General features: G+C 40.7%; 4 protein-coding genes across 4 annotated transcripts; 3 read left to right on the forward strand and 1 right to left on the reverse strand.

The window, feature by feature from the left end:
- Positions 1 to 15,059: 15,059 nt before the first annotated feature.
- On the forward strand, positions 15,060 to 19,413 carry LOC141618293 (sec-independent protein translocase protein TATB, chloroplastic-like). The gene is made up of 7 exons (XM_074435388.1): positions 15,060 to 15,475; positions 15,621 to 15,742; positions 17,111 to 17,170; positions 17,260 to 17,407; positions 18,315 to 18,521; positions 18,904 to 18,969; positions 19,049 to 19,413. The coding sequence occupies exons 1-7, from the start codon at positions 15,247 to 15,249 to the stop codon at positions 19,072 to 19,074; spliced, it is 858 nt and encodes a 285-aa protein (XP_074291489.1). The 5' UTR covers positions 15,060 to 15,246; the 3' UTR covers positions 19,075 to 19,413.
- A 1,848-nt stretch (positions 19,414 to 21,261) lies between these two features.
- LOC141618294 (uncharacterized) lies at positions 21,262 to 22,709 on the forward strand. Its single transcript, XM_074435389.1, has 2 exons — positions 21,262 to 21,702; positions 21,962 to 22,709. The coding sequence occupies exons 1-2, from the start codon at positions 21,345 to 21,347 to the stop codon at positions 22,552 to 22,554; spliced, it is 951 nt and encodes a 316-aa protein (XP_074291490.1). The 5' UTR covers positions 21,262 to 21,344; the 3' UTR covers positions 22,555 to 22,709.
- A 7,295-nt stretch (positions 22,710 to 30,004) lies between these two features.
- On the reverse strand, positions 30,005 to 31,069 carry LOC141620773 (uncharacterized). Its single transcript, XM_074437558.1, has one exon. The coding sequence runs from the start codon at positions 31,067 to 31,069 to the stop codon at positions 30,005 to 30,007; it is 1,065 nt and encodes a 354-aa protein (XP_074293659.1).
- A 12,349-nt stretch (positions 31,070 to 43,418) lies between these two features.
- On the forward strand, positions 43,419 to 44,922 carry LOC141618295 (uncharacterized). Its single transcript, XM_074435390.1, has 2 exons — positions 43,419 to 43,859; positions 44,293 to 44,922. Exons 1-2 carry the CDS (start codon positions 43,502 to 43,504, stop codon positions 44,733 to 44,735), a joined length of 801 nt encoding a protein of 266 aa, XP_074291491.1. The 5' UTR covers positions 43,419 to 43,501; the 3' UTR covers positions 44,736 to 44,922.
- The last annotated feature ends 27,167 nt before the right edge of the window (positions 44,923 to 72,089 follow it).

Below are 72,089 nucleotides of genomic sequence, written 5' to 3' on the forward strand. Positions count from 1 at the left end.
TGTCCAAAACAGCTGTGGGCACCCCGACGCATGTTTTTATCTAATGAAAAATCGTCCAAGCCTTCCATCAAAACGTTCATTTTCCCCATAGTCACTAGGAAGCAGCAGACGCCGGCTCGCACTGTCATACCGACAAGAGCGGCAGTCTCTATCAAGAAGTAGACGCCGGCTCACACTGTCACACCGACAAGAGCGGTAGTCTCCTCCAAGAAATAGGCGCCGTCGCTGTAATACTCCGTATTTATGGTCTTGGGGGTACTCTATCGAGTAGCCCTTACTCTGTCGAGTAAGGGTATGTCGCAGAATAAAATAGTTTCTGACCTGTTGGGCACTCGATCGAGTAGTGGGGCACTCGATCGAGTAGGTACTCGATCGAGTACCTTGGGTACTCGATCGAGTGTCCGGTTTATCGGGGGTTTTTCTCGGGTTTTGTTAATTACGCGATTAAGGTATTTAAACATATTCGTCTTTATTCTAAATCACTTTTTACAAAACCTAAAACCTGTTTAAGAGAGAAAGCAACTGGTTCTTCTTCCTAATCGCGTTCTTGACAATTCCCGGAGATCAGACGGTCGGTTTGCATCGTAGTTTGTGTCGTTGGATTCCTTGCGTCGAGGGTAAGCTTCTAGCATAATTTTTATAACGTTTTGTTAAGATTAGTGAAACCCTAATTTAGTAATTGGGGGTTTTATGAATAGTGTTTGAATAGTAGTATCCGTGTGTTATATGTTAGGAGGAGAATTCATAGAAGAGGCGTTTTGAGGCATTTGTAGATACCGTCTGCGTGTGTGCTTTCCAGGTAGGATTTCTACTCAAAGTATTAGTCCCATAATGGGATATTGGTGATGTCTTTGTAGTTAGTTAATTGATTTGATGATTGTAATTGTGTTTGTGATTGTGGTGGTGTTGTTGATGGTTCTCGAGATGCGTTCTCGGCTGAGTGGGGTCACTTGCGGGAGTGATCTCACGCCCTAGTTTCGCCCTTAGTGGAACCCACCACGAAAGGGGATGTGCACATTAATGGACAGGGTTATCGCTCATACGATGAGCGGGGCTTAGGTGGGAACGGCTGCGGTCCCCCATGGCAGGCTGGTCCAGTGGACGATCGGTGATTGAGACGGTTGGTTGGATGTGTGTGTACCACCAGTTCATTTTTGTCTGTTTGTCTTATTATTGTTATCTGTTTTGATTGTGTGATTAGTGCGATCCGGTGTTGTTTTGTAAACTGCGGTGATCCATTCGGGGATGGTGAGCAGATATTGAGCAGGTATAGAGATGATACGGGGATAGTTTGGGATGGCCACAACATGACGATAGAGTCTTCCATTGTAGTTTAGCATTTATTTATATTTCAGTTTGAGTAGACAGTTTGGAATAATGTATCTTGCTTTCAGTTTGGTTTCAAGGATTGTTTTCATTCATTAAACTATTAATAATAAATGTTGTTTCTTTATCGTTGTTGTTTGATTATCATACCTCGGGCAACCGAGATGGTGATGTCTCCATACCTGAGTGGTCCTGGTAAGGCACTCGGAGTATGGGGGTGTTACAAATGGTATCAGAGCGACGATCCTGAAACCTGTAACCAATGAACTTAATGAACATAGGGAGTCAATTAAAATGAACCCGGGGTAAAAGTTGTAGGAGCTAGTGCAAAGGCTTGGGAGACGTCCTAAAGTCGCGGGGGTCGCCCTACAACTTTGAACCGGTCACATGGGAACGTGTTTGTTGAGTCGTCTGTGTGATTGTTTAACTTGTGCAACAAAGTGATGAAGTGTGTTGATTGTTTGGTGTTGAAATAGGAAGTTGAGCATGTGAAAGAAAATGATATGTGGAACATGTTAATGAGATGATAACATGTTGGATGTTTATAATGTGGCTTTAATAGCATGATGAGTTGATCTTGTTGATTAGTAGAATAGATGCGTAGCCTATTTGTTAGAATATAATGTGGTTTTATAAAGTTTGGCATGTTAGTATACGAAGTAACATGCGGGTAGCTCTTACGTATTGGGGGTACTTGATCGAGTGAGACTGACTCGATCGGGTAGGTTTTTGGCGATTTTGAGTCCAGAATCGAGTTTTGGGGCACTCGATCGAGTAACTAGGGGTACTCGATCGAGTAGGGGGTCACTCGATCGAGTAGCCTAGATACTCGATCGAGTGGGTTAGAGATCAGAAGGTCTGTTTAGTTCTGGAGTTCGGGTACTCGATCGAGTACCTGGGGGCACTCGATCGAGTAGCCCGTTACTCGATCGAGTGGGTTTGGATACTCGATCGAGTAGGTGCTGGGCAACGCGTGTTCGTGTTTTGAGGTTTAGTACGCGTGTTTATGTTTATCCCTTTCTTCTATAGCTTCAAGATGCCGCCAAAGAGAAATGCCTTGTACGCGAGAGCTGAGCTTATGACTACGGATGACATCGTTAAGATGTTGGAACACCAAGACGCTCTCACGGAGACCCTGAAGAGAGTGAACGAGGACAAGGATAAGAGTAAGGAGAAGGAGGTTGACCATGCTAAAGTCAGCCTCTATATCGCGAGGTTTAACCCGAAGGAGTACAAGGGGGTTGAGGAGCCTAACCACCTTGATAGTTGGCTGAGGGAGATGGAGAACATACTAGATTTAGTTATTTGTCCGATGAGATGAGAGTAGATCGGGCTGCGCATTCTATCCGAGGGAGGCGGTGGCAAGTGGTGGGACTCGGTGAAAGTGAGTGCCAAGGAGATATATACCAACCAGGGGTTACCTGCTATACCTTGGGAGGAGTTTCGTAGGAATTTTGTGAGGAAGGAGTTCGTGCGAGAACATGTGAGGAGTAAGTTGAGGGAGGAGTTCGACAAGTTTAAGATGACAATTTGAGATGTCGTGGTGAGTACTACAGGCGTTCAATGAGAAATCCAGATATGCGAGAGGACATGGGTTTGAGTGAGGAGAATCTTGCTTTGAGGTTTGAGAGAGGGCTAACCACGACAATTATGGATAAGTTACCCGTGGGAGTCCTTGCGATGTGAAGGAAGCATATGAGAGGGCTGGGAGAGCGAGAGGCTAGTGGAGATGGCTAAGGAGAGGTTAGGTGGAGAGAAGAGGAAGTCGGAGAGCGAGGGTGGTGGCCAATCTAATTTCAAGAAAGGCAACCACAATCAATCTAAGGGGTTTTCTTCGGGTCGGGTTGATCTTTGGAACTTCCTTTGGGAGTAGTGGGAGCGTGAGCAACGGTGGGAGTGACTGCTTTGGATGTGGTGGCGTAGGCCACAAGAGACATGAGTGCACAAGTGCACCGGGATCTTTCCGGAGACTGCGCAGAGCTTCGCGAGCAAATGACCGGTGGATCATGGCCAAACCGTGGAGGTCGAGCTACGAGTGGAGGCAACCGCAACGGCGGTAATTCTTATCGAAGACGCCGATGAACAACAACAACAATCAAGGGTCGGGTGCTAAGCCGACCGCATCGGCCAAGATCTTGGCCAGGGGAGGTGGGCGGAAGACAAGTGGCAATTTGTTCATGATGGACAAGAAAGCGGTGAGGAGGATGAGCACGTTATCAGGTACATTTCTTGTTAATGACGTTCCTACGTTTGTTTTGTTTGATTCGGGGCTTCTCGATCGTTTGTGTCTTCGAGTCATGTAAAGCGATTGGGTTTGAGAGTATATGAGTCCGTTAGGGAGCAAGTTTTCATACCTTCGGGTGAGTCTGTATCGTGTGGGGGGTTGTTTAGAGATGTATCTTTGATAGTTGGGCAAGTCGATTTCCCTGTAGACTTGCTAGAGTTTCCTTTTAATGGTTTTGAGATGATAGTTGGGATGGATTGGTTAGGAAAGTACAAAGCCAAGATAGGCGTCATCAAAAGAAAGTGTCCCTAAGAGGTCCTAAGGGAGTTAGTGTGTCTTACCGTGGGTTTCTAGTCAAACCCAAAGTTAAGTTGATTGCAGTTGTCACTTTGAAGTCGTATCTGAGGAAGGGATGTCCTCTGATTTTGTGCCATGTGAGAGATGACCGGATAGAGAGCCCGGCAGATTGAGGAGATACGGTGGTGGGAGAGTATGCGAGATGTCTTTCCGGAGGAGATTCCGGGGTTGCCACCGAAGAGGGAGATAGATTTCACCGTTGAGTTGAAGCCGGGGACGGGGCCAATCTCTAAGGCACGTGCACCGTATGGGTCCTAAGGAGATGGAGGAGCTTAGGAAGGAGTTGGATGATTTGATAGAGAAGGGATACATTAGACCAAGTGTATCGCCTTGGGAGCACCGATTCTGTTTGTGAAGAAGAAAGATGGGAGTTTGAGGTGCATAGATTACTGAGAGAGTTAAACCGTGTGACGATAAAGAACAAGTATCCTTTGCCAAGGATAGATGACCTGTTTGATCGGTTGAGTGGTGCAACGGTCTTTTCTAAGATCGATTTGAGGTCCGGGTACCATCAGGTGAAGATTAGAGATGTGGACATACCGAAGACTGACCTTCACGTCGAGGTATGGCCATTATGAGTATGTGGTGATGCCGTTTGGGTTGTCAATGCGCCGGCGGTGTTTATGGATTTGATGAATAGGATCTTTAGACAGTTCTTGGACGATTCGTGGTGGTGTTTATCGATGACATCTTAGTCTACTCAAAGACTAAGGAGGAGCATGAGGAGCATCTGAGGATCGTGTTGCAGACGTTGAGAGATCATGAGTTGTATGCTAAGTTGTCCAAGTGTGAGTTTTGGTTGGAGAAAGTTGCTTTTTTGGGGCATGTGATTTCTAAAGATGGGGTAGTGTGGATCCGCGAAGATAGAGGCAAAGTGACAAAGTGGGAAGCAGAAGAATGTTCTTTGAGGTAAGGAGTTTCTTGGGTTTATTTGGATACTACGGGCGGTTCGTGAAAGATTTCTCCAAGATAGCTAGACCGATGACGGCGTTGATAAGGAAAGAGAACAGGTTTCGTTGGGATGAGAGTTGTGAGAAGGCGTTCCAAACATTAAAGGAGCGTTTGACCACGGCTCCTGTCCTAGCGTTGCCTGAAGGAAGCGAGAATTTCGAGGTTTTTACAGATGCCTCGAAGAATGGGTTGGGATGTGTGTTGATGCAGAATGGTAAAGTGATCGCCTATGCTTCTAGGCAGTTGAAGCCTTATGAGGAGAATTACCCTACTCATGACCTGGAGTTGGGTGCAGTGGTGTTTGCTCTTAAGATCTGGAGGCACTACCTTTATGGAGCAATTTTTAAGGTATTTTCTGATCACAAGAGTTTCAAGTACATCTTCACGCAGAAGGAGTTGAACATGAGACAGAGGAGGTGGATGGAGCTGATTGGTGATTACGACATGGAAATCATCTACCATGAAGGAAAGGCCAACGTTGTAGCTGATGCTCTGAGTAGGAAGAGTGTACATTCCTTGTGTCTGACTCTATCTTTGATGAGGTGAGGGATGAGGTAGCGAGCTTTGGAATTCATATGTTGCAGAAAGGAGATGCCATGGGTGATATGACAGTACATATGGAGTTTTATGATGATATTCGAGGTAAACAAGCTTTGGATCCTAAGATAGTGGAGTGGAGAGCTGGAGTAGAGAAGGGGACAGTGTCCCGGTTTTCCATTCATACAGATGGTAGCTTGAGGTTTGATGGTAGATGGTGTGTTCCTAATGACGAGGAGTTGAAAAAGATAATCATGACAGAAGCGCATTGCACACCATATTCAATTCATCCGGGTGGAGACAAGCTTTACAAAGATTTGAAGAAAACGTTTTGGTGGCCTGGGATGAAGAAAGAGACAGCTGAGTTTGTGTCCCGTTGTTTGACATGCCAGAGAGTAAAAGGGGAACAGAGAAGACCACAAGGTAAGGTTCAGTCTTTGGAGGTGCCTGAGTGGAAGTGGGAATCCATTTCCATGGATTTCATTGTGGGTTTACCTAAGAGTCAACAAGGTAACAATATGATTTGGGTGATAGTAGATCGTCTGACCAAGTCAGCTCACTTTGTTCCAATGAAAGATACATGGACTAAGGCACAATTGGCTATGGCCTATCGAAAGAACGTGCTTAAGTTACATGGAGTCCCTAAGGACATAGTGTCCGACAGAGATGCGAGGTTTATATCAAGGTTTTGGAAGGAGTTGCAGGAATCGTTGGGAACACTTTGAAGATGACAAAGCATTTCATCCTGCGACAGATGGGCAGACCGAGAGAACAATCAAGACCTTGGAAGATATGTTGAGAGCGTGTGTGATGGATTTCGGTGGTAGGCGGGAGCGAGAGGTTGGACTTGATAGAGTTTTCTTACAACAACAGCTATCACACTAGTATTGGTATGGCACCGTTTGAGGCTTTGTATGGGAGGAGGTGTAGGAGTCCGATCTGTTGGGACGATAGTGCTGAGGCAGTGGTTTTAGGACCAGAGATGGTACATGAGATGGTGGAACAGATTAAGATGATCAGGGAACGGATGAGAGCAGCTCGGGATCGACAAAAGAGTTATGCAGATCTACATCGTCGGGATATAGAGTTTCAGGTTGGGGACAAGGTTCTTCTGAAAGTGTCTCCTATGCGCGGAGTCATGAGATTCGGGAAGAAAGGCAAGCTAAGTCAGAAGTTTATAGGACCTTATGAGATCTTAGAGCGAATTGGGGAAGTGGCTTATCGTTTGGCGTTACCGGCTGCTTTGGAGAGAGTGCATAATGTGTTTCATGTATCGCAGCTGCGGAAGTATGTGAGTGGCCCGTCACATGTGTTGGAGGCAGAGAGCTTAGAACTGGATGAGTCTTTATCATATCTTGAGGTGCCTAAGCAGATCCTAGACCGAAAAGTTAGAAAGACCAGGAGGGGTGAGACAGTTTTGCTTAAGATCCTTTGGTCTAACCATGAGACTGAGGAAGCTACATGGGAGGCGGAGGATATCATGAAAGAGCGTTACCCTTTCCTTTTTGATCAGGTACGTATGGTTACGGGGACGTAACCTTGTTTCTTTAGGGGGTAGGAGATGATCGCGAGAGTTTTTAGGAGTTTTTACACCCTTATATATGTTGTGTCGGTATGTTTGTCGGGATAAGTTGGGTTAGTAGCATGTTTTACGTTGTGTTTATTTTTGACCTTCGAGTCGGGAAGCGTATGGGAGTACCTTTGTTTGGTAGTGGTTTGAACTTCGGGGACGAATTTCCTTTTAAGGAGGGAAGACTGTAATACTCCGTATTTATGGTCTTGGGGTACTGTATCGAGTAGCCCTTACTCTGTCGAGTAAGGGTATGTCGCAGAATAAAATAGTTTCGACTGTTGGGCACTCGATCGAGTAGTGGGGCACTCGATCGAGTAGAAGGGGTACTCGATCGAGTACCTTGGGTACTCGATCGAGTGTCCGGTTTATCGGGGGTTTTTCTCGGGTTTTGTTAATTACGCGATTAAGGTATTTAAACATATTCGTCTTTATTCTAAATCACTTTTTACAAAACCTAAAACCTGTTTAAGAGAGAAAGCAACTGGTTCTTCTTCCTAATCGCGTTCTTGACAATTCCCGGAGATCAGACGGTCGGTTTGCATCGTAGTTTGTGTCGTTGGATTCCTTGCGTCGAGGGTAAGCTTCTAGCATAATTTTTATAACGTTTTGTTAAGATTAGTGAAACCCTAATTTAGTAATTGGGGGTTTTATGAATAGTGTTTGAATAGTAGTATCCGTGTGTTATATGTTAGGAGGAGAATTCATAGAAGAGGCGTTTTGAGGCAGTTTGTAGATACCGTCTGCGTGTGTGCTTTCCAGGTAGGATTTCCTACTCAGTATTAGTCCCATAATGGGATATTGGTGATGTGCTGTAGTTAGTTAATTGATTTGATGATTGTAATTGTGTTTGTGATTGTGGTGGTGTTGTTGATGGTTCTCGAGATGCGTTCTCGGCTGAGTGGGGTCACTTGCGGGAGTGATCTCACGCCCTAGTTTCGCCCTTAGTGGAACCCGCCACGAAAGGGGATGTGCACATTAATGGACAGGGTTATCGCTCGTACGATGAGCGGGGCTTAGGTGGGAACGGCTGCGGTCCCCCACTGGCAGGGCTGGTCCAGTGGACAGTCAGTGATTGAGACGGTTGGTTGGATGTGTGTGTGTGTGACAGTTCAGCTGTCTGTTTGTCTTATTATTGTTATCTGTTTTGATTGTGTGATTAGTACTGATCCCGGTGTTGTTTTGTAAACCTGCGGTGATCCATTCGGGGATGGTGAGCAGATATTGAGCAGGTATAGAGATGATACGGGGATAGCTGGGATGGCCACAACATGACGATAGAGTCTTCATTGTGTAGTTTAGCATTTATTTATATTTCAGTTTGAGTAGACAGTTTGGAATAATGTATCTTGCTTTCAGTTTGGTTTCAAGGATTGTTTTCATTCATTAAACTATTAATAATAAATGTTGTTTCTTTATCGTTGTTGTTTGATTATCATACCTCGGGCAACCGAGATGGTGATGTCTCCATACCTGAGTGGTCCTGGTAAGGCACTCGGAGTATGGGGGTGTTACAGTCGCAGTCACCCCAAGTAGTAGACGCCACGGCAGTCACCCCAAGAGGTAGACGCCGTCGCAGTCACTCCAAGTGGTAGACGCCACGTTAGACGCTATCAAGAAATAGACGCCGGCTCACATTGTCACACCGACAAGAGCGGCAGTCTCCTCCAAGAAATAGGCGCCGTCGCAGTCACCCCAAGTAGTAGACGCCACGGCAGTCACCCCAAGAGGTAGACGCCGTCGCAGTCACTCCAAGCGGTAGACGCCACGTTAGACGCTATCAAGAAATAGACGCCGGCTCACACTGTCACACCGACAAGAGCGGCAGTCTCTTCCAAGAAATAGGCGCCGTCGCAGTCACCCCAAGTAGTAGACGCCACGGCAGTCACCCCAAGAGGTAGACGCCGCCGCAGTCACTCCTAGTGGTAGACGCCACGTTAGACGCTATCAAGAAATAGACGCCGGCTCACACTGTCACACCGACAAGAGCGGCGATCTCTCTCCAAGAAATAGGCGCCGTCGCAGATCACCCCAAGTAGTAGACGCAGATCACCCCAAGAGGTAGACGCCGTCGCAGTCACTCCAAGTGGTAGACGCCACGTTAGACGCTATCAAGAAATAGACGCCGGCTCACATTGTCACACCGACAAGAGCGGCAGTCTCCTCCAAGAAATAGGCGCCGTCGCAGTCACCCCAAGTAGTAGACGCCACGGCAGTCACCCCAAGAGGTAGACGCCGTCGCAGTCACTCCAAGCGGTAGACGCCACGTTAGACGCTATCAAGAAATAGACGCGCTCACATGTCACACCGACAAGAGCGGCGATCTCCTCCAAGAAATAGGCGTCGCAGATCACCCCAAGTAGTAGACGCCACAGCGATCACCCCAAGAGGTAGACGCCGCCGCAGTCACTCCTAGTAGTAGACGCCACGTTAGACGCTATCAAGAAATAGACGCCGGCTCACACTGTCACACCGACAAGAGCGGCAGTCTCCTCCAAGAAATAGGCGCCGTCGCAGTCACCCCAAGTAGTAGACGCCACGGCAGTCACCCCAAGAGGTAGACGCCGTCGCAGTCACTCCAAGTGGTAGACGCCACGTTAGACGCTATCAAGAAATAGACGCCGGCTCACACTGTCACACCGACAAGAGCGGCAGTCTCCTCCAAGAAATAGGCGCCGTCGCAGTCACCCCAAGTAGTAGACGCCACGGCAGTCACCCCAAGAGGTAGACGCCGTCGCAGTCACTCCAAGCGGTAGACGCCACGTTAGACGCTATCAAGAAATAGACGCCGGCTCACACTGTCACACCGACAAGAGCGGCAGTCTCCTCCAAGAAATAGCGCGTCGTCGCATCACCCCAAGTAGTAGACGCCACTAGCGGTCACCCCAAGAGGTAGACGCCGCCGCAGATCACTCCTAGTAGTAGACGCCACGTTAGACGCTATCAAGAAATAGACGCCGCTCACACTTGTCACACCGACAAGAGCGGCGATCTCCTCCAAGAAATAGGCGCCGTCGCAGTCACCCCAAGTAGTAGACGCCACGGCCGTCACCCCAAGAGGTAGACGCCGCGATCACTCCAGTGGTAGACGCCACTAGTTTGTCATCATCAAGAAATAGACGCCAACTCACTTTGTCACACCAACAAGAGCTAGTCACCAACAAGGAGCACTCGCCGGCCGACAACGTCACACCTAAGCAAGAATGGCAATCACCCTCGGGAAATAAATACCTCGACGGTCACGACCCGGCGCGATTGATACTCGCAAAGTGATCAAAACGCCTTAGAAGCGTTGCACGGTTGAGAACACACTCTAAGGCGCCTCGACCAAGCCAAGGCGGAAACAGAGGAGACGCCCAATATAAAAAAAAAAAAAAAAAAAAAAAAAAAAAACTCGACAAGGATGAGAAAAGACCTCGGCCGAGTCGGAGACAAAGTGAAACGTTAGGTACAGATTGAGATGCTCAACTATTAGCACAAGAAAAAGGGAATGAGGTAAAGACCTCGGCCAAGCCGGAGGCAGAAGAAACGAGCTCTTATTAAATACGTTCAACAAATTACAAGAAATACAAACGACGGCCGTCCCCATAAGGGTCAGCCAAAGGACAACCCGCCAAAGTTGTACAAAATACAAAGACGGAAAGGCAAAAGGGTACATACATCATCTCCCTATGTCTGTTGCTGCTCGCCATCAGCAGCGGTAGCAGCGTCTCCTTCGGTGGGCAACCCAGCGGCTTTCCTGGCAGCCTCAGCCTTCGCCTCGGCAGCCTCAGCTTCCCTCATTCTCTTGGCCTCCTCATTGGCCGTCTTCGCCCTCTCAGCAAGGGCTGCTGCCTCCTCGGCCGCCTCCTGCTCTATCTTCACCCTCACCGCCTCCTTGACCCTCTCCTCCACGGCCTTCTCCTTAGCTTCGAGCTTGTCGTCAAACACCTCGTCGAATTTGCTCCACGGAAAGGAACCTTCAAGAGAGAAGAGCTCCTCAATTACTTCCCTGGCAGCTGCTTCGGCCGGATCCGGGTCGGAGCACATGTCGTCGGGGAGCATTTTGGTTTGGAGCATCTCAATGTCGTCCTCCTTTTGCCTGATGATGGCCTCCTTGCTCTGAATCACCTTCCCCGGATCGAAACCGTTCCTCGAATTCATTCCTCTGCTGGAGATAGAGGTCGGCGTGCCCCGAACGAGGCCACACTTCGCCGCGCAGCTTTTCAACTTCGGCCGAAGTCTCGGCCTTGGCCCTCTCAAAGAAGGACCTCCTTTTCAGCGTCCTCCCGAGCTTTCTCTCCAAGAGCGCCTTCTCGGCCTCCCGAAGCCTCGCTCATTGAGAAGATCCGGCCGCCTTCGTGGCCACCTTCTTAGTGGCACTAAGCTCAAAAGCGGATTGAGCCACGGCCTTCTCCTGCTCCATGATACGAGCGCCGGTCAGCTCGTTCCACCTCGCCAGTCTCTTAATCAACCTCGCACCTTCCGCCACAAGCTGAGACGAAAAGCCAGTGGCGACGTTATGATCACCAGCTTGCGGACGGGAAAGGGAAACCTTCTAGGATGAAGAGTCAGTAGCGACGTTATGATCACCAGCCTGCGCGGGGTTCTCCTCCGTTTGCTGCTCAACAAGAGCGGCGGCCGACAGCGGTTGATCTACAAAAAAAAAAAAAAAAAAAGGGGGGCATCAGTATCAACATACATAGGCATGCCGAAAAGCCTGTCATCGGCAGCACCTGACGAACCGGCTAAATCTGAGCCACCGGATAGATCAATACCGTGCTTGGCCTTCTTGGCCGAAGGGTGCATTTCCTCGTCAGCAGCAGAAGCAACGGCAGCGGTAAAGGCTGTATGCTTTCTTTTACGGACAAGGGGAGACCCCTCCTCCTCACCGGAATCATCGCCATTGGAGACATAAACGACTTCCACCGTCTCCTTCTGAACAGGGGGGGTGGAAGGCGGAGCCGATGTCGGCGCCATCATCGCCGAAGGATTTGTTTTTCGCGTATGGCGCGGCATATTACTAACAACCTTCGCCTGGGCCTCCACCACATTCAAGCGTTTCAGCTGCTGGTCCATAAGATCATTCGGCGACGTCCTGCGGTCGTGGGTCAGAGCCTTGGGATGCAAGTTAGCAACGGTTTTGTCTTTGTGCAGCCCCATTCTCCGGAGGATATCCTCAGACAAATCCGGTCCAAAGTGGTCTGCGAAGGAAACAAAGCAAGAATTAAATAGAGGAATTAAATCGAAGTTCGAAGAACAGGAACATTGACAGCGGTGATGGGCCTCATACCGACCCTACTCACCTTTGTGCTAAGGGCGGTATGAGGCCGACATGGCAGAGCGGCTCATCCCGAAGAATGATCTGCGTTGGGGAATCCATCTTTTCGGCACTCCACTCTTGTCCGCCTCAAAGAGCCTCATGTGACCTCTCATCCTCCTTAAGAGAGACCTGCTGGCATCCATCTTGAGTTTTTCCGGAGACCCATCCGTCATGTTCCGCCTTAGTCTCACACCGTAAGTTAACTTGGTCTTTGGCAAGCCGGCAAGGGCAGCGGATAGTCATCCAAGCACCTTAACGTACACCCACCGATCTCTCCGGTCTTTGCAAGAAGTAAGTTTGTCAACAGAGACATAACCCTTCTCCATGTGCACACTGTACCAACCGACGCGCCCAGAGATTGGTGGAGATAATGCGATCGGCGGAATAAATTCACCGTCGGGGCCTCCCCCTTGAAGAGACAAAGCCACACAAAGCCGACTATCGTCCTCACGGCCAACGGATGCAGTTGGGCCACAGGGACGTTCATAGCTTTGATGATAGCCATGACGTACTCGTTCAGCGGAAACCGAAGCCCGTACTCCAAGTGTCGCATATATACACCGGTATGGCCCGGTGGGGGGCAACAGATGGCCTGACCCTCCTCAGGGATGACAATCTTGTATCCCCTGCCAAAGAAAAAGTGGCCCTCAAAAAACTTCTCACCAGAACAACTGGCCAACTTATGGGTCCAAGCTCGATCAACGCTTGCCTTACAGACGTCACCGTGATCCATAACGTACTGCCTCTTCTCTTTGGGACGAGCACTTTCCGCATCATCACCGAAATCATCACCAAAATCACCATAAGAATCATCATCCTCCCATTCCTCCAGAATTTGAGGATCAACTTCAGGAGAAGGAGACCTAGGGCCCTCCGACGCAGTTTACTAGGTCCAAAGATCGGCGTGAAGACATGGTCACAACAAAATACTAGCAAGATAAAAGAAAAATCTGTTTGTTTACCTCGAAGAAAAACACCCGCCGGATCAAAGACTCTGAAGATTGGAAGAAAAGGAAGCTCTTGAAAGTTTAGAAAAATGAAGATTTTGGAGAAAAATTTGGCGAAATTGGTGGCCAAAATCACGGAATAACTACCCTATTTATAGGGAAAAGCCCATAAAGAAGGACCAATCAACGAATGACCCATGAAGCGTCATCCAATCGGCGTGCGGACACGTGTCGGACATGCAACCACGGGATGTCAATCGTTGCAACAGTTAGACGTCAATCAATGCAATGTGACAAGCGTCTTCAACACGCCCATTCATATCTCTCCGCCTATTCACCTTCCTCAACAAATTCCCAAGCATTGTTCTCCGCCGCCACTCGATCAACCAAGCTAGGTAGCGCGCCGGGGCAATAAAAAACAACCAAGCACTCTCAACCCTGGTCTCGGTCTCGGCGTCACTTTCTTTTCCACATCGGATACCCATTACGCATCCATGTGGAGGGGGGATATGGTACGACCTAAGGTAAACCAGGCCGAGATAAAAAAGCGCCGCAGAAGAAGCCGTCTGAGAACATTTGTTACAAATTACTTGCGCGAGAATATACGCTCAAACGTACGCCGGAGCCCATACCACGGCATAGACTACGCGGGGGCAAATTGATGGGGCATATTCTCGCACCGACCAAGTCAACATATTGAACAAGGTCAAAGATATCCACAAGCAAGTCAACGACTTAGACGACTAGCCGTCGACCCATCGGCTGTTAGCCTGGGTCTCGGCGTGACAACCTCCCAGCCGGGACACATACCCGCGTACTCATATCCAAGACCCCTCGGCGGTGAGTCAACATGGCCCGCCGGCCTGCCATAGGTCCCTCGGCCGAGGGGTAGATCAGTCTTTCCACCTGCTAGCCACTTGGCCACTACGTGACAAAAGGTGAAAGCCTATAAATACTCCTCAACCTTCATTGAGGAAATGATCCCACAACTGAACCTAAATACACTATTCATCTGGTAATATCTTCCTTATCTCTCTACAATACATACCTAGCCAAGTAACACAACTTAATCCTTTAAGTTTACTGACTTGAGCGTCGGAGTGAGTACGCTTGGCACAAAGCCAAGCCCTCAGTTCGTTCATTGTTGCAGGAGAGGCCGAGAGGAACGATAAAGGCAAGAAGGGTTCAACTCAAGACATTATTCTACAAGCCACGGGTGGTAACGATACTTGCTCTGGAATTACACCCGGAACAAAAATAAACTATAAAGTTTAATAAAATTGCATTGATTTTAAATTTAATATATAATTTTATAATGATAATAATTAATACTATAAGTGTGCATGTTTATACTAAATAATTATTTTATTTTAAGGAAATTGACCATCTTCTAGTCTTCTATAAATATTTAGGAAAATTACCAGGCATCTTCTTTCTTTTAGTCTCCTTGAAATTGACCATCTTAATTAATCATTTTATTTTAAGGAATTTGACCATCTTAATTAATTATTTTATTTTATTTTATGGAAATTGACCATGTTTAGGAAAATTACCAAACTTCTATATAATTTAATTTTAACCCAAACTATATAATATTTGCATGGAGATCCCTTATTCGGGTCCATCACACAGTGATATTGATTTAAAACTATATAGTATAATTAATTTGTATAACTTTATTTAATTACATTGAAGTCCCTTGGTTTCTGGAATTAATATATAGTATTGATTGATTGATTGATTGATTGATTGATTGATTGATTCGTCGGCGACTAATGAAGTGGGCTTTTTTAGAGAGCATCGATCAGCCCTTAAATTCAGGCTAGTGAGTCGAACAACAATCTCATCCAAGTGACCCAGCCCAACCTGTTCTTCCCCGATTCCTGTCCATCACCCCTCTCTAGTTTCTACTCTTTCTCAAATCTCAATTGTTTCTTGCCCATCAACAAATGGACAAAATCCATGAATTCTAAAGCTTTTAAGTAACAACCACAAAAACTTCCAACATCTACAATTACAAGAACTTCAACTAATGTCTTCTACTGCACTTTGCACTGTCTCATTTGGTATTGCATCACCTGTAAAACTTGAAAAAACAGCCATGTTTTCACTCTCTATATGTTCATGCTCTTCTACACATCTTAAAACCTTCAATTTCCCACTTTCCTCAAGGTTATCTCAATTGGGTTCTTCCTATTTTACTCCTTGGAATGGTTTGAGGTATATGGGCATCTCAATTTCTCCAAAATCTCATAAAAATGGTATTTTTCCTCTTTTGGGTGTTTGATTTTTTTTTTTTTTTTTTTTTTAAATAGCATACGACGTATTGGATATTTGGATTTAATTATGTTTTTTGATCAAAGTTAGTATTTTTTTTTTTTGAGCTAATGAATTGATTTGATGTAGGAAGGAGGGCCAAATGTAGAGGGAAGGGTGTATATGCTTCTTTATTTGGAGTTGGAGCTCCTGAAGCTTTGGTGATTGGGGTTGTTGCTTTATTGGTTTTTGGTCCTAAAGGCCTTGCTGAGGTTTGTTGCTCACTTATTTCTTCGGTTTACCTGATTACAAATCATTATGTTCTGTTAGTCGGCCCCAATCATTTTGCGATTAAAGCTCCGATGTTGTTTATATTCTTAAATGCTGTCTTGCTGCAAGTGTTGTGTTTGAAATTGTAAGTTGAATGTGTGTTTCTGTAAGTTGGAGCTAGATCGAGTATGAGCTAGGTGATTGTTCTCAACCAAATGACTGTAGAACTAAAGGAGTATAATCGTGTGTAATAGTGAACATTGACAATCTTTAGGAGAGTTATTAGTTATTTACTTTAACCCAAACAACTTATTTCAGTAATAAAAAAACGAGTTAATTAGATCAAGAAAAGGCCCAAATTAGCAAGAAGAGAACTTTCTTAGAGTTGAGAAAATAAGTAATGTCGGAATTGGAGCGAATAGATTGTAAAAGAATGAAGAAAAGTATTCCGTAATACTGCTTGACAATTAAGTGCAGTGTTTAGTATTTTAGTAATCAGGCTGACAATGAGGAATGGTGTTAACTTTCTTCCTTTTTTCAGAAACTATTTTCTCGTAAGTCGTAGTACAGCTTAATAAGAGAGTTGGGAATTGGTTTTGAAACAGCTGTACATTTGACTTTGACATCAATCAGTTAGAGACTCGTGCCACTGGTAGCATATTCATGGAATCCGTACTTGCTACTTCAAAGTTGATCCTTGTACCGATATGCCCAATCATTACCTCGTTCCAATAGCCACTTTTGACAACTTTCCTACTGTCGCATCGACAATTCTTCCAGAGCTACATCATCCTGGAACAGCTCACCCTTGTCCAGCACTCCGGCTCAGCACTGCTCTAGTTCGTCATTTGTTGTCAAAACACCCTCCATGGACAATAGTTCGGAAACTGCTGCTAAATTTTGTATGCTAGCTGTCTGGCTCCCATGTATTTAAAACACCCCTCTTGATCTTTACAGTTGATCAACTATTGGACCTCCACTTGGCTAGATTCTTCAGCGTGTCTTGAACGAGATGTCTCACATGTGACTATGTGAGACCAACCCAATCCCTTCATGTATTCCTCATTTAAAGTTATAGGCTGAATGGATTGGTCTCACGTGTAAGCCAGACTCACATAAGTTCCTGTAAGGCTGTTTTTATCATCCTTTGACTTATGTGACTAGTGCGAGTATACGGTAGTCTTTTTGAGCCTTGTGCTGCTATGATTTTTGAGTAAAAGCCGTACATAGATTTCGTTAGTAAGTTACAGAAGTCAATCTACCGTATAGCGGTCCCAAATGTCCATGTATGTCTTCATATGTGTGTTCACTTACCCTTGATAGGCTTTCCTTTTGTAATAGGTTGTGACAATTTACTATGGTTAATGCAGGTTGCTAAAAATTTAGGTAAAACCTTGCGTGCATTTCAGCCTACCATCAGGGAGCTTCAGGTTAATTTCTTAACTTCAATCCAGGTTTTCTAATTATTTCTCCAGAGTCCTGACTGACGATTTATTTTTGTTTACCTACTGTAATGCAGGATGTTTCTAAGGAATTCAAAAGCACACTGGAGAGGGAGATTGGTCTGGATGATGATCCACGGGCAATGAGAAACCCATATCAATCAGCCACCCCTCCAAAACCCATGCCAGTGGAGGATTTTGAAAATGTGCCGGTGGCTGACCCAAGTTAGTGTACTGGCTTTATGAGAATTTAATATTTGTCATTCTGTTAGATTACTGTACCCTTTTGAGTATTATCATTCCGTTATAGTTTTTAAACCTGACGGAGAAGGAATATTTTTATGTTAAAACTTAAAAACAGCTGGGACGGTAGACTAGTGAAATCACACTTAAAAGTTAGAAGTGTTTGGGACATACTCATTAGGGCGGAGAAGCTCCATTTCATAAGCCCAAAGGTGGTTCCATCCTGAAATCTAAGCCTAGCTCATAGACGTGCTCTCATACGTCTTGTACTATCTTACTCATAAAATGGGCTTTGCCAAACGCACACGGAAGAACACAGTAGTATTTTTGTCAACAATTTATGTTCATAATTTCACAACTCTTGAAGAATTAGTTATTGGTTGCTAATTTATTTGACATCAGCTTGAGCTTTGATGAGTTCAGGAAGAACGCAAACTATGTAGTCGTCAACCTCTGGTAAACACGATATTGTATTCCCTTGACATGCTTACCTTTGTGGATGGTTGATTTAGTACACAATTTTAGGTGGTACTGTTTGCCTGCTCATTTTTACTCAACTTTATCAGAGTTCAGTAAACTAGTACTCCCTCTGTCCCGGGCATTTGTAGTGTTATTCCATTTTGGGGTGTCTCAGTCAATTGTTGTCCTTTATATTTTAAGAATGAACTGGATGAGCAATTTGATCATACACACTCAATTTGGTCCACTTGTCATTTAATAATTGGCCCCTCCTCTTTCCTGGGTCTTTGTGCCAAAACCAAAGGACAACAATTGACCGTGACGGAGGGAGTAAAGCTTTAGGAAAAATAAACAAATTTCAGTAGGCAAATAAGTCGGATATGTATGTTCGTCTTCTTAACTGGTCCTATCGTCCACTTTAATGCTGCAGATGGCACTCCAACTAGCAAAGCATATACAAGTGAGGAGTACCTAAAGATCACTGAGGAGCAGCTGAAAGCATCTGCAGCTGTTCAGCCGGATGTAATGCCATCACTACAAGACAATCAGATTGATCCCATGAGCCAGTCTGATACGCAGCCGAATATCGCATCCTCTCCACCCGAAAGCCCATTGGAACCTGAAAGTCAACCTCAAGGTCTGTTTTCTCCACACTAGTCTCAAGGCTAGATTGTCAAAACTCAAAAACCCTTCTGCCGTGCCCGAAGATAAACAACAATAACATCACTCTCAAGTGTCTCAATGGCTGCTTTGGGCAGGGTAGGGGTTAGGATCTATGCAGTCACTGCTGAGTTAAAAACATAAAGAGTTGGCCATAATGAAAATTGTGTCGCAAAATGCTTCCACACTCTACCACATCACCATACAAGAAGCATAGAGAGTTGGGTGAACCATTTTGCTTTATTTTATCATATTCAAAAGCTGATGAATAATGAATCTTTGTCCGGCATCCCTTAAAATAAATACAGTATTAACAGAAAATGGTAAAAAAGTTGTTGGTTAAATTTTGGGATATGCAGCTTCGCAGGAGGATAACATACCCTCGTCACCAGAAAGCAAGGCCGAATCTGAAAGTCAGACTGAAGGTGATAATTTTGCTTCCGCTACCCCTCAGTTAACTTAATCTGTGAACATATTTGAGATGTTTCATTGAATGAATTTCAGCTGCCGCAGGGGAGATGGGAAAGTAAGCCCTAAGCTATGATTTGGAACACGTAAATTAGTTAGTACTATGAAATCGACTTTGGCATGATACCATTTCAAGCACGGAAATGATGAATTTAGTCCCTGTTGATATTCTCGCGAGCATTGAAGGAGTTGATTCTTTTCGGAGGAGCGTACAAACTTGAAGGTAAGGACATTCTTTTTGCAGACTATCAGTGTCAGGTGAATTGTCGCATCACACCCATAAGCTGTCGTTTTATCGTGTTTTTTTAGCTTCCTTTTGAGTCTGTTGATCTGCTGATGACCTTTTGACACTGGAAGTCAGCCATGTTAATAGAGAAAGAAGCTGGTTGTTCATTTGATCATATCCATCTTTTTTAACATAATGTTCACACTTAGAGAATGCAAATGTACCGATTTCTGTAGCCTCTCTGTGCCCCTCGTTATCTTCAGCCTTGAAGGGATTCTGTTCCCATATCCCGGACTCCTGGTTATTCTTGTACGGCATTACTCTAGTGTTTCTAAGGTATTCTTTATGATGTGGTAGGGAGCCTGGATGACGCGTTGTTTGTTACCTTGTGTTGATTTACTCCTAGTCCTCGTACATAAGGGTCATCTGCTGATGACTGCTGATTATTTTTCTTGCGACTTCCATTTTAGTAACTCTTTAGAAACTGGTGTACACGAGTGATGAGCCTAATATTAATGTTTTGAAGATCCATCAGACGCTGACTTCCGTTGTGAATTTGTGAAGTCGTCGTATAAAAATCAGATCGTATGTATTTTTTTTTTTTGGTACTTGCACGCCATAACTGGATAAAACAGTTATCTGGCCCAATATTAACTGGTTTCGACAAACCGAAAAGAATTTTAATAAATGGTGCTCCGAAACTCTTGCCATCTGTACCAACTTCATAGTATAACTACCTTATTTATGTTCATTGTGAATTGACAATACGTCCCGCAATTTTGAGCTCAAAATTTTATTATATGCTACCAAATTATTAGGCAGAAGATTTTGACATACCGGAGTATCACTCAGTGGCACCATTGCGTGGTACATTGGAGAAAAAATGATCATGATAAAAAGACACTATTTTATGTTAAAATTTTGTCACTTCGATCAATAAAAATTGAATGACCGTTGTAATGTGATTACTTTTTTTAAAATAAACTGGTAATTTTTTTATCAATAAATACATTTTTTATCGTCTCACTAATGGTCGTATAGTATAATTTGTGATTACAAAACTCGGTGCGTCTCATTGAAGACGACCACTATTCGTCACAAGCTGAAGACGGATAGTGGTCCTCTCACAAAATGCAAGTGGGTGGACAAGGGGAGGTATCCATTTTCCCTACTTGCACTATCCATTTGCATTTTATGAGAAGGACAGTATCCGTCTTCAGTTTGTGACGGATAGTATCCGTCTTGAATGAGAATTAGAAGATGCTTTTGGTCCCTTTCTCTAGAATTGCGACTCTTATCTCTTGATATTGATTTATCCTTTGCCCATTGAACACTTTTCCCTACTTTTGCATGTTGCATTTTTCTATACGCGTTCCACACAAAACGATCAAATAATTACATTTTGGTCGTAGAATCTTCCATTTGATTATTGAACCTTCCTAAGCAATCCACAGTCCTACCCTCAGCCCACCTCCTTGGTCTTATTTCCTTTATCCTCTGATTGGTCATCTTTGGTGCGCAAAACTATATTAAATGACTCGATTACGATCGGCTCACAACCAATGACGGACCTAGAAAATTTCATTTTCATTATCCCTATAAAAAAAATTAAATTGTTATTATATTAAAAGTATTCATTTTTAACAATTTTTAAGATAAAAAATACGGAGTACGCAACATAGACAAGATTTCAGTATCCGAGTATCCCGTATACCCGAAGGGTAGGTCCGTCCAATGCACACAAATCACTTTCAAAACATATCTTCCTGGAAACGACTAAAATCAGCTCATTATTAAGATCGTCTAAAAATCCACCTTCTAAACTAAATCACCACAAAATAGATCAGTTTTAGTTATCACATTATCCCCTGAATTGATGTTTATGCTCTTAAACAAAAACCGCCTTTACTCCTTTACCCAAAACAAGTAGGGGCAAATTGGGAAATTCCCCTTGAAACACGTAATTTACACAAAAGGGTATTTCCGGGAAACAACAACAAAATTTGTAACTATAAATACAACAATAGACAACTCTAGACTCCAGAATACCAACCACTCCACAAAATCAAATCCTCCTTTCATAAAAACTACCGAAACTACCCTTCGATGGCATCAAGGTACGAGGTAGAAGTAACCATAACCTCAGCCAAAGACCTTAAAAACGTCAATTGGCGCCACGGCCCGAATAAGCCTTACGCCGTAGCATGGGTCGACTCGGAACGAAAAGTTTCGACTCGAGTCGACGAAGAAGGTGATACTTGTCCAAGGTGGGATCAGACTTTAACCATCCCTCTTGATCGTCCGATCCATGATGCTACACTTTATATCGACGTCGTCCACGCCTACGCCGAATCGGATACTAAGCCGCTTATTGGATCGGCTAAGCTCCCTCTTCGCGAAGTTGTTGATGAAGCCGGGTTTGGTAGCCGTTTCTCTCGCTCCCTCAAACTCAAACGCCCTTCAGGTACGCAATAGCGAAATTAACAGGGCTAGCAAGAGCGATCATCCCGAATACTTTGTTAAAGTTTTTATTCTAATGTTTTTCGTTTTTCTCCGTATATATTGATTCCCTAGTCTCAACCTATAATTTACATTTACTTTATTTTGTGATATGAAAATAAAGTAAATGTAAACTATTAAATGAGTCGGACCGGAAAGTGTTACGTTTGTTGGTAGACCCAAAAAATAATCTAATTATAAATTCTGGTTACGTGTCAATGCAGGTAGGCCCCACGGTAAGCTGGAGGTAGAAGTCACAGTCCGTGAGCCGCGGTACCAAGCCCCTGACCCGTACCGCGCACCGCCATACGGTGTAACCCGGGATACTGGATACGGAACAGCTCCATCATCGTACGCACCGCCTCCGCCTGGTGTGACCAGGGATACTGGATACGGATCAGCCCCACCTTACGCAGCGCCCCCGGCTGGATACCCGTATGGGCAGCCGAGTTACGGTCAGCCAGGGTATGCGCAGCCGGGGTATGCTCAGCCTGGATACGGGCAGCCAGGTTATGCTCAACCTGGGTACGGGCAGCCGGGCTATGCTCAAGGCGGGTATGGGCAGCCAGGTTATGCTCAACCCGGGTATGGGCAGGCGGGGTACGGGCAGGGGGTGGTAGTTGAGGAGAAGAAGAAGAGTAAGTTTGGAGGAATGGGGACGGGATTGGCTGTGGGTGCGGTAGCAGGGGCATTAGGTGGACTTGCATTGGTAGAAGGGTTCGATGCATTGGAAGATCATGTAGCGGATGAGGCGGCGGAGAGGGTGGAGGATGATCTTGCTGACGGGGATTATGATGGTGGTGACGATGGGTGGTGATCATCGTTAATCCTTTGAATGAAGTGCGGAACTAAGGCCGCTAAGGCCTAAGGGGTTAGTAAGGACTGTCGTTAATAATTGAAACTAATAGTTGAAATGTATGTTATTTTTCATCTATTTCGACCTATTGCAATACTAATTCGCCATTTACAAAATTTCCGTCTTCCAAATCATAAATTTTGGTTCCGCTTATAGTTGAAATGTATGTTGTTTTTCATATATTTCAACTTATTGGAATAGTAATTCGCCATCTATAAAATTTCCGTCTTCCAAATTACTAATCCAATAAATTTTGGTTATGCCATGGCGCCATCGGTAACGTTCAAGAATTTGTGTGCGATTATTCGAATTTGCCAGTTCATTTTTTATTATTATTTGATTGACCGGTTGTAAACTCGGACTAATTTTCGTTGAGGAAAAAAGTTGAATTCAGTGGTCCAAGGAACAGAGTACTCCGTATTTGTTAGTGAATGTTGATTGCACTTTAATTATACGCAAGCTTAATACCCACCACCTAAAATAGGAGGAGTCCGAGTACCTAACATCGAAAATGCGATGAAGAGAATGAGAGAACGGTAATTAGGTAGTTAGTTACGCACTCACGATATTATGAGAGAGATGTTTTCTTGGGAGAAATTGCGGGCGAAACTCGAAAGTGATGACCCGTAATGTAAGAAGCCGTACTTTTAGCCGCATAATCCCTGGAAATTGCGCGCACGGTCCTTTCACTTCGAGCCCTTAAATTTCTTATTTGTATTCGTGTATTTTCATTTCAGTTTTTAGTTTCATTTAGTACTCCAAGACTACTTTCTGCGTGTCGAATCTTGGAGTCTCGTTTTTAGTTTAAGATACGTTTTTAGGTGTTTACAAAACGTATCGCTATTCTGCACAATCAATGTATCTTGCTACAGGACTCAAACTATCAAATTTGCCTCTATAAGAGGTGCTAGTCAATCTAAATCGCTTATCTTTAAGCTTGATATTGCTTATTTTTTACTTTCGATAATCGTATTGCTTACTTTTTATTGCTTTCATGTGCCAAATTTTGATAATCGTGACTAGGATTCCCGACACACGCCAACCGAGACTGATTACGAATGCACTAGTGATCCCTCACTAGTGCTTGACACACTCGCTTGCATTCTTGTCGTGTAGTAGACAAGGGTGCGCGCCACGTTCCGGCTCAAAGTTCCGGACCGTGACATGTAACCTATAGTAATTTGTCGGGTTGTCAATTTCAACATTTTCAATACGGTTGATCAAGTTAGCGTCGTGCCACTAGCCCCTCCCCCATCAAGCTCTAATTTTTCGTGGACGGATACGGACTTAATAACGAAGTCTATGAACAGGCTCATCGACCCGCTAAATATATTTTATTAAGAAAAAAAAGGGTTTCAGAGCACAAAAATTAATAAATTAATGAAATACAGTAAGAAAAAACTAAATCAAGTTTATTTTCAAAGAAAGTATACTATTTAATTATGCTTTATAATTTATACACCCTCCTAGTTTGCCTATTGTTCATCTTTGTTTGGCTTAAAAATAAGGAAATAAATTTGGACTACACAAAATACTCTATCCCATATGGAATTAAATTTGGATCACCAAAAAATTTCCAAATAAGAAAAGAGGGAACAAAACCCGACTAACATGAAAAAAAGAAATATGGAACAATAGGCCGACTAAGAGGGAGTATATATGTGATAAGGTTGCGGTATTTTACTATACTTTGTGTCTTTTTTAACCATAATTTTATTACGAAAATTTAATTTAATATATTTTACATTCAAACCCACAAATTCATAGACAAGTGTGCTAACTTAAATTGGGCAGGTATGGACAATGCTAGTAATCCGCTTTAGTAGGCTTAGTGTGACGATCCGCACACTTCGAACCCTTAGATTTATTCATGCTTATGTAGTTTCATTTCCTTTGTATATTTTTAGTAAATACTTTCCTAGTTTAGCATAGTTAGCATAGGTTTTCTTTCCATAAATAGGTATATCGCTATTCTACACTAGCTTTGTAAATTCAATGTTTCCTGCTACCAGGATGTAATAATCAAATTTCCCTCTTTAGGGAGTACTAGTGAATGAAAATTTGCTTCCTACCTTGTGCCTTCATGTTGCTTGTTGTTGCTTTGTTGTGAACGACTCTTAGCCTTCACTTTTCTAACAAGCCGTGTTTGTGGGATCGACACTAGGATCTCGACTCACACCTGAGACCGATTACGAATGTCTAGTGCTTGACAAACACTAGTGCTTGACGCTCTCGTTGCTATCCTATCGAGTGTTGCCGAGACCCGAGTATCGTGCTAGTGAGCGATCCTTCACTAGTACGAAGATCCTTGTCGCTTGCATCTTGCCTTGAGCCGGGCAAGGGTGCTCGCCACGATCCGGCAAAAGTACCGGACCGTGACATTTGGTATCAGAGCCCGGTCTTCGGACAGGTTTCTGCACGCCGCATTTGTTTATCGAGATCGAGAAAATGGGCGAAACAATTGAGGATCGAGTGGATGCCTTAGAGGAATCAATCGACGTCAAGCTTGTAACGCCCCGTAATTTCGGACCGTTAATATATTTCGAAAATAATTTATTAATCAAATAAAAGTTGATATTTAAGTATTTAAAGTAAAAATAATTCAAAGAAATATAATTTTATTATATTTTGAAGAAAAGTATTTATTTTGATAGTTTCGAAATGTTTAAAAATAGTTTAAACCGTGTAAAACTTTTTATTTCGAAATAAGGGCGTATCGGGGGTAAAATGACAATTCTTTTGAACGTTGGGTAAACGAATTTGGAAATGGGTCGTATGAATACTCAATTTTCTTGTAATCTCGTGTTTAAAAACTTTGGTCTTGTCGGAATTTGCATTTGACTTACGGTTTTAATTATTATCGAAACGAGTCAAAACCGACTCGAAAAATCCCGACTCAAACCCGACTCCCTCCTTTCCTTTCTCCCTTTCCCGCGGACCAAACCCCCTTCCCCTTTCTTTTTTTTTTTCTGATTTCCTTTGTTCATCATCATCTTCAACCTTCTAAACATTCAAAACCACCATTTTTCTTACTTTCAAGCTAAAATCAACATAATTTCTTCATTTCTTATCGGATTTTCACGAAATTTACATTTCCGGAATCCCCTCGTCGAGATCTACAACCTGGTATAATTTAATTTCAGTTTTCTTGAAGTTGTTTTAAGATGAATTTTGGGTAAAATTCGGTATTTATGCTTATTTGTGTGTTTTTATTGTTTATTTAGGTGAAGAATTGGAAGACGAGTTTGGGGACTCGTATATTGTCGAGGATAGCGGCTAGTTGTTGTTAGGGTTTGGGTTTTAAGGTACTAATTGCTCATTTTCTAGCTTAAGGTAACATATTTCGAGTTACTCGACGAAAAATCGTCACATGCTTTGATTTTTGTATGTTTTGTGATTTTTGGTTTGAGTAGAAATTTTCACATGTTAAAATTTGATGCATGCATGCTTAATTTATGCCTTTTGTTAGTTTAAGTTAACAAAGTTGAATTGGGAACGATTAATTAGTGTTCAGACGATGTTATAATGAACAAAAATGGAAAAAAAGAGAGGTGTAGGGGGCGGCAGCAGGCCCGGCAGCAGCCCGGCAGGCCCACGGCTGGCCCATGGCTGGCCCGGGTCGGCCCGTTGCTTGTTTCGCGGTTTTCCATGCATTGTTCGTCATTTTAGGTTCATTAATGAAATAATTAGAATAAGTAATGTATGGGTAAACTTTTGAATTAAATCAAATTAGTAGTAAAAATTATGTTAAAGGTAAAAATTATATTTATTTTGGTAGTTTCTCATGTTAGTATAGGTTAGAAAATGAAATTGTAAAGATTAGGCTCAGAATGAATTATATAGCGATAATTGTAATGTTTTGTTGATTGTCTTAAAAATCGAGCCTTAGTCCCTTTGATCGATGCGATGTCGATTAATTGAGTGATTGGTCACCGCAATTTAACCCGCACTGTCGCAGGCTGGGGTTGCGGGTAAAAATTCGGTTGAATGAATTAGATAATCGGCCTTTTTCTTGCTTTAGGCCATTTATTATATCTCTATTTCACATGTGTAGTTAGTTGAATTTAAGTAGTTTCTTATATTGTAAAAACGGCCCTAGATTCCCCGAAACCTTTAATATGGTTAATATTGTTAGAATTGGAAATTGGTATTGAGGATTTTGTTGGTTTATCTGCTGAATAGACATTTATATAGCCATTCACATGATAGAGTGTTAGCATTTAGGTTGGTAAGTTGGACTTTTTGTCCTCTTATGGTTAAGTGGGTGTCTTACTTGTCTTGTGTGGTGTGGGCTAAAGTATTCAAGCTGGGACTAGCTGAGACTAGGTCCTAGGTGAGTATTTCGGCCTTCATCATAGATAGGTCTTTATAGTCTTTGACGAGTATATGTTCACTGCTTGATAGCCTTTGTGTTCCTGACTAGTGGATTTATATCCAAGTTGGGGCATGACCTCGTTACTTATTTTGATAGTAAGTGGTCAGCTTAAGTACTAGCCAACCCTTTGGTGGACTCCTTAGGGTACTCACTTTGTTTTAGAAAATCTGTGGGTCTTGGGTGCGGTGGTGTGTATCCGCATGTCTAGGTCTCTTGTGATTTTAGGCTAGGGTTGTGTTGTGTCTTGGCCATGTTTTATTAATATTAACCGCTGAGCCAAGATACCGGTTCGATTACCTTCCCTACCTCGTGGTATAGACTCGAGTTACAGAGTGACTATTGACGGTACTAAGAACTTATGCCTGTCTTTGATATATTGCCCTTTCTTGTTTGATGATTCTATGAATCATAGAAGGTGAGATGCAAGCCGGCTATGGTTGATAGAGTTTGGATTACAATTTGTTATATGTTTCACATGATAGTCTAGTTTGGTCAATTTAGGGCTTGTATGTTAGAATACTTGATAATTGGATTAATTATCATATTGTTTACATGTTTTACTACATGTTACATTAATTATGACGATTCGTGGCTGGGAGGACTCGAAGTTACTCCCCACTGAATTGTGGCTTTCGTGTTTGTATAAAATGCGATTGACAGGTTGTTGATATTTTGTTGGGGTCACGGACGAGCTAGTGAGCATAAGGAACCTTGGACCTAGTTTGGCTTTTCTTATAGTAAACCTTTTAACTTTTAGCATTGTATATATATTTTGAAGGGACATATGTCTCCCTTTTCTATTTTGGTTTGTATTATTATATCCCCGTGTTTTTAGCGTGGTTATGTAAACTGGTTTGTTAGCAATTGCAGGTTTTGACACCCGCCTATTGGGAATGTTGGAGATGTTGTGATTGGTTTAGAAATTTTTTTGAAATTACAGGTTTTTATATAGTTGGACCAATTACAAACATATCCTACCAGTTTTTCCGTAGAATTTACGCGTTTAATTATCGGGTTATTTAAGGGTGTCACAAAGCTTCCCAAACTCGGGGCGTCGTTATGCGGATGACCGCGAGCCTCGAGGAGTTGTATAAGAAGATTGGTGAACTCGAGACAAAGTTGGACGGGATGAACACCCGTATCCAAGCGATCAGTGATGCGATCCCCGATGATCGGGAGGAAGAGATCAATCATCTCCACCGAAAGGTCGAGATGTTAGAGAACACTTGCGCCAAGCTCGTGAAAGCGGTGGCCAATGACGGGAAATCTATGGGGGGCCATAAAGTGAAGGCACCTCCACCTCGTGCCTACGATGGGGCGAGGGATTCGAAAGCGGTCGATAACTTTATCTTCGATATGGAGCAATACTTCCGAGTAAGTGGGCTCGACGAAGACGCGGAAGTTGTCACAGCAAGCATGTATCTAGTCGACGATGCCAAGATGTGGTGGAGGGCTAGGTGCAAGGAAATCGATGCGGGCACGATTACGGTGATATCGTGGGCCGATTTCAAGAAGATCTTGAAGGATCACTTCTACCCCGAGAACACGGAGTTTGTTGCTCGAAGAAGTTGAAGGAAATCAAGCACACCAAATCAATCCGAGAATATGTGAGGGAATTCTCAGCGTGCATGCTCGAGATTACCGAAATGTCCGAGACGGACAGGACATTCGAATTCATTGACGGGTTGAAGAGGTGGGCACAACAGGAGGTCATGAGGCAGAATCCCAAAATTCTGTCTTCGGCCATATCGGCCGCGGAGCGCCTGCTCGACTTTCACAGAGAGCGAGAGGCACCAAGAGTTGTGGCACCAACGGGGAATACTGGTGCGTCACAGAGTGGGTACAATGGACAAAGGCCACAAAATAGCGCCATTTCAGTTGGGAACAGTCGGTTCCGCTCGCAAGGAAGTCAAGCCCAATCGGCGAGCACTACAAACTCGCCTTCAAGCTCGTCTTCGAAGGCGGGAAACTCAACTGCTTCCACAACGAAGAAACCGTTCGCGTGTTTTGTGTGCAAGGGTCCTTACAAGATGGCCGATTGTCCGAACAAAGCGGAGTTCAATGCCATGTTCAAGAAGATGCCGAAGGGGGCTCAAGAACGTCTTGATGGGGCATTGGCCGACTATATATCACCAAGAGTATGACAAAAACTCGAGTGATGGTGAAGAGCAACCACGGATGGGCTCACTTCAAAGGATTAGCGCGATGGGGAAGTACGAAGATTCCTGCGCCAAGAAATCCAACGGGCTCATGTACGTGGACTTGATGGTGAATGGGAAGCAAGCACGAGCCTTTATCGACTCGGGCGCCTCCCACAACTTTGTTACTAAAGAGGAAGCTGATCGGCTGGGGCTAGTTATGCGGGATGCTAACAGCTGCATAAAGCCGATCAATGGGAAATCGAGACACGTCCAAGGAGTGGCTAAGAAGGTCGCGGTCCAAGTGGGTGAGTGGGCAGGGGAGCTCGACTTCACCACCGTTTGGCTGGATGACTTCAAGTTAGTGAAGGAAAAGTAGATCTATATACTTACATATTCATATATGTTTTAATTTAATTTGTCATAAAATTAATGATTGATCTTATGCATGCAAACATTAAAACAAAATAAGGAAGAAACATTGTTCTTACATTGTGATTTTCGGTTTAATGGGCACAAGAGAGATCACCTTTCTCTCTTGTTCTTGAGCTTTCCCTTTTGGATGAACTAAGACCCAAGTGTAGGATCTCTCCCAAGAATTTATACCCAAAGCTTATTCTTAATTAAAATTAATATTATAGTTACTAGTACAATATTAATCTTGTAGAAAAAGACCCACACTTAATATTTTCGGTTTTGGGAGAGAAGAAGAAGAGTTTTTTTTTTTTTTTTTTTTTTTTTTTTTTTTTTTTTTTTTTTTTGCAAAAGATTATCATTTCATTTCAATGAAGAAAAGAAATTACAAGTAATTTTTGCAAGGATATCACACTAGAAAATAGCCTAAGCCAAAACTTAAGCAAAGCCATGCTCTAACAAATGAGCATAAACAAGAAACAAACTAAGCACTAAGTTGCGAAACAAATTTAGAATATCTGGGACTCATATACAAACGGACGGCAACAGTATACTTAACTTTGTTCACCACTGCTTGAACTGTGCTTTCTTGAGCCAAGAAGATACGCCTATTTCTCTCAATCCAAATGCCATAAGTAGCAGCAGCTAAAGTAGTTCGAAACCAAGCTGCTACCCATCCATGTTGGGAACCATAACTCCAATGCATGAGATCAAGTAAATCTAAAAGATTAAGAGTTAAATGCTGCCACTGAATCAAATCTGACCAGACGGCTTTAGCAAAAGGGCATCTGAAAAACAAGTGCTGGTGAGTGTCCAAATCTTGCTTACAAAGACTACACCTGCTAGCAAGTTGGAAACCTCTTTGCTGAAGATTATCAACTGTTGCCAACTTTCTTTGAGCAGCAAGGAGAGCAGTCACCCTATGACTAGGAACTATGCTTTGGTGAAAGAACACAGAAAACCAGTCCTCTTGCTGAGGAACATCAAGCAAAAACTCATAAATTTTGCTGATAATGAGCTTACCACCTGCAACCCAAGAGTTTAACATAGCCTCTGCTGCTTGGGGAGAACCAGTTTTGAGGAGGAAGAGACTCCTTGCAGCCAAAATTCCTTTGAAGCTAGAGGAGAACTGATCTTTAGAAGTAAGGGACCAATTGGTATCAGTTTTCAGAACATATTTCTTATGCCAGTTAACCCACAGACTATTGGAACTATTAGAGAACTTCCAAATCCAGTTGATCAATAAAGCTATATTCCAAATTTGCACATTCTTGATATTAAAACCACCTTTATGCCAAGGAGCACAAATAGTATGCCAACTTTTAAACTGCATTTTTCTGTCCCCTTCCTTAATGCCCCAGAAAAAATTCCTACTGAAGTGATTGATCTGATATAAGACTTGCTTTGGCAAAAGAACACTAGAACACCAATAATTCTCAATGCCAAAGATAACAGCATCCAAAAGTTGAGCCTTACCAGCATAAGTAAGAGACTTTGCTGACCAATGCTGCAACTTGGTCTGGATCTTCAGAATCAAAGAGTCATACATACTCACAGAGTACCTAGAAGTGCCAAGGGGTAACCCCAGAAGAGAGCTTTTTGTCTCTCTAGAATTCTTGTTTTTGGATGAGTAAAGAATGAATTTGCACTAACTACATTTTAGTGTAATATTAGGTAAATAAGATGAAAAACCATAATGGTTTTTGCATCTCAAAAACCGGGTGGAAGGGGGGGGGGGGGGATTTAGGGGAGCCAATGCATGCTTGTGTTGTTCTTTACAATAAGCATTAGGTTGCAAGGCTAGTCTAGTAGGCAATCATCATGCCTTCCACTAATATAATCAACATATAATTAGCATAATCCTCCTCTAATTTTCGGTACACACAATAAAATGGAACCCATTTTATTTTGTCAATTTTGTCAATATGTCACATGTCATATGTAACATAAATTTGTTATGTATTTTAACATGTTAAAAATCAACGTATTAATAAAAATACGTCATATACAAAAATCAACTGAGTAATTCATAATTACTTGTACCAAAATATTTCTCCAATTATAAATCACAATAAATTGTATTTATAATAATTCATTCAATTTAATTGTTTCCTTAAACAATAATTTCATCTGAGTAATGATACAATTCAATTACTCAGACCGTATCTCATTTAATCAAATTTCAATGTGATACGTAAATTTTACTTCCAAAATCGTCCGTCAATTTTCAAGTAATTTAATTAACTCGTAACGTTATACGATTAATTAAATGATCAATTAAGAGTGTTGCCCTATAGGTATGACCTAGGGGGTCAACTGATCACCACCGTCGTACGACAGTAATGTCAAACTCTAGTCAGCCAATCATTACCGATATATGTTGTGCAGTTGACAGTAAAAATTACTTCCCAATTGTATTCTTTAAAACGAGACTTAAACATGTGATCATCATGATCAACAGTCGTGATCGCATTATTGTCGGAGGACACATATTCCAACAATCTCCCACTTGTCCCCGACAAGTGTGCGTCACCAATTCTCTTGTCCTATTACTATCTCCCACTCAATGCAAGGTGTCTTTCAGGTCGTACTTGCAAGTGATCATATCGAGAGTGGTTTCCTCGATCTGGAGAATAACTGATTGACCGGATTTATCCACCATGGATACATTCCGAGCGTGGCCACGCATTTCCAGTTCATTACTCCTCGAGTGGCCCTGAGATATTGTTATAACCCTGACTAGGGGTGGACAATTCCTATCGCACTCATTCCCTTCGACTAGCCACAACCATCATAATCCAAAATATGCCCATTTGACCCCATTTACGAAGGTCGTAGTAACACAAATCAAAGTTAATCTGAAACTGTGCCATCTTAGGTGAATAGTCTTTAGTCAAAAGAATAGACTCATTCGAATACTATAGTAGCTCTCGCCACGACCAGGCTATATAAATTTGCCAGAACTCTATAAGCGGTTATTGGGCCCGACAAAATGTTCCTAACAGTCTGCCTATGTGATCAACTAGTCATCTCACATGACTCTATGGCACTTGAACTTGCCATCAATCGCATCACACTTTAGTCACTTCAAGACGTCACCTCATGTAAGCAACTATGGGCAAATACAATGTTAATCCATGTTCACTTTAACGGGGTTCAATTGTCTCCACAACCCGTTTGGATATAACAATGTACAAGGTGAGTTAATAATAACTCAAACGACAAATGTCGACATCACACTCGGGTAGTCAATATCATATTACAACCTTGTGATGTATAACGTAAGTGTAAACACTTATTGATTGCAATAGAAGTTTAACATGCCATGTGTCCATGTGTTCAAACTTCTTACACTTGCATTTTCCTTTACATTCATGTTCTCTCTCATAGCATGAACCTTACCAAGTACACATCAAGGTTCCCGACCTTGGTTTCGGTTCTTTAACTTGAAAGAACTTCTTTATCTATTATCACATAACAAACGAATTTTGTGATGAATGATATAACTTGTACTGATCAAGTACCTCATCCACACACAATGCACTAGGTATATGTTTTGTAGAGTCTTACAACAATTTGACAAGATGAATAGCCTAGCACTTCACACAAGTCCTAGCATAGTTAGGAAAGATTAGTTTTGAGTAACTTATTCTCTAACTAAGTATCTTTCCTAAACTTCTTATTTCTCTTTTAAGCTTGAAAGGCTTAGGATTCTCACAAATCCGTACAAGTGCTCGGATTTTCTACAATATGTGCAACCTCTTGACACATAACTGAGCATTTCGTCAAACACCGAAATCGCTCATTGGATTCTACTCGAGAATTCATGACGTTTCTTTTATGGCTTACCAATGAATCATCATACTCTTATGCACATGATTCATTATTTGGACATGTGCATGATTATTCTAATGGCGGAAACATTAGTCACTAATAATCATGAGAACAACCGTTCTAAGGTTCAATGAACGACCATGACTGCTAATGGTAATTCCATTTTCATTCATATGAATAACCTATGTGTATGTTGATACGATGTGTATCTCTTAATACTAATCCAACATCCCTTGATGTAATTGGATTCATCATAGTCCATTTTCATCCAGAATTGAAAACTCAAATGCTTCTTTATGAAAGAAGGTATTAGCTCGTCATTCTTCAATGAGTGATGAGTTGTAAACATTCAAAGGATGATAGCTCCCACTAAATTCCATGTCCTCACATGATAATTTCCTGACTCCCACTCAATTCCACATATTTCAAAATTGACTTCTCAATCGAAATTTTTCAAGAATTGAAATATAAATTGCATTGCCAAGTTATTAAGATACAACCATATATGTTCCCATCATATCCCTTCAAAATACCTATTTTGAAGTGGTCACATCTTAACCTTATGGAAAAAGATTTTAATCTCTAACTCACACATATCATAATAATGTGTAGTAATGTCATCATTTAAATATAAATAATATTTAGAACACGTCCTTCGAAATACCCTTTCGGAAGGAGGTTTAACCATTTTTTTTTCATAATGAGGTTAAAATGACATTTGCGTGGTTAATGCTTAACTTAGCTATTGAGGATATCGGTATATCAATCCTTGCAATTTCTAGTCATAAATCTCGTATATATATATATACTAGAATGTTATTTTGATTCATTTAGGCTCTTAAGTAAATCTCGGTTGAAACTATAGGTCAAAATTTATCATAAAATAGTCTAAACTTAGTCAAAACTCTTATTAAGACTTTACATTAGTCATTTCTTCCAAAAACTTTCTTTTGGTGTCCTCACGTAGTTATCTTAAGAATATTTTCTTTCGATTACTTCACGTGGTCTCTTTAGTCATATAGAACCTCTTTGAGACCATAGATCTCATCTATTGGGTATACTATATAAATAGATATACCTCCATTCAAATCATTCTTCTTCCTTGCGTAGACATTTACACAAGTAGATCTCATTTACACAAGTATGCAAACTTATCTTGGTTGTGTCCTCATTCTTCTCCCACTCTATCTTTAGAATAAATACAATATAGATTCAAAGATAGCATATGAGACACAAATAATGATTTTGAAGTATAAGGAGAATTACCTCATAGGTTGACTAATAGTTTTAGATTTTGTAAGTGTACTTGGTGATTGACATTCTTTTAAGAGAGTTCATAGACTCAAAATCACTTTATAAATGATCATACACAAGCCTTAAGCATGTGGACATATAATGAAACCCGTCATTATATTTGTCTATTAGATCACTTTAAGTTAATAATCATATGTTTCTTATGAGCAAGCAATTAAATACGAATTTTTAGAACAAAGGATAAAATGATAAAACGGGTGACTTGGGTTGCAAACCAAGTCACCATTATCCAAAATACAACCCATTATCCAAAATACCTTTCCATGTCAAACACGGAAACTTAGGGTTCTAAAAATCCAAAGCATAATTTAAAACAAGACAATAAAAAAGCGAAGCTCCATGAAAGCTATTCCTAGCTCCTTGATGGTATCTTAAGCTTGCTTTTCTTTTCCTTTGTCTTTGCTTGGTGGAGGCCCTTTTTACAATAAAAAGGGAGATACATTATCACAACTTTGCATCATAATACCATAGTTGAATTAGAAACATAAAAGAAAGGATAGTCATTTACCTACTGGAGTAATCTTTCCAGCCTTAATATCACCAAGGTATTTGGAACAATTTCTTTTCCAATGTCCCATACCATTACAATAATGGTATTTATCAAGAGGACCCTTCTTGATTTTTGAAGTGCTAGCTTCACAAGTCTTAGCTTTGGTGAATGTGGGAGTTTGCTTCTTACCCTTCCTTGCATTCTTTTTAAACTTCCCCTTACTCTTAGTGCTTATGTTAAGCACATCTTTTGGTGGGTTCACATTTAACCCCATGTCCCTCTCGGCTTGCACAAGTAACTTGTGCAATTCTTCAAGAGACACATCCTTGTCTTGCATGTTAAAATTCACCCGGAATTGAACATATGCTTTGACTTTGGACAAGGAGTGTAGAATCCTATCTACGATGAGTTCTTTGGGGATTTCAACCTTTTGAATTTTCAAGGTCTCGACAAGCTCCATAAGTTTGAGCACGTGAGGGCTAACCTTTTGGCCCTCTTTGAAGTCGAGATCAAAGAATGCCGCGGCCGCCTCATATTGGACGATCCGCGGAGTTTGTGAAAACATTGTCACAAGCTTCGAGTAAATCTCATTAGCATTGCCCATTTTAAAGGCTCTCCTTTGGAGATCCGCCTCCATCGCAAATATCAAGACATTTTTCATTGCGGAGGACTCCTTTTGGTAAGCCTCATATGCTTCCCTAGTGGCGGCGGTCGACCTAGAAGAAGGTTCGGATGGAGAGGCCTCGGTAAGGTAACGAAGCTTGTCGTCACCTTGGGCGGCTAATTTGAGTTGGGCATCCCAATCGGAGAAATTTGACCCATTCTTTTCAAGTTTACATCGATCCATGAAGGATCGGAGCCATGATGAACTAGCGAGAGGCGTGGCGTTAGGGGTTGGTGTTGCCATATGTTATGAGAAAAAAAAGTGGTCTACAAAACAAGCTAAGATAGAAGGAGTAAAACAATTGTCGTTTTAACAATAATACTCGTAAAAATTATAATTTAAACAAGTTTTATGCATTTTTCTAGTGATCTCTACCCAACTAGATAAATGATTCCAAGACCCAAATTCATATCGACTTAGGCACGGTGGGGCCGATACATCCTTTATCAATATAACTCGGTGGATTAACGTTTAATCGATTCTACTTTTAGAACTCTTGGTCGATAATATTACATTAACATTTATCTTTAGCCCAAAACACATCCGACAAGGGCACGGTGGGGCCGATACATCCCTTATCAAAAACTTTTGTTGAGTTCAATCCAAATTTCGAATAAATGTGTCCATGATCCAAACCCACATTAACTTGGGCACGGTGTGGCCGATACATCCCTTATCAATATGAATTCGTTGGATAGACATTTATCACCCACTTCCCCTACGTAACAAGGTTTGTACCCCAGTGGGGCCGAGCGCACTCCCTCACGAAATAGGTTTTCATGGTTTCTACTATTTGGTAAGGCTAAGTCTCAATTAATTGTTTTAGCGAGAGGTCATGTCAATTTATTATCTATCACGTTTTAAGTGAACTAAAGCGGTGAACTACGATAATTTTAATTGACACGGTCGATAAACTCGATAAAATGACAATGTATGTTTTAGTTATGGCGATTTAGCGATGCATGCGACATATAAATAAAATGCAAGCATAAAATAAATCCTAGTATGGCCTTTCCTAAAAATAGAAAAACTATTTAACTATTACATATTCGGAAACCAACTCCATTGGTCCCTTGAACTTCGGTTGTGGCACGCATCTCGAGGTAACACCGTCTTTATGTGTCGCCATCTTGAAGAAATCCGTCTTTGGGAACTCCGAGATAAATTAAATTACATAACAAATTACATAATTTCCCATTATACATTTGTAACTAAAATAAAAATAAATCTATTAAATTAGAAAACGGTGATACGAGATCACAATAAATTACAACCGAATCGATATTCCCATACATTTCGGGAAATACCAATTAAAAAAAACTAAGGCCATACTAAGTAAAATTACATAATTCAAAATTACATAAATTAAAATTATGACAATCATAAAGAAAATTCAGCATTATAATATGTATGAACATGCCCAATTTTATGCTAAATCGCCTTTAATTAGCCAATATCGTATATTACTCGGTTTTTACGGATTTACGTGATTTCAACATTTTATAATCACAAAAATTACATAAATTCATATTTAAGCATAAGTTAATTACCCTAACCTCTTAGGACTCAAAATTTAGTCTTCGCTAATTATTTGACCATAATTAACTCATATTTCTAAAATTGTTCATTATTGGACCAAAAATTACAAAAATAAGCTATAAACTTCAAATAAATCACAAAATTTCAAATAAATTTGAAATTTGAAATTTTAAACTCATGAACATTCTGGAAAAATACCATGACACTCATAATGTTCAAAAACTTAGGTTAAAAATTTTGACATTTTTCCGGAAAAACAATGTTGCGGTTTATCGGTTTTTTAACAAAATAATCATAAAAACATGAGAAAAAATATATTCATTAACTTTTCAATTTTAGATCTGAAAAAGATAATAAAATGCAACATATAACGTTTTTCCTTAGTCATAGATTATGTTTTATTAATTTTTCACTAATAATGTCACTATTTATGCTATTTTTCTTCAAAAATCCATAAATCATGCAAAAAGACTTCACAATAGCCCATTATTTTACACACATCTTGGAAAATTGCATGTGACAACATATTAAATTTCTATGACCAGATTCGAAATTTATCTCATATTAACCTATTTTTAACCTAAATCCGAATTTAATAATGAAAAATCCATTTTTCGAGCATAACAAGTCCAAAAATTATGAAAATTTACAGGTTATCTCAAAATAATATATGTGACAACATATCCAAAAATCACTGAAAATTCGAAGTATAGCTAATTTTAGACCGAAAATGACATTTTTACTCATAAAATCATATTTAAATGCTATTATTGTATAATATGAACAATAAAAATCCGTAAATTAACCAAAATATCCTAAAAACATTTTAGGACCAGAAATTTTTAACATGCATAAATTAATTTCGTGATATCTCATAATAACACAAATTATTCAAGTTTTATATGTTATTCTTATAACTCGGAAAAACTTTTAACCGATTTGCATGCAAACAACCATGGCTCATGATACCGATTGAAGGAAAAGTAGATCTATATACTTACATATTCATATATGTTTTAATTTAATTTGTCATAAAATTAATGATTGATCTTATGCATGCAAACATTAAAACAAAATAAGGAAGAAACATTGTTCTTACATTGTGATTTTCGGTTTAATGGGCACAAGAGAGATCACCTTTCTCTCTTGTTCTTGAGCTTTCCCTTTTGGATGAACTAAGACCCAAGTGTAGGATCTCTCTCAAGGATTTATACCCAAAGCTTATTCTTAATTAAAATTAATATTATAGTTACTTGTACAATATTAATCTTGTAGAAAAAGACCCAAAAATATTATAAAACACTTAATATTTTCGGTTTTGGGAGAGAAGAAGAAGAGAGCTTTTTGTCTCTCTAGAATTCTTGTTTTTGGATGAGTAAAGAATGAATTTGCACTAACTACATTTTAGTGTAATATTAGGTAAATAAGATGAAAAACCATAATGGTTTTTGCATCTCAAAAACCGGGTGGAAGGGGGGGTGGGGGGGGGGGGGGGGGATTTAGGGGAGCCAATGCATGCTTGTGTTGTTCTTTACAATAAGCATTAGGTTGCAAGGCTAGTCTAGTAGGCAATCATCATGCCTTCCACTAATATAATCAACATATAATTAGCTTAATCCTCCTCTAATTTTCGGTACACACAATAAAATGGAACCCATTTTATTTTGTCAATTTTGTCAATATGTCACATGTCATATGTAACATAAATTTGTTATGTATTTTAACATGTTAAAAATCAACGTATTCATAAAAATACGTCATATACAAAAATCAACTTAGTAATTCATAATTACTTGTACCAAAATATTTCTCCAATTATAAATCACAATAAATTGTATTTATAATAATTCATTCAATTTAATTGTTTCCTTAAACAATAATTTCATCTGAGTAATGATACAATTCAATTACTCAGACCGTATCTCATTTAATCAAATTTCAATGTGATACGTAAATTTTACTTCCAAAATCGTCCGTCAATTTTCAAGTAATTTAATTAACTCGTAACGTTATACGATTAATTAAATGATCAATTAAGAGTGTTGCCCTATAGGTATGACCTAGGGGGTCAACTGATCACCACCGTCGTACGACAGTAATGTCAAACTCTAGTCAGCCAATCATTACCGATATATGTTGTGCAGTTGACAGTAAAAATTACTTCCCAATTGTATTCTTTAAAACGAGACTTAAACATGTGATCATCATGATCAACAGTCGTGATCGCATTAATGTTGGAGGACACATATTCCAACAGTTAGTACTCGGGATGCAGTTCTTCCAGAAAGGATTGGTAGTATTGAAACCGAGTGACGGATCGATGCTACTAATGGGGTCTATCTTAGTGAAGACGGTAGACGGCGACGAAGACAAGGGGCAACATCGAATTTCGGCTATGAGGGTGATACCGACGCCGAAACAAGGAATGCGACCTTGGAGAATGCTTAAAGGTTCGGTGGAGCCGAGGGCGAACAAGACCAAGGCTAACTACCCTGCTAAGTGGCTTGGGGGATGAAAGGAGAGTCTACCACCTCACCGAGGAGTAGACAATGAGGGCCTAGATACCCAAAGAAGTAGGCCTCGTACCATCAGGGGGCCGCGTTGATATGTTGAATCAACGTCCTAGTTTGAGGGTCAGCCAACCCGGGGGAGAAGGCATCGTACCATCAGGGGGGCACGCCGAAATGTTGATTCGGCATCCTGGAAACCTCCTGCGTTCTGTAATGCAGGTGCTGAAGTGACGAGAGACAAGATGAAGGTCCGTGGGAGCCAGTACTTGAAGAAATCCCGAGAGAGGTCTTTTCTAGCAGCGGCAAAGTGGACTTTCCCGAGAGACAAGGAGCACGTGGTGGACTTAGAGAACATGATCTTCGGCAGCTTCTATGTCAAGGAACTCCAACATATCCTTGAAGGGACGAAGATGCCAGTCATTGTTCGGGACGAAGGCACATTCAAGCCGAGTTGTACAAGACAAGCCCCAACACTGCAGGGACAGTCATAGCTCACTGAGGATGTGTCACTGAAGCACCATTCAAGATTTTTGTGTTGCCGAGGGTGGCAACAGATTAGGTGGGGGAGAGTGTGACGATCCGCACACTTTGAACCCTTAGATTTATTCATGCTTATGTAATTTAATTTCCTTTGTATATTTTTAGTAAATACTTTCCTAGTTTAACATAGTTAGCATAGGTTTTCTTTCCATAAATAGGTATATCGCTATTCTACACTAGTTTTGTAAATTCAATGTTTCCTGCTACCAGGATGTAATAATCAAATTTCCCTCTTTAGGGAGTACTAGTGAATGAAAATCTGCTTCATACCTTGTGCCTTCGTGTTGCTTGTTGTTGTTTTGTTGTGAACGACTCTTAGCCTTCACTTTTCTAACAAGCCGTGTTTGTGGGATCGACACTAGGATCCCGACTCACACCCGAGACCGATTACGAATGCCTAGTGCTTGACAAACACTAGTGCTTGACGCTCTCGTTGCAATCTTGTCGGGTGTTGCCGAGACCCGAATATCGTGCTAGTGAGCGATCTTTCACTAGTACGAAGATCCTTGTCGCTTGCATATTGCCTTGAGCCGGGCAAGGGTGCGCGCCACGATCCGGCAAAAGGACCGGACCGTGACACTTGCGCATATCACATTTGCCCTGTTTGAAACTTTTATAAGGTAAGCCAATTTTTTTTTTATAAAATAAGAAAACTAGATTAATCATTTAGGATATGACAAATTTATCTCATCCTTTCGAATGAGTGAGTTAAGTTGAAACCACCAGCTTTCGAACCACCTTGAAAGATTTTGACATGAATGTCCAATAGAAGCCATAAAATCAGCAACCTTGTTGGCTTCACGAAAGCAATGTTTAATTATCACTTCGTTGAAGAAATGAAGGTCTAATTTTACATCCTTGATAATATTTGTCAAGTACTACGAGAAGTGAGTTAATAACACATAAATTATCACCTTCAACAACAACATCAGAGCCTTAATCCCAAAATGATTTGGGGTCGGCTGACATGAATCATCCTTTCGAACCGTCCATGGGTGAACGCACGCCTCAAAATGCGAATAAAAAAAAGGGAAGATGAAAAACAAAAAGGAAGAACGAAAATGTAATGGAAAGTCAAGGTAAACTTAGGGGTTTTAAAATCGAATTCCGTCTTTCTTTTATAAAAACTTAAAATTTTAATCGAGAGAAAAGATTAAAACGATTTTTAAAACCGAAATAGAGTTAAGGATCCGGAATGAACCAGGTAAAATTTATAAGAAAGTGGTTGGTAAAAAAGTTTAATAAAGGAGAGAAGAATAAATAATTTAATTTCTTTAAATTAAATAAAAAAACACTAAATCTGTCAAAAAACATCAAATACTAAAAATCCACATGTATCCTTTCCCTCCATTGTGCCCTCTCCGTCACCATACTCTCCTCAAGTCCCAGAACTCTCATATCGTGCTCTATCACTCTCAACCATGACTGTCTCGGTCTTCCTCTGCCTCTAGGGACATTTCCTGTTCTCCAAGTCTCCAGCCTCCTAACCGGTGCGTCCATAGGTCTCCTTCTCACATGGCCAAACCATCTTAGTCGGTTTTCCATCATCTTGTCCTCTATTGGCGCCACTTTTACATTTTCCCTAATCACCTCATTCCTTAACCGATCTTTCCTTGTATGTCCGCACATCCACCTCAATATGCGCATCTCCGCCACACTCATCTTTTGAATGTGACAATGCTTCACGGCCCAACACTCGGAGCCGTAAAGTAGGGCAGGCCTAATTGTCTTCAACAAGAATATTATTAGATTATCACCTTCAACAATTAACTTTATTCGTAAGTATTTAGCGGCTAAAATGTCTTCTATTAAAGCGAGAGTTTCCGCAACAAGAATATTATTAGATTCGCACTTTTTTGCTTCTAACAAAACGACACATTATGATCTCTTATATAATATCCTAAAGCAGCTTTATTTCCATTTATTTTCGATTCGTCAAAATTTAGCTTTGGAAAACCGTTTTTAGGTTTTTCCACCAGATTTCTTCCTTACTGGTTGTGTTTCTAACTGGCTCGTCTTACTCGGGATTGATGAGATCCTTATGTCTAATCTCATTCCAAATCTTGATGCTATTACTGCATATATAAGAGAATAAGTTTGCTGATATTGAAATGGACATTATTAAAGATGAGCCAGTTAGAAACACAACCAGTATTTCACCAAATAAAATAATCTTAATGAAATCATCTCCTTGAATTAAGTCTTTTGAGATAATTGAGTTTCATTAGAAAACTTTGACTTGCAAGACTATCATAATTTAACAAAAAAATGTTAAAGCTAATAATATTCACGTTTTGGATAACATAACCAATCAAGGGACATTCGTAAAAGAAATAATCTTTGTTTTCAATAGGATGGTTGCACAAAATACAATTTGGTGGGACATTAATATAACTTTTAAGAAGTCCGCCTTTCGTAGGGAGGTCGTCAATATAGGCTTTCCAAAGGAAAAAATTTAACTTTGGAGAAATATTCAATTTCCAAATCCAGTAAAATTCACATTTTTCAAGACTTTGATCGAACAAACCTTGCGCTAACCATGTTGTGGTTTTGGTAGAGAAATTTCCATCCACGGACAAACCTAAAGGAGCTATCCGGAATATCATTATATGGCAGTAAAATGTTTGTAATTTGATTAACAGTATCGTTATTCACTAAATTGGATAATTCACTAACAGTATCCGGAATATCATAAGTCAGGTCTAATATAAGTATATATAACTATAAATAACAAAAGACGGGTCTAAAGTAATTAAAAATTGGGTTGATAAAGATATACAATCGAATATAGTTAAGAATTGGCCATTTGTAAAGATGGCATAGAAGTATAGAACCATTAAAAACTTCCGTTGTATAATTGAAATTTAAGCCCTCAGATAAGCCTACACCGAGAAGAACCAAAGGGGGGCATATTGGGAATTTCCATTGTCACACGCAATTTACACACAAAAGGGTACGTCGTGGAAACAACAACTAAAATTGCACCTACAAATACCAAACGAAACACCACCAAATGACCAGAACTAAAATCCCAGTTCAACAACTACTACTTCCTCCCTACGTTAAAACTATATCAAAACTACCTTTAAAATGGGTTCAACGTACGAGGTAGAAGTTACGGTAACCTCAGCCAAGGACCTTAAAAACGTCAACTGGCGCAACGGTCCTAACACGCCCTACGCAGTGGTATGGGTTGACCCGGATCGAAAAGTCTCGACCCGGGTCGATGAAGAAGGTGATACTTGTCCAAGGTGGGATCAGACCCTTGTCATCCCGCTCAATTTTCCGATTGAGGACGCTATCCTTCGCATTGACGTAGTCCATGCCCATGCTGACTCCGATACCAAGCCGCTCATTGGCTCCACTAAGCTCCCTCTTCGGGAGGTCGTTGACGAAGTTGGTATTGGAAGTTGCTTACCCCGCACCCTTAAGCTCAAACGTCCTTCAGGTAGGCAGTGGTGGAACTAGAGGGACTAGCACCGGGATCACCCAAACTTTTAAATTTTTTGAGATTTTTAATTTTTTTTATGAGAACCTTATCTTCTCATTGGCTTTTTAAAAGTTTTTAAAAGTTGAAATTATCAAATTTTAAGGGTAAATATATCATGAACATAAAATAAAATATTATTACATAAAAACAAAATATTTACTTTATTATGAAAAACGTCTTTTACAAAATATTATCTTCCACTAAAATAACTAAATAAGATATAAGACGCTTTTTTATATGTTAAAAAATATGATCATGTATATATGTATAATTAAATGAGGAATTAGTAAAAGCAAGAAAGATAGACGGAATACTGATCTATTGTTAGTCTGTTCTTAGAAATATTCGCAGTTATAAGTTTTAACTATAAATTTTGATTCCGTCACTACAGGTAGGCCTCATGGTAAAATCGACGTGGAAGTCAGCGTACGCCAACCGAGATATCAAGCCCCTGACCCGTACCATGCTCCACCATACGGCGTCACCCGGGATACCGGCTATGGCGCGCCGCCACCCGCTGGCTACCCCTACGGACAGCCAGCTTACTCTGAGCCGAGCTACGGTCAGCCCGGTTATGCTCAGCCGGGTTACGGTCAACCTGGTTACGGGCAGGGGGGGTACGGGTACGGGCAGGGAGTGGAGGAGGAAAAGAAAAAGAGTAAGTTTGGGGGAATGGGGACGGGTTTGGCTGTGGGTGCCGTGGCTGGAGTGTTAGGTGGAGTGGCATTAGCGGAAGGGTTTGATGCATTGGAAGATCATGTGGCTGATGAGGCTGCTGAAAGGGTGGAGGATGATCTCGCTGACGGGGGTAATGACGGTGGTGACGATTGGTGATTATCTTAAAACGTTATTCAATCCGTTTATGTCATTTTCATACGTTTGTTCAATAAATAAATGGTGTATTTTAATCAAACGTATGAATATAAAGGGACTAGAGGGATTAAACTGAGACAAATGCAAACTAATTGTGTGTGGTAATTCAAGTTCATGGACTACTTCACTTTTCTGAATTTTTAAATGACATTATTCGACGGAGTATAAGGATTTTATAATAATACCCTATACTTTTAGTTATTTTGTCCTTATGAGTATATATACGACGGACTTATGAAAAGACCAAAATTCGTATATTTTTCATTGTTGAATAATATAATGAGAATGGTTGTTACCGTTCTTTTTTATTATTTGTTTTCTAATTTCATTTTAAGATGTCTCATTTTTTTTATTTGTATTTTTATTTTGGAAATGTTTTTGACTGGTAAATTACTCATCGTGGTCACAAATAGTCACCTCCTTTAACTTTGATCTTTGTGATAAATCAAAGATAAACAATGACCCGGATAGATAAATTATATAATGGTTTTTATAAAAATCTCCATTTAATTTGTATATATTTATAAAAAGACCAAAATATGTATGTTTCCATGGATGTCGTTGTTATCTTGATTTGATTATTGGGGGAATAAAAGTTGGATACAATGGTCCAATGAGAGTGCGTGCCATTACTTTTACTAAATGGCGTGGGGTTTGCTGTTTTATGGTGGTACATGATTAAGAGTTAAGATCCTCTCCATTTCCTAAAAAGAAATGGAGACACCATTTCCTATTAATGGATCGGATTGCATCTTACTAATATCGAACGGTTAACGATTTATGCAATGAAATAAAGGTTTAATAGGGTGTAGAGGGGAAAATATTATTAAATGGATTTGTGAGAGGAAATGGAGAGAAAGAAATGGAGAGGATCTTAATTGCATGATTAAGACCTTCATTTTTTATGAACGATGATGTATTGATGTGGAATATTCGAGTACTACTATATTTCCTACATAAATGATAAACCTCAAACGCAGATTAAGCAAGTAGTAGACATTGTAGTCGCCTTTTTTGGGCCACTAACCCATGGACCATGCCATCCAAAGTCTTGCTTTACTGATCATTTAGACTCATTTTGCTTTGGATCCTGCTATACGTCGTCGACAAATTACTAAATATCGTTGACAATTAACGTAAATTTCCAAGTTTGCCCTCCGTATCATAACTCCATATCCGTCTCACCAAAATGCAATTTCCGTCTCAAAACAGAAATGCAATTTCCGTCTCACTAAAACACAAGTCACCGTCTCACTAAAATATTTCAAACAAAAAAAAAAGTCGGGTTTTGTAATTAACAACATGAATGGGAACGATTTTAACAACGATTCCAACAATGAAGCTAGTAACGAGGTTAGTTTACGATTTAGTTTTGTTAAAAATTTATGTTTTATTATCGTTTGAATCCCGAATTAGGATAGATGCCATGAATGTAGACGGAATTATGATAGAATTTGTGACGGATTTATTTGAAAAAGCAATTAAAAAAAAAAAAAAAAAAAAAAAAAAAAAAAATTACACGAACTGGGCCTGGACGAAGAGAATTTTCGTCCAGACCTGGTCTTGGACGAAAAATTCTTTCGTCCAAGGCCCATGTTGACGAAAAGAATTTTTCGTCTGGGCACAGTTTTGGACGAAAATTTCTTTCGTCCAAGGCCCAATTCGTGTTTTTTTTTTTTTTTTTTTTTTTTTTTGTATAAAACAATTAAAATAATTAATTCCCGTCTTTGTATTATATTATTTTAATTTTTAATTTTTTCCGACAATTCAAATAATTAACGACCGTCTCGTCTTTGTATTATATTATTTTAATTTTTTATTTTTTCCGACATTTCAAATAATTAACGACCGTCTTTATATTATATTTTTTTCATTAATATTTCTGACTCATTTTTTTCATTAATATTTTTTATTTACTTCGACTCTTTCCGAAGCAAATAATTAATTAATAACTAATTTATTGAAATGCGTGCGCAGGTGATTAACGATGGAGACGGTATTGATTACTCAGATCATTTTACGACAACCAGATTTTTTGCATCTAGTATTGAAGCGTTTAATTGGGCATATGAGATCGGGCTCTGACTCGGGTTTGGTATAAAAAAGCAAGCAACAAGAAAGTTGGTCGTAACACGAATTTGAGACAACGTTATTTTGTTTGTCGGATGGGTGGAAAAGGTCCCGTAAATAAGGATGCCGATTCTTTAATGAGGGTAACACGCTACCGCGTGGTGCAATTGCAAATTTTCAATGAAAGTTGTTGAATTAGAAGAGAATAAGTGGCGGCTTGTGATGAGATCCGGGTTTCATAATCATGGTTTAACGTTGTATTGTGGCGACGAGATACTTTGCAAAGTTTGATGACGAGGAGTTGGCTTATATCGATGCCCAAGTTAGAGCTCACGTTAGACCGGCAATTATTAGTGCGGGTTTGCATCAACGGAATCCGGAAAAGTCAAGACCTAATCGGCGACAAATCTACAATCGTTCTCGGAAAGTAAGGACCGAGGAAAGAGAAGGGAGAAACTCGGCACAAAGATGTTAGCACTTGCGGTTCAAAGATAAGTACGTTCATTATTGGGTCAGCGATCATGAGACCGATGAGCTAACCCACGTGTTCATGGCTCATCCAGAAGCCGTTAAGATGTTTCGATCATACTATTATGTGGTACAGATCGATTCCACGTACAAGACAAATGAATACCGTCTTCCGCTTGTTGAGATGGTTGGAGTCACACCCGTCGGGAAGAGCTTTGTCATCGCGTATGCTCTTGTGACGCATGAGTCCGAGGAGAAATATCTGTGGGTACTACGGAAACTGAAGGCCCTGCTCAATGATGCCGTTCAACCTATTGCTATTGTTACTGATTGCGAGGGTGGTTTGTTGAACGCGATTCCCATTGTTTTTCCAGATTCGTCTCACTTGCTATGTCTTTGGCATATATATTCTAACGTGGAGACGAAAGCACTTGATATCACGAAACAGGATAATTGGGCTAAGCACGTAACTTTTACCTTGTTTACTGCGGTTGTCGAGGCGGAGACCGAAGAAAAGTTTAATGTTGCGTGGGGCAAATTGGCAAGGGAATGGGCGGGAGTGGCGGCTTATATTGAGAGGCAATGGTTCCCGCACTTGGAAAAATGGGCCAAGTATAGAACGAACAAGATAACTCATTTTGGGAATACTTCTACATCCCGGGTTGAGTCGGCTCATGCGAATTTGAAGAGATGGTGAATAGCGAAACCGGCGATTGATAGCATCTCGGATTCGGTTTCATTCTTTGATGGAAACGCAACATGTTGAGATCCGACACTCGTTGGAGTTATCTAGATCGAGGCGGTTGACGGGGATTCAGCGATTATTTTCCAGACTTTCTTTAAAAATATCAAAGAATGCCATCCGAATTGCGTAAAGAATTCGAAAGAGGTGCCAAGATGATGGAAGATGCCTTGACGATCGATTGCGGTTGTGTAAAGGCTACTACACTTGGTTTGTTATGTGCTTGTTCACTACATCGCATTGCTATAAACGGATCTCGGGTCCCTGTTGATGTGTTACATGCATTTTGGAGGAAGTTGGAGTTCGATGGTTCGGAGGCAATGCCGACTTGTGATGATGATCGATTGGAGGAGTTATTCGATGAAATTCGGAATGCAGATCCGAGTATGAGATCATCCATGTTCGATGCCCTTTACTCTCAGATACATCCGGAACAGGAGGATGTAAACGAGCCTCGGGTGAACGAGAACCCTAGAGGACGTCCGAGTAGGGGAACTCGTAGAGATCCGTCCGTCGTTGAGCATGCACGGGTTCGTGTTCGAGTAGGTACTCCGTCTTCTCAACGTACTCCGTCTAGTACCCCCCGTTCTACTCCGACGGTTCCTGTTACTCCGTCGTCTACTCCCCGTTCTACTCCGTCGGTTCGTTTTACTCCGTATAGAACCCCCGGTCCACTCAAACGGGCCCCGTGACACCGTCTACCACCTGCTACCACGACTACGGGAGTTTCGGCACAACTTATTGCGCACCTTTTGAGGTCGACTACATCATTGGTGATTTGAGGTATTTTCCTTATCGTGACTTCCTGCCTTCATTTTTTCACGAGTATGTAGAAGCATGGTTTAATCCTTACGGAGACGGTCATTGTGGTTTTCGAGTTATCTCACATCTTTGTTCGGGGTGACCAATCTCATTTCACGATGGCTAGAACAGATTTACTTAGGGAAATTCGTAGTCCCGATTACCGTGATCATATCTATGGCCCAGCGAGATTTGATGCGGAGGTAGCTAGAATTACATTTATGGATCAGATACCGTGTGGCTCGGGTAATTGGATGGACGGTTTCGATCTATATGGTTATGCTACGATGTACAATTGGGTGATATGTTGTATTTCTGCATTTGACGATCGAGAAGGTCAACGACATTGGAATGGTAGTTATACTTATTTGCCTTTACGAGCCCCCCGGAGTACGTACCCCATATGGTGTCTTATGGGTATTACATGCGGGAAACCACTATTTTGCTCGGCACGCCCCTTGTCACCTATGCCTCCATTAGCCCCTTGTTGGGTACATGATGCAAGCGTAGATCATTATAATAGCCTGTATCGACATCAGTTTCATGTATGGCGCGAATTTGCGGGTTCATCTTAGCTTTTATTGTATCTTTTATATTATATATCCGAATATTGTACCTTATATTTTATTTTATTTATCCGATTATTGTAGTTTATTATCTTCTGCATCCGATTAAATGACTTAAAACGTAATTTAATTAAAACAATCCTTAAAACACAATTTGACATATTTTAATTAAAACATTCCTTAAAACGCGTTTTGACATAATTAAAACATAAACCAATAAAAACATAATTAAAACAGACCATACCCTAAATACCAAACCCTAAATAGCAAACCCTAAACCCTAAACCCCAAACCCCAAATCCCAAACCCTAAACCCTAAACCCTAAACCCTAAACCCTAAACCCCAAACCCTAAACCCTAAACCCCAAACCCTAAACCCAAACCCCGAACTTAATTATCTTCCGATGATGAAGATGACGATTCCTTATCTTCTTCATGATCTTGAATCTCAATTTCTTGAGTTGGGTAGACATATATTGAGTCAACAAATCATTCAAGTAGAGATAAAGAATTCCTTGCCCCAAGCACTCTACCAAAGACATAAGTCTGATAGTCTTGGGTAATCGATCACGGTGAGAATGCGCTCAAAATATGTAAAGATATCACTTTTCAACCTACGAAACTCCCACATCTTCTCGTTTAGTACTTCATCAGAAACAACCTCATCTCTAACTGCTAGAGTTAGAACATGATCCGGATTTCCTTGTAAAATTATACAGAGGGTCCCAATTGGAGGTTCTTCAAGCATGTGCCATACAGTGTCACTGGGAACCACTGATTCAAGACGCTCAATTAGAATTGGTAAATTTTGAACAATTAAATCGATTCTTATTTGATAAACTCGATTTTTGAGCATTTGTGAGAACCATTTTAGGATTGGATGTTGTGAGTGAATAATTAGTATTGTAGTGAGTGAAGATGATTTGGATGTTGTGATTGAAATTGACATAGAATGGCCTATTTATAACCTATTAATTGTAACGGTTATTTTTGAATTACAACGGTTATTTTGAATTATAACGGCTATTTTGAATTATAACGGTAAAATTTGAATTATAACGGTAAAATTTGAATTATAACGGCTATTTTTGAATTATAACGGTAAAATTTGAATTATAACGGTAAAATTTGAATTATAACGGCTATTTTTGAATTATAACGGTAAAATTTGAATTATAACGGCTGTTTTTGAATTGTAACGGTTATTTTGAATTATAACGGTAAAATTTGAATTATAACGGTAACATTTGAATTATAACGGCTATTTTTGAATTATAACGGTAAAATTTGAACTATAACGGTCACATTTTTCCCTATATAAACATCTACATAATGTTGTAATTTTGCACTCATCTTCAACCTTTTCTATTTTCCAATCATCTTCATCATCTTCCATTTTTTTCTTCAAATCTTTACTTATGTCAACATCATCCTCAATGTGGGGAACCCGACCAATTGAAGGCCTTGATTTTAAGAATCAAATTTGCAATCGTTGTCAAAGAAACGCTATCATCATGATTTCCGGGACAGCTACTAATCCGAAGAAAGCTTTTTTTAAGTGCGTAACTTGCGATCGTTTTGTGTCGTGGTTGACTGAAGATCATTTAACAATAACAAAAAAGTTGAATATATGTGGACAGCGGGCCGCCCACGGGGGCGCTTGGTGAGAAACGGGGACAAGCGTTTGCATTTTATATGGAGTCGCCACCAATTTTTATGGGAAATTGGAACCGTTCGAATAACTCATGTCATGTCAAGACATAAAGTAGTGACATGAACACTAAGCAATCGTTACCCTTAGCATTCTATGTCTAGAATGACTCTCGTGGATGCCAATGAACACGGGTGCTCACGGAGATCTGGAGTAAGGGGTGAGGGTACGTATTAGGAAGCTCTTTTGATCGAACACCTAATCCCGGCCGCCTCGATAGCTGCCTCTACTAATGATTAGGGAAGTTATTCGTACTTGATATATCGTCGGCTATATGCATGCAATGCAACATCTATAGATTAATCCTAACATGTGAAGATTAGACTAAGTCGGTAGACAAGTAATTAGGCATACAATTGGGTCGAAGTTGGATTTAAGTCAAATTACATGTGAAAGCATACAAGGAATAAAACAATAAAGATTACAATGATAGAAAATTACAATAATGAAAATTACAATAATTACAACGGAATAGGCGATTTATGTCGAAAATACCTTTAAAACGGATAATTTGAGAAAAACGAATAAAAGAAATAAAAGAAATAAATAAATAAATTAACGAACAGAAATCAGGTGATAATACGAATAATAGTTAGTTAATACGTAAGCTAAATAACTAAGTCAAAGCAGAAACGGAATTCAGAGACAGAGCTCAACCTGGAACAGGCGCAGCAGAACTGCGCCCTCTGGAAGAGGCGCAGCAGAACTGCGCCCTCTGGAAGAGGCGCAGCAGATCTGCGTCTGTTCAAGGGGTGAGTTCGTGGCCGGAGTTTTAATCGCAAATCGTTAATATTAATTGTTAATTTTAATGGATCGATTGATGATATTACTCGGATAAAAGTGATTTAATGGATTATTTACATATGAAGGGTCATAAAAAAAGTAAAATATGAATGAGACGGATGCTAATGAATTAATTACATGAAGGGACGATGTTAATGAATGAGTCCTCTATCGAAATCAATTAACTAGGTTAAATATGGCGGATATACAACGAATTAACAATGAATACGGATGCAAATATATCAACGATGAATTTAAACTCAATATGAATGAATTGAATCTCTAAAACCCGGATTGAATATTAATAACGAAAACCCGCAGATATGAATTATAAGGGATTTAAGTTGGAGTTATGATGAATTAAAACATGTGAATTAATGAGTGATGATCAAAATATACATGTGAATATTAAACTACTGTGAACGAAGAATTGAAGAAAATAAACGAAATAAAAGCAAGACGAAATTACAGAGGACGAAGAAGAAGAAAAGAAGCGAGGAAGCTGCGGCGGCCCTCGAAGAGGCGCAGCAGAACTCGCGCTCCTTCGAAGAGGCGCAGCAGATTCTGCGTCTTTTCTCGACGTCGTCATCTCTGGAAATCCGCAAAAACGAGGTTTTAAAGCACGGTTTTAGAAATCGATTTTAACGGTGTTTTCGACATAAATCTTACAATGGTGATACGATAAATAAATACAATAAATAAATAAGGATTATACACCCTCAGACTTACATGTTGACGAAACGAGATGAACTAAGATATCGACTAGTGAATGCTCGACGCGAATGCAAAGAGAGTGCCCTCGTAAGAGGAAAACGATTGATTAATTAAGTTGATTGAGTGGAGTTGGTCAAATTGGTCGGTCATGCAAACGGAGAGGTTGGTACCGGAAAGATCCGAGCTTACGTGGTCGAAAGTTCAAGCACGTAGGCGCCAATTAGTAAGAACAAAGTCTAGAATGCAAAGGGAGAAGAGAAGGGCGGACACTCGCGTGAGAAATATGAGGAACGAAGGCTCCTATTTATACTAATCACGCGACGGAATTATGGTAAGACTAGGATACGGAAGGAAAGATCCGGAAATAACCGACTTAGGTTAAAACACGGAAACTTGGACAAAAAGAAAGCCCTGGGAAAAGGCGCAGCAGAGCTGCGTCCCTTGGAAGAGGCGCAGCACTTGCTGCGTCCTTTCCCGGGTAGGTTCCTCTGCGCGTAGAAAACGCGTTTGACAGTCTGTCGTATTTTAGGCATAACTTTCTCTGCAAGACTCGGAATAAGGTGATTTCGGTGGCGTTGGAAAGCTAAGAGAAAGATCTAGAACTTTCTGTGAAATAGGCCTGACCCAAAAAACTCGTTATGACCTCGTAAAATGGGCCTAAAGGTCGGGTTGTCATTTTAGCTAAATGAAATGCGCATTTTGTAATGTAAACTTTTAGTTTAGCCTAATGAAGTGACATGAGACTCAAAATAAGATATAATATCAACATTTTATGACATCCGAACCTTAGGTAGACAAGCACATTGTTTTGACTCGGGATTTGACGGTTTTAGGAAATGAAGACGGTTTTTGACCCGGACTCCAAATGTACTCTAATTACTGCCAAAACGACCGTATCAGGACGTAGATGACAACTAAGAGGTAGACATTAATATTTGAGCAATCACTTAACGATAATCTTACGAACTGTCACAAATCGTTCCGCGTACCAAACATGCGGCCCAATCATCACCGGGTGGTTTGCGGGAGGTGCAGAAACGAGGTGTCTACAGATCCCCCACTTTGACTGAGGCTTGGACAAGGCGAAAGTCAAAGTATAGCCATCAGGTCAATCGAAGATTACAACCTGACGACTATGGCGACGCGAGGCGGTTCAAGGGGTCTGAACCAAGGACCTGTCGTCGGGAACATTTTAGAGTCTGTCGACTATCGGGGAGAGTCGTTTAAAGTCCATTAGACTACGTAAGGAGGCTCGCCAGCCATAAGAAGAGACCATACCTGAGACTTCTTTCTCTAGATGCTTTCGGAATTGCGTAGGAGCTAAGGTTGAGCATGGGAGCTAAGGGTAAGACCTAAAAGTTATGTAAGGATTGTGCTAGGGTGTGGGGCCCTAAAAGAAAGCATCGACGGGAAGGAGGTCAAATATAAGTTCAACTCAAGAGGTAACCAAAGTTTGGGTGTAAGAACTCTAAGAAAAGGTGATCCTAAAGGATGTGATCCTAGAGGAAAAAGGTGATCCTAAAGGGATATGATCCTAAAGGGTATAAGGTGATCGTAAGGAATATGATCCTAAAAGGAAAAGGTGATCCTAAGGAATATGATCCTAAGAGGTATAAGGTGATCCTAAGGAATATGATCCTAAGGGTAGAAGTGTATGAACTCTAGGGAGTTTGGGAACCTAAAGAGCTAGGCGTGTGAACCTGGGTGTACGAACCTAAAAGGACGGCTGGTATGGGAACTTAAAGGCTTATGAACCTAAGAGGATTTGGGATTCTAGGGTTAAGTTTAGGAACTACTGGGTTACTAATTCTTGTTTTAAACGCGTGCGTTTAAGCTTTCTGAGGTATGAGAACTCCAAAAGGATTTATGGGTTTATGAACCTAAGGATGTTGGTGTGGGAGCTTAAAGGTTTATGAACCTAAAGAAGCTATTTTGGGATCTAAGAATCTAGGGGTAAGAATCCTAACTTTGGGTTTACGAACCTAAGGAAGGAGGCTCTGGTTTGGGAACTTCCGGAGAACGACACCTTTGTCGAACTCCGTGAGGAAACAATAATATTGAGGGTAGCAGGACGTCGGTAGAAACTGCTGGGGAATCTGCTTGCGTTGGTCTCAAGCGAACTCTGGCAAAAACTTGAGGTTGAATCTGCTTGCGTCGGTCTCAAGCGAACTCTTACTGGGGGATATATTGACGACTAGGAACATCTTGATCGTCATGGAAGAAATCTTGAGTGAGCAATACTGCAAAATACTGCTGCGCTGGGGACAAATATTTTGACGACTAGGAACATCTTGATCGTCATGGAAGAAATCTTGAGTGAGCAATACTGCAAAATACTGCTGCGCTGGGGAGAATGAAGACTTGGGTGAAGCCCCTAGTCGGAGCGAGCACTGCTTCTGATACTTACCTGCATGGATATTAGCCACACAAGAATGCAATCTAATATGCAAATAGAACATGAACACATATGCACGTAAGCAATCATCACATGGACCTCGAATGAGGAAACACATAGGTTTTCAAAAGTCGTTTCTTTATAAAAGTTGTTAAAAACTTGTTCAAAGAAGTTTGTCGTTTGTAATGCGATATGCATATTCAATGGGCTTTAGACATAGGACTTGTCATGACACAGACCTTATATGGACGTGACGCGAAATGTAGACTTAGGTTTGACTGATGCGACACCAACTTAGATTTGACGTGACACACGGATGACTCTGACAGACTTTGCTTAAGCATGCGCAACTCCTAGCCAAATATGGGTGATAATGCGTATCAGTTCCAAAGGTAGAAGAATCGCAAGAAAGATGGGGGCATATAAAAGCAAGGCATGAGACATAGATCATCTGTCTACTAGGACATCTTTTACCATCGTAAAAGGGACCCCTCTTGAGGCACGATAACTTGGAGAATCGATCTAAGACCTTTGTCATTGTCCGGACCGAGTACTAGCTAGACTCAAATGAGAGAGGAATAAAGGAAGGGTGGCATCTTGGAAGAGAAGCCCCCAGGATGAGAAGATGACTCTGGACTTTGGTAAAAAGGAGACTGGGCGATAATAAGGAGCCCCCAGTATTGAGGTGTTGATTATAGAAGGGATGTTAATTTGAAAATTGGGATGGTTGATAATTGAGGTTGGAAGTTGATGGTTGAGATTGAAAGTTGGAAGTGGGGATGGTTGTGTCCTTGAGGACTGCCTACGTATTCACGTGAAGTGAAATCAAACCAGATCGTAGTTCTGAGGCTTGGTTAATTTTGTTTGGGTGTTGTGGTTGTATCCTTCTTGTGTAAGAAAAGACTGCATACGTATCCACCTGAAAAGGTGAAATCAAACCATGCCCGTAGTTCAGGTGTGTGCCTAAGCTATGTTGTTAGGACCTTGAAGTGCAGGGGTCACAAGGGTATATTCCTTTGGTGACTCGAATAATCGATTTGAGATAACTCCCTCTGATCATAGACCAAAGAGGTATAATTATGTTTGTAAAAATTTCCTTGTCATGTGAGCACACTTAGTGGACCCTAAGGATGAATATGGGTATGTCCCATTCTACGTAGCAAAGTATTGAAGACTCCGTGTATGGGTCAAGGTGAAACTGGATTGGATATTTGGAATGTGGAGCTCGGTAATAAGAGGCTTTGATGAACAAATCTCTAGAGCTTGATTTTGTGGAGTTAAGGCTTAATGGGGTATGGCTTGCAATGTGGCTTGGAAATGGAGTCTCTTGGCTTGATGTAGCCTGAGCACATAAAGGTAGGTTAAAATGATGTGGGTTCAAGTTTCCATGTCTTGGCCCTAAAGGATGGGTATACTTGACGAGCTTGAGAGGATTCTCAAAATTCCTAACTATCTCCCTATAACGGTCTCGAGAAGGACTTAGGGTGTGTGATGTGTGAAAGGCTAAGTAGGGGTGCTAGCTGACCATCTTGATTGGTGTCTTGAGTCTACCTAGACTTCAGCAGTATTCTGTATAGCATTTGATTTCATACTTGTTCTAGATTCAGACTCAGATTCTTGGTCTAGGGTATATCTCGGATTTTGCTCAGATTCTTGATTTAGATTTTGTTTTTTTTTTAGGATAACGTTGTCTTTGGATATTGACTTGCTTGATTGAGCCTTCTTCTTTTGACTCTTTTGTCTTGGATTTCGGGCATAACTGTGGCCTTGGATATTGGCCTCAGTTTCTCTTGATTGAGCCTTTGTCTTTAATCGTGGCTCGTATCGCCTTGGACTTGCTTGTATAACTTTGACCTTGGATTTGGGTCAGACTAGCACCTTTAATGTGAAATGGGTTGGTCTTTTAGTAACACGGGTTGTTTATTGTGGGAAATGGGCTTGCCTTCCGTCATGGATCGTCAACAAGGGAGATGGTCTGGATTCGTCCTAGAATCTCTAGAGATGGGCTCGTCTTAAACTAGGGTTATATTGTGGTTTCTATTGCCAGACATGAAATAGGTAAGAAAAATAGACACGGAGTTTCGGGTCCTCTACAACTTAGAATGGAACATCATATAAGTGCACTCACATTGACTGTCATGTGTTGTTGTTGTTCGTTTTAAAAAATGTCTCAAACCAATTCTTGTTGTCACAGGAAAAGGGTAGAGGAAGAGATATGATAGAATATGTGGATTGAAAAGTGTGCTTTTATTGAAATGGATAATAAATGTACTTAACATAGACTCGAGAAGACATGTGACTCGTGGGACAGCCCCAGATTGCCACTAGAAATGGAAATGAACACAAAGAAGGACACTAGAAAAACTGGGGAAAGAAAGCCTAAGACTCGGACTCGGACTCGAACTTTGACTCGATCATAGATCTAGACTCGTAATCATCGGCCCATGCTTGAGCATTTTCCCTTCCAGCAACTGGCTTCGGCATCTGACTTTGAGCATTCACCCATTTGAGCACCTCATCTTCGTCATTGGGAACACTAGAAGGGTAAAGGCCCAAGAGACCTTCCTGTCTTTGAAGAGTAAGACACCCATGAGGGTCATTCTGTTCTCTTAACGGATCGAGGGTCGATAAAGATATCTTGCCGTGATCGCGCATATAGTGGATGGTATATTTGAGTTTGGAGCATTCTTCAGTGTCGTGTCCATTACCCCCATGGAATAAGCGATATTGAGAACCGTCCCAGAAGCGACCTCTCCTCTCGTACCTAGGGTCTGGGGTTGGACCGATTGGTTGGATCAGTCCTTTGGCAAAGAGTCTTTTAAAGGCTACCGTATAAGGTATGCCTAAATTGTAGTATGACCTTAAATGCCGAGTTCCTCTTTCCGGTGAGGGTTCTATAAATTTTACGTCGGTAATGCGGATTGTTTGATTGTTGGGTTTAGATGTGGATGGTGAACCTTTTTGAATGACTTCATTGATACGAACAATCTCTCCCGATAAGTTTTCAACGGTTTTGATGCCACCTTTCAAATGAGAGGCGTAAACTGGGTGTAGGCAGCCAATAACGCCCTCAACCAATGTCGCCTCCTTCGACTGATTGGGCATTTGTGAATCTATTTTTCTTCTTTTCACCAAATGATTGGTGGATCTTTCATCTTTTTGATCATCTGTGATATTGAACTCCCTATAAGATCGCTTAACTTCTGTACCCAAACATTTTAGGAGTGAGATAGAAATCCTACCATCCTCAATCCCGTCTTGTATAACATGCTTGAGCTTATAACAATTTTCGGTACCATGCCCCCTACCCCTATGGTATTGACAATATGAATTGCTATCCCACCATTTAGATTTCTTTTCTGGATCTGGTGTAGGTCCTATTGGTTGAAGAAGACCTAGAGAGGATAATTGGTTCAAGGCTAGGGCATAAGGTATTCCTAGATTTGTGAATGATCTGGGAGAGTTGTTTAATTCCTTTGAGGAAGGCTCCATGAGGTTGCCTTTGATTTTGACTTCTGGATGAGAAGAACTAGGAATAGATCGCTCACTTTTTGCTTTTTCCTCGAGACCATGAGGTTGAGGGTTTGTCTGGACATTCTTCATCTGGAAAGATTGGGTCTCAAGCTTCTTACCCATTTCGGCGAACTGGTTTTCTATGTTGGAAAGTCGAGAATTTAGGCTATCAATAGCCCCCTCCATTTTGGCAAATCTATTGTTGAAGGCAATGGAAAGCATGAGCATTCCATTTTGGATATCGTCGTCTTCAAGCACGTTGATCTCTCCGTCGTCACGAGGATCGAGGAGGTGAGAATAGTCTAGAGATGATTCTTCGTCATGTTTAATGATATTAGACCCAAGAGGGTCGATTTTCTTGGATTTCTTGACAGAAGGTGGCTCTGGAAGCATGCCCCCTTCGATCATATCTTGGATGGTGTGTTTCAAGAGAAAACACTCTTCAATATCATGACCTCTACCTTGGTGATATAAGCAATATTTGTTGCCCTTCCAGAGGTTTACTTGCTTCTCTAAAGGTGGATCCGGAGTCGGCCCTATTGGATGCAGCTTGCCTTGGGTAGAGAGTCTCTTCAAAGCATCGGCATAAGACATGCCTAAATCAGTAAGCACCCTTTGATGCCTCCCAGGTTTCCTTTCAGCTGTTTTCGGCTTTCTAGGACGATGGTTATTGCAAGAGGTAAGCTTTGTATGACCTAGACTAGAGGTTTCCCTAGTTGACATGTTCTTTTTCACCATTTCATTTTCGAGGGTGAGGACGCGAATGCTCAAATTTCCCACTGTAGCTTGAACTCGTAGGACCATGGTATAAACGTCTTGGAGAGACACGGTGATTGTGGCTTGAGCTCCTTCATGACTTTGTTGATTGACAGGACTTGCTGGATTCCTACTCGACAGAAATGACGCGCATTACACTAGGTTCGACATGGGATCACGCATACTAAGGCAACAAACAAAGGAAGGGACAAGATGACACATCTAAACTTGACTTGTGAACTCGTGAAATGTCGTGAGCGACTTCTCGTGTTTGAATTCACGGTGTTTGACCTTGACCTTTAGACTCGAGTGTTGACTTTGACAGAGTGATGTTTATGTGATTGACCTTATTGACGGGATTGATGACACGTGTTGATTCTGGACTCGAGGTTTGCTTATAGGTGTTAAGAAGACTTGTTGTAGTTTAGACTCAAATATGAGGCCCATTGAGACTCGTGTGTTGAGCCTCGAAACGTGTGACTCGATGTGTCGAAAATGCTTAGATCCTAACTGAATTGGGGTAGGGAGTCCAAAATGACGGCGTGACGCCTTAGGACTTGACTTGAATTTTGAAAAGACCCAAAATGTAAAGGAAGACGGGTTTATGACTCGACGGAGTTCCGACTAGGACATGGTCGGTTTGAACTCCGACTCTAATTTAGCCCGTTTGAATTTACATATTTACATTTACAAGGTTTGAAAATATTTTGGTTTGTTTTTTTTTTTTCTTTCTTTTTTTTTCGGTTTTTTTTTTGTTTTTTTTAAATGGGTTTTAGGCCCGAAGTTTGACTCAATAATTGGACAGAGTTTTGACTGGTTTTGCCTTTTTCGAAAATTTACATTTTAAAAGAGGTTTTGATTTTTTTATAAAATTTGTCATGGTTTTATTTAGAAATGGTGATCACGTAAGGTACAAACATTTATACAAGCATTATAACGGGATGCTGAGTGCATTTAGAAGGGTTTTGGTTTAAAGGGTGGGTTGCCATACCGAACCATCAAACCCGAAGTCTGTGGAGAGGCTCGTGCCAAACAAGAGTAAGGCCGATTCCTAGTCCATTTCCTCAAATAGTGAAGGTCCTTGATACAAACAAGAGTAAGTACCATGGTATGGATGACGTCAATCGCTATCCATCCTTAGGCCCAAATAAGAATTAGGACCGTTTAGACGGGACGATTGGTCGAAAAGGTTGGGTTGGGCCTAGGAAGGCCGAATAAAACGGTCTAGAAAGACCGAGTTATGAAAACCGACAATTGTCTTGTACAAACTATTCCCTAACCTTGTGCAAGTTTCACCCTTGGCTACACGTAAGTGTATTATCCCCAGTGGAGTCGCCAAACTGTGGACAGCGGGCCGCCCACGGGGGCGCTTGGTGAGAAACGGGGACAAGCGTTTGCATTTTGTATGGAGTCGCCACCAATTTTTATGGGAAATTGGAACCGTTCGAATACCTCATGTCATGTCAAGACATAAAGTAGTGACATGAACACTAAGCAATCGTTACCCTTAGCATTCTATGTCTAGAATGACTCTCGTGGATGCCAATGAACACGGGTGCTCACGGAGATCTGGAGTAAGGGGTGAGGGTACGTATTAGGAAGCTCTTTTGATCGAACACCTAATCCCGCCCGCCTCGATAGCGGCCTCTACTAATGATTAGGGAAGTTATTCGTACTTGATATATCGTCGGCTATATGCATGCAATGCAACATCTATAGATTAATCCTAACATGTGAAGATTAGACTAAGTCGGTAGACAAGTAATTAGGCATACAATTGGGTCGAAGTTGGATTTAAGTCAAATTACATGTGAAAGCATACAAGGAATAAAACAATAAAGATTACAATGATAGAAAATTACAATAATGAAAATTACAATAATTACAACGGAATAGGCGATTTATGTCGAAAATACCTTTAAAACGGATAATTTGAGAAAAACGAATAAAAGAAATAAAAGAAATAAATAAATAAATTAACGAACAGAAATCAGGTGATAATACGAATAATAGTTAGTTAATACGTAAGCTAAATAACTAAGTCAAAGCAGAAACGGAATTCAGAGACAGAGCTCAACCTGGAACAGGCGCAGCAGAACTGCGCCCTCTGGAAGAGGCGCAGCAGAACTGCGCCCTCTGGAAGAGGCGCAGCAGATGCTGCGTCTGTTCCAAGGGTGAGTTCTGGCTGTGAAGCCGGAACTGCAAATCGTTAATATTAATTGTTAATTTTAATGGATCGATTGATGATATTACTCGGATAAAAGTGATTTAATGGATTATTTACATATGAAGGGGTCATAAAAGCAGTAAAATATGAATGAGACGGATGCTAATGAATTAATTACATGAAGGGACGATGTTAATGAATGAGTCCTCTATCGAAATCAATTAACTAGGTTAAATATGGCGGATATACAACGAATTAACAATGAATACGGATGCAAATATATCAACGATGAATTCCAGAAACTCAATATGAATGAATTGAATCTCTAAAACCCGGATTGAATATTAATAACGAAAACCCGCAGATATGAATTATAAGGGATTTAAGTTGGAGTTATGATGAATTAAAACATGTGAATTAATGAGTGATGATCAAAATATACATGTGAATATTAAACTACTGTGAACGAAGAATTGAAGAAAATAAACGAAATAAAAGCAAGACGAAATTACAGAGGACGAAGAAGAAGAAAAGAAGCAGGAACTGCGGCAGCCTCACGAAGAGGCGCAGCAGGAACTGCGCTCCTTCGAAGAGGCGCGCAGCGATTCTTTGCGTCTTTTCTCGACGTCGTCTCGGAAATCCGCAAAAACAGGTTTTAAAGCACGGTTTTAGAAATCGATTTTAACGGTGTTTTCGACATAAATCTTACAATGGTGATACGATAAATAAATACAATAAATAAATAAGGATTATACACCCTCAGACTTACATGTTGACGAAACGAGATGAACTAAGATATCGACTAGTGAATGCTCAACGCGAATGCAAAGAGAGTGCCCTCGTAAGAGGAAAACGATTGATTAATTAAGTTGATTGAGTGGAGTTGGTCAAATTGGTCGGTCATGCAAACGGGAGAGGTGGTACCCGGAAAGATCCGAGCTTACGTGGTCGAAAGTTCAAGCACGTAGGCGCCAATTAGTAAGAACAAAGTCTAGAATGCAAAGGGAGAAGAGAAGGGCGGACACTCGCGTGAGAAATATGAGGAACGAAGGCTCCTATTTATACTAATCACGCGACGGAATTATGGTAAGACTAGGATACGGAAGGAAAGATCCGGAAATAACCGACTTAGGTTAAAACACGGAAACTTGGACAAAAAGAAAGCCCTGGGAAAAGGCGCAGCAGGTGCTGCGTCCCTTGGAAGAGGCGCAAAGACTTGCTGCGTCCTTTCCCGGTAGGTTCCTCAACGCGTAGAAAACGCGTTTGACAGTCTGTCGTATTTTAGGCATAACTTTCTCTACAAGACTCGGAATAAGGTGATTTCGGTGGCGTTGGAAAGCTAAGAGAAAGATCTAGAACTTTCTGTGAAATAGGTCTGACCCAAAAAACTCGTTATGACCTCGTAAAATGGGCCTAAAGGTCGGGTTGTCATTTTAGCTAAATGAAATCCGCATTTTGTAATGTAAACTTTTAGTTTAGTCTAATGAAGTGACATGAGACTCAAAATAAGATATAATATCAACATTTTATGACATCCTAACCTTAGGTAGACAAGCACATTGTTTTGACTCGGGATTTGACGGTTTTAGGAAATGAAGACGGTTTTTGACCCGGACTCCAAATGTACTCTAATTACTGCCAAAACGACCGTATCAGGACGTAGATGACAACTAAGAGGTAGACATTAATGTTTGAGCAATCACTTAACGATAATCTTACGAACTGTCACAAATCGTTCCGCGTACCAAACATGCGGCCCAATCATCACCGGGTGGTTTGCGGGAGGTGCAGAAACGAGGTGTCTACAATATAGCATGTCAAGATGAAGGTGATGATGCATCAAGTGGAAATGTCATGAAAGAGCAAGTGATAGGTATAAAAAAGGAGATTTCGGAAATGACAAGGATGATGAAGTTTTATTTCAAGTGTATCTTGTATTTGTTTGTTTTCATTATGTTGGCCATTGTCATGAAGTAGTTACTATTTCCAGAAATGTATGAATTTGCATCAGTTGCTATGTATTCAAGAAATTTAAGAAATTTAAGAAATTTCAGAATTTAAAACCGTCATGTTTTTTGAAATAAACAACGTTCAAATAGTCAACTAACATAATCATCCAACATAAAAAATGTCTTCAAAACCGTACAACATAAATGAAAACAAACACAAACTAGTCTCCCGACTACTTATCATCCTCTTCATCGCTATCAGTGTACACACCATCTGATCTACGCTGAACAACATCACCGGGTGTTTGACGAGGTCTTGACGACGTATGATATCCCTGACCCTCTCAATCAATGGGTCGACGTTCTTCATCATCTTGCGGAGGAAGGCAAGCTGTTTCTTGTCATCCTTAATTTTTTTGGCCTCGTAAAACTGAAACATTACAGCACGTGCAGTCTGCAAATTGACAAGAACAACTAAAACATTATAAACATTATCGAGGAACAGTAAGAAAGTTAAACAATAATTACAAGAACTGTAAGTAATATTATTACCTCAGCAGGGATAACAAAATCCTCATGTGGCGCGGGGGCGTCACGGTGGTCGGGATCAATGATCAACGGGTGAGAATTCCCATTATACCAAGTCACATAATCTGGCTCCGTCTCACCCGGAAACTAATCGGTCTCGATTTACGAGAAAATTTGAACCACGTGATCCTCCCAAAGAATCCCAAAGATGATCGGTCTCCGCAACCCCAGCCCTAACCTCGTACCCTATCCCCGGCCGGACGATGCGCTGTCAATCTCATAATGGGATTGGGTATGATCTGCACATACCCAAACTGTCGTAAACACCGATCGCCGGGTACGGCTCCGCTATGTCCATGAAACGAATACAACCGGTATACAAAGTACGAGGATGATACTGCTCCTGACGCGGCCCGTACGGATCCCACCTAATGGAAGCACAAGTAAGCCCATCTAACAACCTCCGATACTCCAACAATTTCTCCGCATTTTGAGCGAAGGGACCAACGGATCTCCAAGAACACGACCGAATTTGAGTAGGGTCAATTGCCAAAGGTGGACCGGGTCTGAACATAGGAAAATACTCATAGATCCACGATTGCAACAAAGTCAAGCAACCACCAATAGTCTTCACACAAGCACGTGAAGCCACCCCCAACTGTCGGTACATGAAGGCAAGTACACCGGCTCCCCAAGCGTAGTGGTGTACACCATCAGCATCATACACTAAAGAAAACAAGCGAGGACGTAACCTATCACACGATTTGTCGACAAAAAGTGTCGACCCCAACACCTGACCAAAAACCCCGAGCAAAAACAACATCACAATTAGCTCTCGCCGTTTCACAAATGCGCATCTACCAATATACCCCCACTCTTGTAAATAGAGACCTTCTTCTTAGAGTTTAACGGCAACCTCAACTGCTCTGATGAAATCCCAAAAAAGCCACAAACATACATAAGGGGATCCGCCAACGTCCCGTCATTATTCTCCACCTTACAACAGTTACCATCAACCCGACCGCCTAAGATCTGCGCAACATCGTGAAGGAGTATGGACATCTCCCCAAAAGGCATGTGAAAACTGTTGGTGTCGGGTTGTCATCTCTCAACAAAAGCAGAAATAAGGGGCATGTTATAATTCTCGGCCATGGAATCTAATAGGTGAGAAAGACCGATCACCGTCATAAATAGTCTTAACGGTAGGAGGAGTTGCCAACAACTCAACAACCTCGTCTTACCAAACCGGTGGTAACCGTCAAAACCGGTCGACCGACCTCATTAGGAGTCGACCATAAGGTGTTGGCAATGTGGCCCCCAAAGCTAGGAATCACGTGGGGAAAGTCAGGACCACCAGGAACACGATGATCGATCAACCAAGAGACATCCTTACCCGACTTCTTCTTCGGAGCCACCACACTACTAGAACTACCATCCGACCTCCGCTGGAAACGCCTCTCCTCATTCCGTCTACGTGGCACCCTACGCACTCGCTCAATACCCGCCTCCTCCTCACCTATCACATCACCAGACCGAACCAGCTCCTCCTCCACCCGCTCATCAGTCCACGAATCGGTACTACCATCTCCAACCTCAGACTCAAACTGGAGCCCCTTTCGAGCTCGAACGTGACGGTCATTTCCTCCACCGGCCATCTATTCCAAAAAATAAGTTTAAGTAAATTAAAAATTAAAAAAAAAAAAAAAAAAAATAACCCGGAACGGGGTTTATTAATAATAATTAATTAATATTTTACGTAAACTAAACGAGACGCAACAAAATTATATTTACAACAACTTGATTACTTAAATTAATAAAACAAAGAATTTATAAATATAAGTTTATATAAATTAAAAAATAAATAAAAAAACAAAATATCCCCAAAAGAAGTTTATTAGTAATAATTAATTTATATTTTACATCGACAAAACGAGACGGAAAAAATATATATTTACAACAACTTCGCCACGAACGACAATTATTATAAAAAAATTATATTTTACATTGACAAAACAAGACGGAAAAAAATTTATTTTTAAAAAAAAAAAAAAAAAAAAGTAACGAGAAATTCTAAAACAAAAAGAAGAAGAAAAAAAAAAAAAGAGGAATGGGCCAGACGAAGAATTCCTTCGTCCAACACCAAGCCCAGACGAAGGAATCCTTCGTCCATGGGCCATATGAGACGAATGGACTGTTCGCCCGGCACGGATCGGGACGAAGAACCCCATGCGTCTCATTGTTTTTCGTGTTCTTTTTTTTTTTTTTTTTTTTTTCGATTAATTGTTTCGATTAATCCGTTTGATTTTCGCGTAACACGACTACATACATCCGATTGAATTCAAAGCATCTATCCTAATTCCGTGACTAATTTGGCATCTATCCTAATTCCGTCACACATTTACAAACTAAGCAAAATACTACAAAAAAAATTTAATCTCGAATCACATACCTTGTTGAATGTTTGAATTCGTGACGGAAATGATGCGGTCGATACGTTTGTGTCGGGTTTTTTTCTTCAAAATCTGACTCGGGTTGTTTTTTTTCAAAAATTGGAATGTGATAGGTAGTTTTTGAATAAAAAGGAAAATATTAGGGGGAGTGTGAGGGAGGGGCAAATTAGGAAGTTCATTAAAATTGTCGACGATATTTAGTAATTTGTCGACGACCTTTAGCAGCCAGGTTTGCTTTACTAAAGCCACCCATCTAATTGAAAGTCGGATTACACAAGTCATGTTCAAATTGGAAAACCTAAGTATGTATTTATTCATTAAAATTTGTGAGAGACGGTTTTTCAATAAGTTATTGAGTGACCAGTCTTTTGTACATTTTTATTTGTATTTCGTGACCCTTTTGTTATTGATCGTAACATAGTAAGTTCGTATCTATTTACATAATAAATGTACTCATTTTATCTTTAATTATTATGTGTGCCTATTTTATTACCTTTAGTACCATTTTTTTCTTAAAATTGTAAAATAATCTCTCAATAAATTTATTGAGAGAGCGTGTTGAGAGACCGTTTCTTAAAAGACCTACTCGTTTTTATTTATTTTCAGGTGGTGGTTTTGAAATTTAAATGGAGCCCATCATCTTTGTTAAGCAGGGGGGTGTTTGGTTGGCAACATGGGAATGAATTTTAACCTCATACCTACCTTCTCTCATTGGATTCCAACTCCATTCATTCATGCTTATTATTAGTCGTTTGATTCAAAGTATCGAAATGAATTGTGATACCATAAAGGTATGGAGTTAGAATCTCATACTTGCTCACAAGTGTTTAGTTCGATCTTGGAATTGATGAGTATAGTAATAAGATGAAATGGATTTAGAAACTTGGGTGTATACATGGGTATGAGATTCCAATGGGTTGGAATAAATAAAATTCATTGGGTATCTAACTCTATTCTGAAACCCTCCAACCAAACACTATAATGGATTGAATTCAATTCAATCAATTCTTTCCAAAAACTTCAATCAAACACCCCCTAAAATGAACCAAAAAAGTTTTTATAGGAATGAAATTATAACCCCATACTACTATGATTTCTCATTCAATTTCATTACATTTCTACGAACTGAACCAAACGACCCCTATGTTTTCTCTGAAAATTTAATTGATCTTAGAGCTTTTTGAAATATTTGCATTATTTATATGAAATTAAAGAGCGTTTTAGATAAGTTATGTCGTGCAGGTCACAAATGAGCACAATTGCAACAATAAAAGTGGTTGTACTAATTTCAGAGGATATTTAGAGATGCGTATAATCTACCCCCCCGGGCCCGGCCCGGTATGTTCCATGGAAATTCTTTCATTTTTTTCAATATATTTGTCATTACCTAATAAAATCCTGATTACTTGTTTTGCTCTATCATACTCCATCCACTTTCCTATTTTCACCCCATTTCCCCTTTTTGGCAAATTATCTATCTTCACCCCTTTTCTATTCTTTCCTTATTTAGTAATGCATACGACAAAAGTGTCCTTGTACAATTTGTGATATTATAAGATTTGTCATTGCTTTTTGGGCCTAATTTTTCTGATTAAAGTACTAACCCAATTACACTAACCCAACCCAAACCTAATTACCCTAATTACTCCCTCCATATTACCCAACCCATTTATGAATTTTCCACATAAAACCCTAACTCTCCTCCTTCAATACCCACCTAGAAACTTCCGTCATTGTTATTCACTCAACTCCCGCCTCCCTTCTCTCACTAGAAACCCTAACTCTCTTTCTTTTCTTTCTTTCACAGTGCCTTTTCTTCTTCATTCCTTCACTTCCTCTCCTGCTTTGTTCTCTATCTTTCCTTTATTAATGTCGAATAAAAATCAACTCTTACACTATTCCGATTTTCATGGTTACATTGTGCAAGATGCGGAGGATGGGTTTGACGGTTGTGATGTTGATCCTTCTAATTTGTTCAATATCCCATACATTGAAGTACTTCGTCAATCTCATTGCTGTAGACACCTCGTTTCTGCACCTCCCGCAAACCACCCGGTGATGATTGGGCCGCATGATTGGTATACGGAACGATTTGTGACAATTCGTAAGATTATCGTCAAGTGATTGCTCAAACAGTAATGTCTACCTCTTAGTTGTCATCTACGTCCCGATACGGTCGTTTTGGCAGTAATTAGAGTGCATTCGGAGTCCGGGTCAAAAACCGTCTCCATTTTCTGATAACTGTTAAATCCCGAGTCAGAATGTTCTGGAATGTTCCGGATAATTCTATTCCATATTTCTCAAATTTTATCTTTTGGCAAATAATATCCCGTAATATTTACGTAAGATATTAAAGATAATCTAATCAATTTCGTCCTACCATAACTAAAACACGGAAATCTTTCTTAAACAGGAGGAAACCTCCTGGGAATAGACGCAGCAGGTGCTGCGCCTCTTCCAAGAGACGCAGTGGCTGCTGCGCCTCTTCCCAGGCCCTTCTTTGCATGATTTACGTATCTTTTTTATATCTTTCCGAGATTCACTTCCAAAGAGTCTCTGAAACCCTAAACCTCCGTGTGATTAGTATAAATAGGAGCCTTCGTTCCTCATATTTCTCACGCGAGTGTCCGCCCTTCTCTTCTCCCTTTGCATTCTAGACTTCGTTCTTACTATTTGGCGCCTACGTGCTTGGACTTCCGACCACGTAAGCTCGGATCTTTCCGGGTACCAGCCTCTCCGTTGCATGACCGACCAATTTGACCACTACACTCAATCAATCTAATTAATCAACTTGTTAAATCGTTTTCCTCTTACGAGGGCACTCTTTCCTTGCATTCGCGTCGAGCATTCACTAATCGATCTTCTTAGTTCATCTCGTTCTGTCAACATGTAAGTCTGAGGGTGTAATAATTCCTTTTTATTTATTGTTATTTATTTTATCGTATCATCATTGTAAGATTCACGTCGAAAACACCGTTAAAACCGATTTCTAAAACCGTCTTTAAAACCTTTTCTGCGGATTTCTGGTAGGCAGACGTCGAGAAAAGACGCAGCAACTGCTGCGCCTCTTCAAAGGAGCGCAGCACCTGCTGCGCCTCTTCGTGAGGCTGCCGCATTCTGCTTCTTTTCTTCTTCCTCCGTCCTCGTAATTCGTATCAAAAATATTTCTTTTGTTTTTTGTTAAATACATTAATTCGTTCATCATGATAGTTTAATAGTTCATATGTATATTATTCATCCATAATTCACATGTTTTAATTGTCATAAATCCGACTTAAATCCCTTATAATCCAATATTTGCGGGTTTTTTGTCATTAATATTCAATTCGAGTTTTAGAAGTTCAATTTCATCATATTTAGTTTCTGGAATTTACCTTTGATATATTTTCATATTTTTGTCATTAATTCGTCGTATTCATCACGTTAGTAATTAGTTCGTTTAGTTTGTTTTATTAATTATTCATTAACATCGGCCCTTCACATAATTAGTCCGTTTGTTTCCGTCTCATCCATGTTTTACTGTTTTTATGACTTTAATCGCATGTAAATAATCCATTAATTACTTTCATCCGAGTAGATAATTTAATCGGTCCATAAAATTCCCCAATTCACATTAACGGTTTGCAGTTCCGGCTTCACAGCCAGAACTCACCCTTGGAACAGACGCAGCAACTGTTGCGCCTCTTCCAGAGGGCGCAGTGCCTGCTGCGCCTGTTCCAGGATGAGTTCTGTCCCTGAACTCCTTTTCTGCCTTGACGTAGTTTAATTAGTTTACGTATTAATTCACTAATATTTGTATTATCACCTTCTGATCTGTCGTGTTTTATTTTATTTCTTGTTCTCAAATTATCCGTTTTAAAGGTATTTTCGACATAAATCATCTAATCCGTTGTAATTAATGTAATTTCCATTATTGCAATTCATAGTTTTTGTATTTCTTTTATTGCTTGTGTGCTTTCACATGTAAATTGAACATTAAATCCTACTTCGACATTAATTGCATGTTAAACTAATTGTCAACCGACTTAGTTAATTCTCACATGTTAGGATTAATCTATGGATGTTGCATTGCATGCATATAGCCGACGATATATCGAGTACGAATAAAACTCCCTAATCATTAGTAGAGGCCGCTATCGAGGCGGGCGGGATTAGGTGTTCGATCAAAAGAGCTTCCTAATACGTACCCTCACCCCTTACTCCAGATCTCCGTGAGCACCCGTGTTCATTGGCATCCACGAGAGTCATTCTAGACATAGAATGCTAAGGGTAACGATTGCTTAGTGTTCATGTCACTACTTTGTGTCTTGACATGACACGAGGTATTCGAACGGTTCCAATTTCCCATAAAAATTGGTGGCGACTCCATACAAAATGCAAACGCTTGTTTTCGAGCCCCTTCACCAAGCGCCCCCGTGGGCGGCCCGCTGTCCTCAGTTTGGCGACTCCGCTGGGGATATTACACTTACGTGTAGCTAAGGGTGAAACTTGAACAAGGTTAGGGAATAGTTTGTACAAGACAATTGTCGGTTTTCATAACTCGGTCTTCCTAGACCGTTTAATTCGGCCTTCCTAGGCCCAACCCAACCCATTCGACCAATCGTCCCGTCTAAACGGTCCTAATTCTTATTTGGGCCTAAGGATGGATAGCGATTGTCGTCATCCATACCATGATGCTTACTCCTGTTTGTATCAAGGACTTTCACTACTTGAGGAAATGGACTAGGAATCGGCCTTACTCTTGTTTGGCACGAGCCTCTCCACAGACTTCGGGTTTGATGGTTCGGTATGGCAACCCACCCTTTAAACCAAAACCCATTTAAATGCACTCAGCATCCCGTTATAATGCTTGTACCTTATGTGGTCACCATTTTCTAAACAAAACCTTTTTTTGTAAAATCAAAAACCTTTTTGTAAACCTTTTTTCGAAAAAAGCCTAAGCCGAAACTCTGTCCAATTGTCTTGTCAAACTTCGGGCCCAAAACCCATTTCAAAACTAAATACAAAACAACAACAAAAACAAAAAAAAAAGTCAAAAAAAAAAAAAAAAAAAAAAAAAAAAAAAAAAAAAAAAAAAAAAAAAAAAAAAAAAAAAAAAAAAAATGTTTTAATCAAAATATTTTCAAACAATGTGAATGTAAATATGTAAATTCAACTGGGCTAAGTTAGAGTCAAAGTTCAAACCGACTACGTCCTAGTCGGAACTCTCTCGAGTCATAAACCTGTCTCTCTTTACATTTTGGGTCTTTTCAAATTCAAGTCAAGTCCTAAGGCGTCGCGCCGTCATTTTGGACCCCCTACCCCATTTCAGTTAGGATCTAAACACTCGAGTCACACGTTCCGAGGCTCAACACACGAGTCTTAATGGGCCTCATATTTGAGTCTAAACTACAGTAGTCTTCTTAAACACCTATAACCAGACCTCGAGTCCATAATCAACACGTGTCATCAATCCCGTCAATAAGGTCAACCACATAAACGTCACTCTGTCAAAGTCAACACTCGAGTCTAAATTAAAGTCAAGCACCGTGAGTCCAAACACGAGAGGTCACTCACGATGTCTCCTGGATTCACAAGTCAAGAGTCTAGTCATCTCGTCTCGTCATGTATCCTTTGTTTGTTGCCTTAGTATGCGTGATCCCATGTCAAGTCAAGTCGTAATGCGTATCATTTTCTTCTCGGTAGGAATTCTGCAATTTTCG

Source organism: Silene latifolia, chromosome X (assembly GCF_048544455.1).
Source record: "Silene latifolia isolate original U9 population chromosome X, ASM4854445v1, whole genome shotgun sequence".
Taxonomy (NCBI): Eukaryota; Viridiplantae; Streptophyta; class Magnoliopsida; order Caryophyllales; family Caryophyllaceae; genus Silene; species Silene latifolia.

Bases quoted from the DNA above. Each gene is read 5' to 3' on its own strand.
- LOC141618293 (XM_074435388.1), top strand. From the start codon at position 15,247: ATGTCTTCTACTGCACTTTGCACTGTCTCATTTGGTATTGCATCACCT. The intron at 17,408-18,314 runs GTTAGTGTACTG...TTAATGCTGCAG, and splicing joins TGTGCCGGTGGCTGACCCAA to ATGGCACTCCAACTAGCAAA. The intron at 18,970-19,048 runs GTGATAATTTTG...AATGAATTTCAG, and splicing joins ATCTGAAAGTCAGACTGAAG to CTGCCGCAGGGGAGATGGGA.
- LOC141618294 (XM_074435389.1), top strand. From the start codon at position 21,345: ATGGCATCAAGGTACGAGGTAGAAGTAACCATAACCTCAGCCAAAGAC. The intron at 21,703-21,961 runs GTACGCAATAGC...GTGTCAATGCAG, and splicing joins CAAACTCAAACGCCCTTCAG to GTAGGCCCCACGGTAAGCTG.
- LOC141620773 (XM_074437558.1), bottom strand. From the start codon at position 31,069: ATGTATGACTCTTTGATTCTGAAGATCCAGACCAAGTTGCAGCATTGG.
- LOC141618295 (XM_074435390.1), top strand. From the start codon at position 43,502: ATGGGTTCAACGTACGAGGTAGAAGTTACGGTAACCTCAGCCAAGGAC. The intron at 43,860-44,292 runs GTAGGCAGTGGT...CCGTCACTACAG, and splicing joins TAAGCTCAAACGTCCTTCAG to GTAGGCCTCATGGTAAAATC.